The 72,089-nt window shown below is 36.5% G+C and overlaps 1 long non-coding RNA gene across 1 annotated transcript; it reads left to right on the top strand.

Moving 5' to 3' along the window:
• Positions 1-38,090: 38,090 nt before the first annotated feature.
• On the top strand, positions 38,091-47,732 carry LOC141278675 (uncharacterized). Its single transcript, XR_012331712.1, has 3 exons — positions 38,091-38,449; positions 39,298-39,373; positions 47,627-47,732. It is a non-coding gene; the product is annotated as an uncharacterized lncRNA (long non-coding RNA).
• Positions 47,733-72,089: the final 24,357 nt, after the last annotated feature.

Raw genomic sequence — 72,089 nt, 5'->3', positions numbered from 1 at the left:
AGTGTGTGTGTTTGTGTGTGGGGAGGGTCGCATTATTCAGCCTACCACAGTATAAACTAGAAATCACAAAAGCTCTGAAACTTCTCAATATTGTCCTTATCTTTGAAGTCCTGATTCTCCCTTTGCAAAGGAGATTCCCTATAAAAGTCCCTGGTAGTCATGTCAGTCAAGACACTACATGTAATTCACAGAATAAACGCACTGAAGTGTCGTCTGAGGCTTGGAAATGACTTAGTCCATAAATTTTTTTTTAAAGTCTTTATTGAATTTGTTACAATATTGCTTCTCTTTTATGTTTTGGTTGTTTTTGGCTGCAAGGCATGTGGGATCTTAGTTCTCCGACCAGGGATCGAACCCACACCTCCTGCACTGGAAGGCGAAGTCCCAACCACTGGACTGCCAGGGAAGTCCCTAGTCCATAACTTTCTGAATCAATGAGGAAATAGATAAAAGCTTTTAAATTATTATCCAAAGTTACCTGCAAAACTTAGAGGTAGAGCACAGGCCAAGAAAAGACAAAGAGAATCAACACTTACTGAGTGCCCATCGTTTGCCGTACACTCTATGTTTTGTAAATCTTCTGGGCCAGTCTCTTTACTTTCAATTTTCCAGATACAGCGAGTGAGACTAAAAAAATAACTGACAAATCTAGGATCACACAGATATTTTGGTAAACCTGATTCCTGTTCATTAATATCCACTGCCCCTTCCTGTATTGCTTTGCCCTGTTGAACTCAGATGTAGATATGTGATTTGTTTTAGTCAATGAAATGTGTCTCTTCTGAGCTGAATTTTTAAAAGTTAGAATTGGTTTTGCCATATGCCTTTTGACTGTGCCACAATAACTGGAAATGTTGTCGATAAAAGATGCTCTGTTAGCAGGGTTCTTATGGAGAAATGACCTAGACACCAGTACGTGGTCTAAGCAAGAAATAAACTAATGCTATGGTAAGCCACTGTGTTTTGGAAGCCATTTGTTACTCCTGTATAACCTAACTTATCCAGTTATTGTCAATGACAGAATTTGAACTCAAGTCTGTCAGATTTCAAAGCCTATGTTCTATAATCTAGACACGGATTCTTGTTTTAATGTTTGTTTTTCCACACTGTGAGACGTGCAAAATATGGCCAAACTGTCATATACTATGGACTGGATATAAAGACCTGGCCTTAAAGAAGTCTGTGATGTAGGTGGATATTAATATTTAAGAAGGACTAGATTATTACTGTCTTAACATTTTCTCACCAATTATTAGAATATACTTTATATGAAAGAAACTGGGCAACGATGTTGAGCTTAGTAACAGATAATAAGTAGTAGAGTGGAGAACATGTGGTAGAGCTCATCTAAATTGCCTTCTAGATATTGCCTTCCTTAATCCTCACAAAATCCCTGTCAAGTAGGTGTTACTATTCTCCTCCTATTTTTTAGATAAGGAAACTAAAGCACAAGCAGTACATGGTGGAGGTTGCATTAGAACTGGCTATGTTCCTAAATCGTATTTAGCCCCTTTATAATCAAACATGTTAATTTACTCCAAATGTTCACAATCAAAACCAACACATTTAATATATGGGTATCTGATTAAGAACACCAGAATATAAATTAAAATTATATTTAAAATTTTGTATTGCAAATTCTGCTTTATTTGGAGCTTTACATATAGGTTGTTCCTCTATAACAAGATACTAATCAATTCAAAGTGTAAATCAAACCAGATTGGTGGTTCCAAAGAAATGTCTGGCTGTCTGACCAAATTAATGGAGTAGCTGTAATTAGGCCTACAGTGTTCTGTACATCTTCCCCTGTAACCACCAGTTTTTAATCACAACTACTCCCATTGTCACCATTTTTTAAAAGTCTATGGCTATTGCTTCAACTAAAATACAAATATATCCACGTTACTACCCTCTCCTTTCTTTTTTTCACTTGTGCCACTATGATAATTTGACGTCTCATCTCCTTGGCTTTTGTAAGGAGTTAATGATTTTTTAAGTATTAGATCTGAAGTTCAAGCACCATGCAAGTCAAGTCACTGTATTTGGCAAAGCCCTGTCATAAGGAGTGATTGATGCATTGTTGTATTTATTTATTTTTATTTATTAACATTGCCATTTTATTTATTTTTTATATCTTAAAGATTGGATTTTTATTTATTTTTTTAATTTAATTTTTTATTTATTTATTTTTACATCTTTATTGAAGTATAATTGCTTTAGAGAGGTGTGTTAGTTTCTGCTTTATAACAAAGTAAATCAGTTATACATATACATACATCCCCATATCTCTTCCCTCTTGCGTCTCCCTCCCTCCCACCCTCCCTATCCCACCTCTCTAGGTGGTCACAAAGCACGAAGCTGATCTCCCTGTGCTATGTGGCTGCTTCCCACTAGCTATCAGTTTTAAATTTTGTAGTGCATATATATGTCTATGCCACTCTCTCACTTTGTCCCAGCTTACCCTTCCCCCCCCCATGTCCTCAAGTCTATTGTCTAGTAGGTCTGAATCTTTATTCCCGTCTTGCCCCTAGATTCTCCATGACCATTTATTTTTCTTACATTGCATATGTATGTGTTAGCATATGGTATTTGTTTTGCTCTTTCTGACTTACTTCACTCTGTATGACAGACTCTAAGTCCATCCACCTCACTACAAATAATTCAATTTCGTTTATTTTTATGGCTGAGTAATATTCCATTGTATATATGTGCCACATCTTCTTTATCCACTCATCCGATGATGGACACTTAGGTGGCTTCCATGTCCTGGCTATTGTAAATAGAGCTGCAATGAATATTTTGGTACATGACTCTTTTTGAATTATGGTTTTCTCAGGGTATATGCCCAGTAGTGGGATTGCTGGGTCGTATGATAGTTCTATTTTTAGTTTTTTAAGGAACCTCCATACTGTTCTGCATAGTGGCTGTATCAATTTATATTCCCACCAGCACTGCAAGAGGGTTCCCTTTTCTCCACACCCTTTCCAGCATTTACTGTTTGCAGATTTTTTGATGATGGTCATTCAGACCAGTGTGAGATGATATCTCATTGTAGTTTTGATTTGCATTTCTCTAATGATTAGTGATGTTGAGCATTCTTTCATGTGTTTGTTGGCAGTCTGTATATCTTCTTTGGAGAAATGTCTATTTAGGTCTTCTGCCCATTTTTGGATTGGGTTGTTTGTTTGTTTGACATTGAGCTGCATGAGCTGCTTGTAAATTTTGAAGATTAATCCTTTGTCAGTTGCTTCATTTGCAAATATTTTCTCCCACTCTGAGGGCTGTCTTTTCATCTTGTTTATGGTTTCCTTTGCTGTGCAAAAGCTTTTAAGTTTCATTAGGTCCCATTTGATTATTTTTGTTTTTATTTCCATTTCTCTAGGAGGTGGGTCAAAAAGGATCTTGTTGTGATTTATGTCATAGATCATTCTGCCTGTGTTTTCCTCTAAACGTTTTATAGTGTCTGGCCTTACATTTAGGTCTTTAATCCATTTTGAGTTTATTTTTGTGTATGGTGTTAGGGAGTGTTCTAATTTCATTCTTTTACATGTAGCTGTCCAGTTTTCCCAGCACCACTTACTGAACAGGCTGTCTTTTCTCTATTTATATTCTTGCCTCCTTATCAAATATAAGATGACCATATGTGCGTGGGTTTATCTCGGCTTTCAGTCCTGTTCCATTGATCTATATTTCTGTTTTTGTGCAAGTACCACACTGTCTTGATTACTGTAGCTTTGTAGTATAGTCTGAAGTCAGGGAGCCTGATTCCTCCAGCTCCGTTTTTCTTTCTCATGATTGTTTTGGCTGTTCAGGGTCTTTTGCGTTTCCATACAAATTGTGAAATTTTTTGTTCTAGTTTTGTGAAAAATGTCATTGGTAATTTGATAGGGATTGCATTGAATCTGTAGATTGCTTTGGGTCATATAGTCATTTTCACAATATTGATTCTTCCAATCCAAGAACATGGTATACCTCTCCATCTATTTGTATCATCTTCAGTTTCTTTCATCAGTGTCTTATAATTTTGCATACAGGTCTTTTGTCTCCATAGGTAGGTTTATTCCTAGGTATTTTATTCTTTTTGTTGCAATGGTAAATAGGAGTGTTTTGTTAATTTCACTCTCAGATTTTTCATCATTAGTGTATAGGAATGCAAAGGATTTCTGTGCATTAATTTTGTATCCTGCTACTTTACCAGATTCATTGATTAGCTCTAGTAGTTTTCTGGTAGCATCTTTAGGATTCTCTATGTATAGTATCATGCCATCTGCAAACAGTGACAGCTTTACTTGTTCTTTTCTGATTTGGATTCCTTTTTTTTTTTCCTTTTCTTCTCTGATTGCTGTGGCTAAGACGTCCAAAACTATGTTGAATAATAGTGGTGAGAGTGGGTAACCTTGTCTTGTTCCTGATCTTATTGGAAATGGTTTCAGGTTTTCATGATTGAGGATGATGTTGGCTGTGGGCTTGTCATATATGGCCTTTATCATGTTGAGGTAAGTTCCCTCTATGCTTACTTTCTGCAGGGTTTTTATCATAAATGGGTGTTGAATTTTGTCAAAAGGTTTCTTTGCATCTCTTGAGGTGATCATATGGTTTTCCTCCTTCAATTTGTTAATATGGTGTATCACATTGATTGATTTGGGTATATTGAAGAATCAGTGCATCCCTGGGATAAACCCCACTTGATCATGGTGTCTGACCCTTTTAATGTGCTGTTGGATTCTGTTTGCTAGTATTTTGTTGAGGATTTTTGCATCTATGTTCATCAGTGATATTGGCCTGTAGTTTTCTTTCTTTGTGACATCTTTGTCTGGTTTTGGTATCAGGGTGTTGGTGGCCTCATAGAATGAGTTTGGGAGTGTTCCTCCTTCTGCTATATTTTGGAAGAGTTTGAGAAGGAGAGGTGTTAACTCTTCTCTAAATGTTTGATAGAATTCACATGTGAGAACATCTGGTCCTGGGCTTTTGTTTGCTAGAAGATTTTTAATCACAGTTTCAATTTCAGTGCTTGTGATTGGTCTGTTCATATTTTCTATTTCTTCCTGGTTCAGTCTTGGAAGGTTGTGCATTTCTAAGAATTTGTCCATTTCTTCCAGGTTGTCCATTTTATTGGCATAGAGTTCCTTGTAGTAATCTCTCATGATTCTTTGTATTTCTGCAGTGTCAGTTGTTACTTCTCCGTTTTCATTTCTAATTCTATTGATTTGTGTCTTCTCCCTTTTTTTCTTGTTGAGTCTGGCTAATGGTTTATCTATTTTGTTTATCTTCTCAAAGACCCAGCTTTTAGTTTTAATGATCTTTGCTATTGTTTTCTTAATTTCTTTTTCATTTATTTCTGCTCTGATCTTTATGAATTCTTTCCTTCTCCTAACTTTGGGGATTTTTGTTCTTCTTTCTCTAATTGCTTTAGGTATACGGTTAGGTTGTTTATTTGAGATGTTTCTTGTTTCTTAAGGTAGGATTGTATTGCTATAAACTTCCCTCTTAGAACTGCTTTTGCTGCATCCCATAGGTTTTGGGTCGTCGTATTTTCATTGTCATTTGTTTCTAGGTATTTTTTGATTTCCTCTTTGATTTCTTCAGTGATCTCTTGGTCATTAAGTAGTGTGTTGTTTAGCCTCCACGTGTTTGTATTTCTTACAGATTTTTTCCTGTAATTGATATCTAGTCTCATAGCATTGTGGTCGGAAAAGATACTTGATACGATTTCAATTTTCTTGAATTTACCAAGGCTTGATTTGTGACCCAAGACATGATCTATCCTGGAGAATGTTCCATGAGCACTTGAGAATGTGTATTCTGTTGTTTTTGGATGGAATGTCCTATAAATATCATTTAAGTCCATCTTGTTTAATGTATCATTTAAAGCTTGTGTTTCCTTATTAATTTTCATTTTGGATGATCTGTCCATTGGTGAAAGTGAGGTGTTAAAGTCCTCTACTATGAATGTGTTACTGTCGATTTCCCCTTTTATGGCTGTTAGTATTTGCCTTATGTATTGGGGTGCTCCTATGTTGGATGCATAAATATTTACAACTGTTATATCTTCTTCTTGGATTGATCCCTTGATCATTATGTAGTGTCCTTCTTTGTCTCTTGTATTAGTCTTTATTTTAAAGTCTATTTTGTCTGATATGAGAATTGATACTCCAGCTTTCTTTTGTTTTCCATTTGCATGGAATATCTTTTTCCATCCCCTCACTTTCAGTCTCTGTGTGTCCCTAGGTCTGAAGTGGGTCTCTTGTAGACAGCATATATATGGATCTTGTTTTTGTATCCATTAAGCCAGTCTGTGTCTTTTGGTTGGAGCCTTTAATCCATTCACGTTTAAGGTAATTATCGATATGTATGTTCCTATTAACATTTTCTTAATGGTTTTGGGTTTGTTATTGTAGGTCTTTTCCTTCTCTTGTGTTTCCTGCCTAGAGAAGTTCCTTTAACATTTGTTGTGAAGCTGGTTTGGTGGTGCTGAGTTCTCTTAGCTTCTGCTTGTCTGTAAAGGTTTCAATTTCTGTGTCAAATCTGAAGGAGATCCTTGCTGGGTAGAGTAATCTTGATTGTAGGTTTTTCCCTTTCATCACTTTAAATATGTCCTGCCACTCCCTTCTGGATTGCAGAGTTTCTGCTGAAAGATCAGCTGTTAACCTTATGGGGATTCCCTTGTATGTTATTTGTTTTTCTTCCCTTGATGCTTTTAATATTTTTTCTTTGTATTTAATTTTTGATAGTTTGATTAATATGTGTCTTGGCGTGTTTCTCTTTGGATTTATCCTGTATTGGACTCTCTGTGTTTCCTGGACTTGATTAACTCTTTCCTTTCCCATATTAGGGAAGTTTTCAGCTATAATCTCTTCAAATATTTTCTCAGTCCCTTTCTTTTTCTCTTCTTCTGGGACCCCTATAATTTGAATGTTGGTGCATTTAATGTTGTCCCAGAGGTCTCTGAAACTGTCCTCAATTCTTTTCATTCTTTTTTCTTTATTCTGCTCTGCAGTAGTTATTTCCACTATTTGATCTTCCAGGTCACTTATCCATTCTTCTGCTTCAGTTATTCTGCTATTGATTCCTTCTAGAGAATTTTTAATTTCATTTATTGTGTTCTTCATCACTGTTTGTTTGCTCTTTGGTTCTTCTAGGTCCTTGTTAAATGTTTCTTGTATTTTCTCCATTCTATTTCCAAGATTTTGGACATCTTTACTATCATTACTCTGAATTCTTTTTCAGGTAGACTGCCTATTTTCTCTTCATTTGTTAGGTCTGGTGGGTTTTTACCTTGCTCCTTCATCTGCTGCATATTTCTCTGTCTTCTCATTTTGCTTAACTTATTGTGTTTGGGGTCTCCTTTTTGTAGGCTGTAGGTTTGTAGTTCTGGTTGTTTATGGTGTCTGCCCCCAGTGGCTAAGGTTCATTCAATGGGTTGTGTAGGCTTCCTGATGGAGGAGACTAGTGCCTGTGTTCTGGTGGATGAAGCTGGATCTTGGCTTTCTGGTGGACAGGTCCACGTCTGATGGTGTGTTTTGGGGTGTCTGTGACCTTATTATGATTTTAGGCAGCCTCTCTGCTAATGGATGGGGTTGCGTTCCTGTCTTCCTAGTTGTTTGGCATAGGGTGTCCAGTGCTGTAGCTTGCTGGTCGTTGAGTGGAGCTGGGTCTTGGCGTTGAGATGGAGATCTCTGGGAGATTTTTGCTGTTTGATATTATGTGGAGCTGGGAGGTCTCTGGTGGACCAATGTCCTGCACTTGGCTCTCCCACCTCTGAGGCACAGCCCCGATGCCTGGCTGGAGCACCAAGTGCCTATCCTCCACACAGCTCAGAACAAAAGGGAGAAAAAAGGAAAAAAAGAAAGAAAGAAAGAAGATAAAATAAAGTGAAATAAAATAAGGTAAAATAGTTATCAAAATAAAAAGTAAAAAAAAAATTATTAAAATTTAAAAAGTAATTAAAAAAATGAAAGAAAGAAGAGAGCAACCAAACCAAAAACCAAATCCACTAATGATAACAAGTGCTAAAAGCTATACTAAAAAAAACAAAAAACAAAACGGACAGACAGAACCCTAGGACAAGTGGTAAAAGCAAAATCACACAGAGAAGCATACACATACACACTCACAAAAAGAGAAAAAGGCAAAAAAATATATATATATATCTTTGCTCCCAAAGTCCACCTCCTCAATTTGGGATGATTCATTGTCTATTCATGTATTCCACAGATGCAGGGTTCGTCAAGTTGACTGTGGAGATTTAATCCGCTGCTCCTGAGGTTGCTGGGAGAGATTTCCCTTTCTCTTCTTTGTTCTCACAGCTCCCAGGGTTCAGCTTTGGATTTGGCCCCGTCTCTGCGTGTAGCTTGCCAGAGGGCGTGTGTTCTTTGCTCAGACAGAACGGGGTTAAAGGAGCAGCTGATTCGGGGTTTCTGGCTCACTCAGGCCTTGGGGAGGGAGGGGTACGGATGCGGGGCGAGCCTGCGGCGGCAGAGGCCAGCATGACATTGCACCAGCCTGAGGCGCGCTGTGCGTTCTCCCGGGGAAGTTGTCCCTGGATCCTGGGACCCTAGCAGTGGCGGGCTGCACAGGCTCCCGGGAGGGGAGGTGTAGATAGTGACCTGTGCTTGCACACAGGCTTCTTGGTGGCGGCAGCAGCGGCCTTAGCGTCTCATGCCCGTCTCTCGAGTCCGTGCTGATAGCCGCGGCTCACGCCCGTCTCTGAAGCTCCTTTAAGCGATGCTCCTAATCCCCTCTCCTCGCGCACCAGGAAACAAAGAAGCAAGAAAAAGTCTCCTGCCTCTTCGGCAGCTCCAGACCTTTTCCCGGACTCCCTCCCAGCAAGCTGTGGCGCACTAACCCCCTCAGGCTGTGTTCATGCCGCCACCCCAGTCCTCTCCCTAGGATCCGACCGAAGCCCGAGCCTCAGCTCCCAGCCCCCGCCCGCCCCGGCGGGTGAGCAGACAAGCCTCTCGGGCTGGTGAGTGTTGGTCGGCACCGATCCTCTGTGCGGGAATCTCTCCGCTTTGCCCTCCGCACCCCTGTGGCTGCGCTCTCTTCCGTGGCTCTGATGCTTCCCCCCTCCACCACCCGCAGTCTCTGCCCGCGAAGGGGCGTCCTAGTGTGTGGAAACCTTTCCCCCTCACAGCTCCCTCCCACTGGTGCAGGTCCTGTCTTTATTCTTTTGTCTCTGTTTATTCTTGTTTCTTTTGCCCTACCCAGGTACGTGGGGAGTTTCTTGCCTTTTGGGAGGTCTGAGATCTTCTGCCAGCGTTCAGTAGATGTTCTGTAGGAGTTGTTCCACGTGTAGATGTATTTCTGGTGTATCTGTGGGGAGGAAGGTGATCTCCGCATCTTATTCTTCTGCCATCTTGAAGCTCCTCCTGATGCATTGTTTCAGGTTTGTGAAAGCAGTTAGGGAATGGGCTCCTGGGACACCTGCCAGAAAGTGTGGACCTTACAAGATACTATTTCTGAAGCCAATCAGCTTAACTGGGTAACACCTTAAAGTATGAAAAGCATCTTCCTTTGTGAGTCTATTGGTTACACAGACTCATGGCTTTGAAAATATGTCCCTTTTCTTAGCTGTTGACTAATATTAATACTGAACAGATGCATTTCTATTTCCTGTGACTTATGGATGTCATGTAATGGAGACCCTGTGTGACTATATAACCCGTTAACATAAAAATCGCTTTTGATGATATAGTATCCAATGTTTCAAGGTCGCAGGGAATAACCTCCCAAATCATTCATTAGTTCTCTTACTGTTAATGCTGAAAATCTTCAGCACTCTAGTTTCTACATACTATTTTGACTTACCTCTTTATATTCCTTGTTCAGCAGGTTGAGGCTGTATTACTAAAGGTGAAATTCCAACTGTTCACAGTATATAATCAAGAGAATTTATCAAAGGTCTATTGAGTAATTACCTAACATTTAGAGATTATTCTTTTGAATATTTTGAATACTTTTCCTGCCCTTCTACTCCTCACCCCAACTTAGATCTCACTGAACCTCACGTATCTGAAAGAAGTAAGCAAGTATAGGAATAATCAAATTGTATATGTGATAAAGATGGAAATATAAAAATACAGGGCTAGAAATCTAGCATCTTGAGCTTCAAAAACAATCTGCCATACATTTCGTCTAATATTTAGGCTTAAACCTATTTTTTAGCAATTGGAAATCTGAATCTCATTTGCTGTGATTTCTCTTAAAAGCTTAGCAAAAGTGAGTGATGTTTTCTGGCTTGCTGTTATGAGCAGAACATAACCAGGAAGTCTGTTTCTCCGATAGTGGAAGGTTCTCTGTATTGCATTTCTTGTGCTTTACCCTGTGTATTTGAGCCAATGTCATCAGTACATCTGGAATTAAAATTTAGGGTCTTAGAAAGACCTAAAGAGTAGTGTTAAATGAAACAGGAGAATGTTTTGATTTATTGGAATTCATGGTAAAAATCATGCATAAGTTATGTATACAAGTTATGGCCGTTTTTGACATATGTGATACAGGAGTCACTTTCAAAAATTCAAGATATAGACTATAATTTCAAAAATATAAAAACAGAAAGAGTTCTGGCTAAAAAATTTATTTAAACTCTGCTTATTTGAAACATTATTTCAAATAATGTTTTAAAGCTAATTATTTTAAAGCTAAAACATTTAAAACTTGCCTCAGTGTAAATATAGTTTAATTCAATCAGAAGAACAAAAGAAAGTATTAGATGCATTTAGGCATTATATAGGATTGTGGGCGAAGAGTGAGCACTACTACACAACGACACACACAGGTACATATAGATACTCACACAGAGAAAGACACACATATGGATATATATCTGTGAAAGTGTATATTTCATTTTATGTTTCTATCTTTTATAATCTTGCAGCTTCACATATTACTTTTGTGTCTAATTGTTGAACCTAATAAATATGTAATGCTTTGTTATTTCATTGACAATAATGTATTTTAACAGTGTTACAAAAACTTACCAGGTCTACTATGTTGTATGTTATTCAAATCATGGCCATAGAAAATGTTCACTTATTAATACATCTGGAATTTCTCTACTGAGTAATAGCAAATGTATTGCCATATTTTGTAATACTTCTGGATAGGACATAAGACCATTCAGTATATTCCTGGCACTAGAAACTTTTCTACCATTAGCTAATAGAATGTACAATTCCATGAAACTTCCACGTGTGGTTTATTGGAAACCACAAAATGAGTTCCAACAACTTAGTAGATAATTATGTCTTTACTGATAATCATGTTTATAAAAATGTATATTTCAATTTAGTTCTCTAGGAAGAAATTATGTTCTTTTATTTGTAACATTTTTAAACACAAATGCATGTTACCTGATATTCATTATGGCTTACAAATAAAATGTTCTGATCTTATCACTAAAAACCACCCACAAATACTACAGGTGGTTACATATCTTATGGGGGGAAAATATATAAATTATATATATATATTAATATATATATTTTATATGTATTATATATATATATATATATAATTATTTAGAAGAAAACTGTGAACCTAAACTTTTTTTTTTTTTGTGGTACGCAGGCCTCTCACTGCTGTGGCCTCTCGCGTTGCGGAGCACAGGCTCCGGATGCGCAGGCTTAGCGGCCATGGCTCATGGGCCCAGCCGCTCTGCGGCATGTGGGATCTTCCTGGACTGGGGCACGAACCCGTGTCCCCTGCATCGGCAAGCGGACTCTCAACCACTGCACCACCAGGGAAGCCCTGTGATGCTTAATTTAGATGTCACCTTGTCTAAGACATGGAGTGCCCAGATTAAACATAATTTCTGGGTGTGTCTGTGAGGCTATTTCTAGATGATACTAGTACTTGAATTGGTAGACTGGGTAAAGCAGATTGTTCTCCCTAAACTGGGTGGACGTCATTTAATCTGCTGAGGACCTGAAGAGAACAGAAAGGCAGAGGAAGAGGGAATTCATTCACTCTACCTGACTGTTGAGCTGAGACATCAGTCTTCTCCTGACCTCAGACTGGGACTCATGCCATTGACCCTCCAGTTCTCAGGACCAAATCACTGGCTTTCCTGCCTGCAGACAACAGATTGTGGGACTTCTCAGCCTCTATAAGAGCATAAGATAATCCTTTATAATCTTTCTCTCTCTCTCTCTCTCTCTCTCTCCCTCTCTCTCTCTCTCTCTCTATATATATATACCTCTTGTTTCTCTGTGAGAAACTTTTATCAGAAGTATGAAATTCCTTCATAGAATAAGTTGAGATATAAATAATAATCTGAATCAGGATTTATACTCAGTACAGACATCATCTTATTTTTGTAGTAGGGTCTACTACCATATTTTTGATGCCCAGTAGTAGTATGAGGAAGAGGAGAAGAATATGTTTGTTATATGAGAATAGGTGAAGATTGTAGTGAAAATAATAGAGTGAAACAAGTAAATACAAAGGAAAAGATGGATTGCCTTTCTATATAACTGTTTCAGGGAGGGAGCAAACTGATATGGTCTGGTTCTAGATTGGCTCCAGGATTCAAAATTGTCCAAGGGAAAGTTCTTTATTTTATTTTTTTTAAAGTTCTTTAAATAGAATTATCTCAATAAGCACATGTGTCCATGACTTGACAGCCATGAGCCAGGCCACATGTGCTTAGAATATTTCTTAAATAGTCATGGAAGAAAAAAAAATTAATTGTTAGAATGTTAATTACCACTAAATTCAAATAGTCCCTAAAATACATTGGCAATCTAGTAAATTGGCAGAGTGGTTAGGAGCATTTAGCCTTCCTACCCAGGTATGTTAACTTTGTACAGTAGTTAGAACTATAAATATCCAATGTTTTTTATTATTATCTTACAAAATGAAATCAGAACTTCTTTTGGTCCTTGGGGAGTTAGAAACATCTCTTCAAATATGGTGTCACTGGAGTTTGTTTGTTTGTTTGTTTGTTTTTTATTCATTTTTGGCAGTGTTGGGTCTTCGTTTCCCTGCAAGGGCTTTCTCTAGTTGCGGCGAGCGGGGGGCCACTCTTCATCGTGGTGCACGGGCCTCTCACTGTCGCAGCTTCTCTTGTTGTGGAGCACAAGCTCCAGACGCGCAGGCTCAGTGGCCATGGCACACGGGCCTAGTTGCTCCGTGGCATGTGGGATCTTCCTAGATGGGCTCGAACCCGTGTCCCCTGCATTGGCAGGCAGATTCTCAACCACTGCGCCACCAGGGAAGCCCGTCACTGGAGTTTTTTAAGCACAAGTGAAGGTCTATTTAAAACTACCCACTTGGTTAACTAACCTCTGAATCTCTTTTCTAGATTAACCAAAGCTCTCTCTCCCTCTTTGTCAAGAACAATGACTAAGAGGATCTGTACCTGGTCTCTCCTTTGGGGTGAGTTGTATACCCCCAAATGTTTTTTGTTCACCAAATATCTTTATGCTGATTGTATTTGTTATTCTAATTCCATAATTTAATTAAACATGAAATAAACCAATTACATTTGAGTGAATAAAGACTTTTGCTTCTATGAGAATTAAGTTGAATTCTACCTGATACATAGGAGTGATTGAACACGTGTTTATCTATACTCTTTCCAAAAACTCCACAAAGGGAAAGGACTACACGTTACAAGCCCATAGGGATAAATAGGATGAGTAAGAAGATAATAACAGATAATTCATGTAGATGGGCATGTGGTAACTAACTTGCAAGTTAAAACTCAAGTCATCATACAGGAAAGCCAATAAGAAAGCAATTCAACTTGTACCACAAAATTGTGCCAGGTTCCAAATTGTAGATACCAGATCGTACTAGGGTGAGGAGATGGGGCTGAAAACAGAAGGACTAGTTTCAAGACTTTCAACTCTGTACAAAGACGATTACAACTGCAGATCACTTTCTTCATCCATTATGCATCCAGGCAACTACTTTCTTCTGGAATAGGCAGAAGACTGGAGGTTTGCATTATAGAGATAGTGAAATAGACCTGTTCTGTATTCAGGGATGACAGACACTGCCATGGGCAAGCTGAAGGTAAGATTTACCCAATGGTACCCACATTATGACTTCAGTCCCCTTCCCGCAGCTGGGCTTACAGAATGTTTATACCCACCAGAAAGGAGACTGAACACAACTTTCTGTAAAAACTGACAGCCTTAAGAGAAGTGACATACACACACAGACATTCAGGATGTTGCTAGGAAATGTCCAGATGCTCACCTGGTCCTCCTAGAATGAAGTGTACTATCGCATAAGCCCTGTTCATATTGGCAAGGCTGTCGCATTCGTGTGTGTGTGTTTTATTCTTAAATAGGACCTATTAAGCAAGAATTAGCCAAATATGATCTTTTCTGGATTAACGCTCTAATTTTCTACAACTTTCCAACTCATTTGGTCTTTCCATTCCCGCTCCCCTCTCCACTGTGGGATATCCTTAAATCTATTTTTAACCTTTTACTTTTTAAATTCCTTTTACTTTTTAAATTCAATAAATGTTAGTGTTCTCTGAAAGTTATTTTTCATATAGTATTCTATTCTAGTTTTATGGATTCTATATTTTCTGACATCTCTCAGAATTTACTGATTACGGGGAGGCATTAAATTTTATTGTCTCTGCGTCAATAATAAATAACAGAAAACATGTGCAAGAGAGCACACACACACACATGTACCCACAACAAGTTGAAAGTTGTGGGCAGATTTGATATTAATATGAATCACATTTAAAGGATCACTACAGAATTAGATATTAGCAAACCTACTAAAAGATATATGGGGAGAATGAAAAGTCCTATTTAGGTTTTATATTTGGCTTGCTTTGTAAGTATATTTAAGTCACGCTCTGCTTGGAAGAATCAAACCTGGATATGATAATATATGCACCAAGGGTAAGATTAATGCTGGAAAAACTACAAAATTCCAATCAAGGGACTTAGAGGCACAGACCGACATGAGGGGAAGGAATACACAACATAATTCCTCAAGTTAAAAGAACATGTTTAAGGTCTGTGTATTTCTTTTTATTTTATACCTATTTTCCTCTGTCACAGCTTTTTTGTGACTAACTGACCAACGACTGGACTCGATCGAGCTGGATAAGAACGTGTCTGCAGTAGTCGCAAAGACCTAGCAGAGCTCTTGAGAAGAAGCAAAATGATAGCAGCTCTTCTCTTCTCAGTTTTGGAGAGCAGTTTTCCTGTATTTCATCCCACTTCTTACTGTAGATTAGAAAAAAAAAAAAGAAAACTCCAATTTCCAACTGCAAGCTCCATCTTATCTTAAAGTCTGGGATGGATAGGAGAAGGCTGCCCTTCTTTCTCCTGGAGGAAGGGTCTTCCTTTAAACCAATCAGTCCGGCAGCGTACCTAGCAGTTTCCTATCTCAGCTTCGCTGAATGAAAAGAAGGCTGAATCCTCCTCCTAAATGCCGCCCAGCTCTGTGTACAAAGGATGAGGACAGCTAAACACTCAGCTGCCTTCTTTCCTGCAACAGCCTCTCCTGCTTCTTGACAGAGATTTCCTACAGGGCACAGCATTCGTTTCCGTAAGTCCTATATTCTTCAGAAGCAGGGCCCATGTGTTATACCATATTATTCCTTTTCTCTTTCTTTCCTATTATTTTCTTTTACTTCTCTCTTGGAAAAAACAGTGCTACAAACTTACTAGTTGTTTAATCAACTTTGGCAGAAGAGGAGGTTGCTAATAACTTTGCCTTGAAATTGGAAATTGATCTTGGTCTTCCAAGTACTCTGAACTGTCTTTCTCTTCCGAAAGTTTTGCTCTTGTTAGACTTGCTGAAATCTTCTATCCTAAAGTTAGGAGGGTTTGGTATAATTCAGAAATGTTTTACGAACTGAAAATGACATTTAAATAAAAAACAAAAAAGTGAAGCCCAGCACTGCTGCTGTTTGTCTAAGGTGCAGGGAATAAGTGGTTTCTCTTAATGTTGTGGTGACTTATTCGTTACAGCTATATGTATGCATGACTTCCTAACAGATTGTTTCCAGTTCCTCTCTCCTGTACTTTATGATGTTATTGTCATTCTTTAAACTTAAACATACATTATAATAACTCAACACATTGTTTTTATTTTCCTATAAATAGTTATTTACAGTAAAATTCAGTGGCATTTAATATATTCACAATGTTGTGCAATCACCAACTCTCTCTAGTTTCAAACTTTTTGAAAACACACCATACCAATTAAGGGATCACTCCCCGTTTTCCCTTGCCCTCACCCCTTGATAGCCACTAACTGCTGTCCTTTTCTGTGGATTTGCCTATTCTGAATATATCATATAAAGGTATGACAGAATATATGACTTCTGTGCGTGGCTTCTTTCATTTAGCATAGTGTTTTTGAGGTTCAGTCAAGTTGTAGCATGTACCGGTACTTCACTCATTTTTATGGATGAATAATATTTCATTGTTTTATGTTACACAATTTGGTTATCCAGTCATCTGTTGATGGATATTTGGGTTGTTTCCACCTTTGGCTGTTATGAATACAGGCATACCTTGGAGATATTGCAGGTTGGGTTCCAGACCACTGCAATAAAGCAAATATCTCAATAAAGGGAGTCAAATTAACTTTTTGGTCATTTTTGGCATATAAAAGTTATGTTTACACTATACGGTAGTCTATTAAGTATGCAATAGCATTATGTCTACCAAGCAATGCATATACCTTAATTTTAAAAATACTTTATTGCTAAAAAGTGCTATCATCCTGAGCCTTCAGCCAGTGGTAGTAGTGACATCAAAGATCATTGATCACAGATTGCCATAACAAATATAATAGTAATGAAAAAGTTTGAAATATTGGGAGAATTACCAAAATGTGGCAGAGACAGGAAGTGAGCAAATGTTGTTGGAAAAGTGGCATCAATAGACTTGCTTGATGCAGGATTGCCACAAACCTTCAATTTGTAAAAAACACAACATCTGTGAAGTACAATAAATTGAGAAATGCCTCTAATACTGCTATAAACATTTATGTACAAGTTTCTGGGTGGACATGTGTTTTTACTTCTCTTAGGTATGTATCTAGGAGTGGAATTGCTGGGTCCTATGGTAATTCTATGTTTAGTTTTTTGAAGGACTGCTAAACTGCTTCCACAGTGTCTGCATCATTTTACATTCTTACCTGCAACATACAAGGGTTCTTATTTCTCCACATTCTTGCCAACAGTTATTTTCCAGTTTTTGATTAAAGCCATCCTGGTGGACATGAAGTGGTAAATCATTGCGGTTTTGATTTTTATTTCTTCAATGACCAATGATTTTGAACAACTTTCTGTGTACTTGTTGGACAGTTGTATATCTTTGGAAAAATGTCTATTTGGGTCCTTTGCCCATTTTTTAATTGAGTTGTTGGTCTTTGTTGTTGAGTTGTAAGAGATTGTTATATATTCTAGATATAAAAATCTTAACAGATATATGATTTGAAAATATTTTTCCCATTCTGTAAGTTGTCTTTTTAAATTGTAGATGAAGTCCTTTGATGAACAAAAGTTTCTAACTTTAAGAAAGTTCAATTTTCTATCTTTTTCTTTTATTGCTCGTACTTCTGGTGTCAAATCTAAGAATCCATTGCCAAATCCTGAGTCTTGAAGAGTCTTCCTTACAGTTTCCACGTGCTGCTTATATTACCCATCTGTCCTTGCACGTTTTGTCTACTTTTTCTATTAGAGTCCTTAACATATGAATTGCAGTTTTTTCAAATTCCCTGTCTGATAAATCCATATTAGTGTTATACCTGAGTTTGGCTCTGATGCTTGCTTGATCTCTTCAGCTGAGTCTTTACTTGCCTTTTGGTATGGTTTGCATGTAGCTTTTTGTTGAAAACCAGACATGCTCAATGGGGTAAAAAGAACTGAAGTCATAGGACTTTAGTGAGAGGATTTGTGTTAATTTGATTAGGAGTTAGGCTGTGTGTAATGTTTGCTATATCTAATGTTTATGTTTATGTGTCTTACATCCCTCTAGTGTCCTTGTTCTTGTCTCCCCGTTGTCTTTGAGTTTCCCTGAGAACTCTTCCTTAGTCAGAGTCTGAGTCTTCCTCCTCTTTTAGCCCTTATTTACTGACATTATACTGGATCCCTGTTGTTGGTGGTAAAATGTGATGGAGAGAAAAAATTCTATAATCTTATAACTTCATCTCAGTCTTTTAGGAGGCCTATGTCTCTAGGTTGTAGCATTCACAAGTGTTTCTCTACTTCCTACCCCTCCTGCCCCCTACCTCCAGGTAAGACAGCAAGGCTAGAGGAAGCTGAAGTGAGGAAAAATGTCTTTCCCCAGATGGGATTAGGCTCTGGTAAAGTCTTTCCCCTACAGAGTAGGCTTCTGTTATAAAGAACAGATATTTTAATATGATCAAGTGATTTTTCTTCTGTAGCTTATTGATGTAATGGGTTATATTAATTGATTTTCAAATGTTGAACCAACCTTGCATACCAGTAATAAATCTCACTTGCTTATAGTGTATAATTCTTTGTCTACACTGTTGCATTAGATTTGCTAATATTTTGTTGAGGATTTTTGCCTCTATGTTTATGAGCTATATTGGTTTGTAGTTTTCTTATAATGTCTTTGTCTGGGCTTGGCATTAAAGTAATGCTGGCCTCGTAGAATGAGTTAGGATGCATTCCCTCTGCTTCTATCCTCTGAAAGAGATTATAGAGAATTGGTATAATTTCTTCCTTAAATGTTTGGTAGGTTTTGCCAGTGAACTCCTCTGGGTCTGGTGCTTTCTGTTTTGAAATGTTATTCAGTGATGTATTTCCCTTCCCCCAGGTCCGTTAAGCTCTGATAATACTCCAGCAGGGTAGGCTCTAGTTAACTTGTTTTTCCTAAGGGCAGATCTTGTTAAGAAGAACAGAGTGTTCTGGCATATTTCAAAATGGTTTCTTACCCCTCCCCTTGCCAGAAGCCTGAGGGGATTTTTTTAATATTTACTATGGGAGGCTGGTTGAACTCCTGTGGGTAAATCTAAAATATTGTGACACCCCCCTCATGACTGGGTCCCCTTGGAGTTTTTAACTCTCATAGTTGTTCACAATAAGCCTCCAGCAATTTCTTAATTACAGTTTGGATGTTCCTATCCTGGCAATGGTATCTGTGGCAGTTTTGCTCATCAGTGTCTGCTCCAGTAAGCCATGACTCCTTGCATTCACCTGTCTGTCTCTCTAATCTTGTAGGCAGCATTTTGCCCTGTGCTCACCCCTCTCTTATAAATCAAAGAAGATGTTGATTTTTTTGGTTTAATTTTTATTTTTTTACTTGTTAGGATGGGGTAGCAATTCTGAAGCTCCTTACATGTAGATCTGGAAACTAGAAGTCTCAGTTGCCTTTTTCATTTTCCTTTTTAATAGACTAAAATGTCATATATATTATAATATTTGGGGATGGTAATGTATTTAATCTTACCAAGTTCACGGGTTGAATTTTTAGATATTTTGGAGTCCATAATATCATTAATAACATCTGCTTATTATTTACAATTTCCTGTTAGTAGTAATTGTAAGCAATAAAACATTCTTTAAAAAGTGTCATAGCCGATACAAGTGGTAGACTTTGAAAGGCAAAGAATAGTGAAACAGAGCAGGACCCTATGGTCCTTGCCCCTCCCATGTCCTCTGCCTGCCTTTTGTCTGTAGAAAAACTTCAGCCAAAGAATAAGTTTAATCAGAGAAGTGAGAAAATGCAGAAACAAAGGAAAACAGTCAAAGGAGTCCAAATAATAATAGTTTAGTCATTAAGCAAAGTCAGGGACATTTAGTTCCTTCTCAAAGGCTATAGATAATATGCTGAGCCATATCCTGTGAGCTCTCTTATAGATACTGAAACCTCCACCAGGTGGAAGAAGTTAACTACATGATGACCAGACTGTAGCCATGACATAAGCTGCCACAATTCTGAGAACTGGCCTCAAAGAAATGGGAACAAACCAACCTGGGAACCGAAGACTAACTGGACTTAAAACAATCAAGATGATGCTGATCAGACCACTGCATGACTAATTTCAAGATGACTGTCAGACATGACTGCTATTTCTACATGTAGCCCCCTCCTTTCACCTATAAAAGCTCTTGACCACTGATTGTCACTTGGCGGGAGTTGGCCTTTGGACAGGAGTTTCCTCACTCCCCCTGCCGCCCTGGTTACTGGCCTCTGAAATAAAGCAAACTTTCCTTTCCACCAACCTTGCTTTTTTATCGGCTTTTGAGCGGCAAGCAGCCGGAGCCCCGTTTTCAGTTAAACTAGGACTTCCATTTTGGCACTGCCGCAAACTAGATTCTCTGAAAAACCCTCCATATAAAAGGCACTTAGAAATGCTGGATAAAATACAACAATATTCTAAAGGAGTATTTGGACTTATAAGAAAGTTGAGGAAATCTCCTGTGGCTCTAAATTAAAAAGACTCTGAAAATCAGGGAGTTTTGTGTGAACAAAAGCTGTTGCTTCATCACCTTCCTGCAGTTCTTACCTGAGGACTTCCAGAGATGAAACCTCAGTGTCCAGGGCATGCCTCTATCATTGCTCACTGTATTATAACCTTACGTACATGTCCATCACTAGACTGTGAGTTCTCTGAAGGCAGGAATGCTACCTTATTCATCTTTTGTCCCCGTGATTTATGCACATACTAAGCACATGGTAATAATTCAGTTAATATCTACTGAAATAAAGAGAAAAAGTAAAACTTGAGAGAAAAGACAAATTATCTACAGAGGAATGACATTAGAATAAGAGCAGAATTTTTAGAGCAACAGTAGGAACCAAAATCTAATGAATAGTATATTAAGTATTTTGAGGTAAAAAATAAGTCATCACATCACTTAAGAAAGAGAAAAAAATATAATTATGGACAAGTTGAAAATAGAAAGTTTATCACCCTCCAACCATTTTAAAAGAATATTTGAAATATACTCTTTAAGGAAAAGAAAAATGAAAAAAAAAGAAAAAGAAAAATGATTTTTTAAAGAAATACTGAGATGCAAGGAGGAATAGCAAGGAAAGACGTGGGTAAACGTGGGTAAATTAGAGCAAACATTGACTATACAACATAATAATAATGAATAATATGGGAGAGGATAATAAAAGATGGCATTAAAATAAAATAATAAAACAATAAAATGTGAGTATAGACTGTAATTGCTTTATAATGGTTTAAGATTCTTTTATTTTAAGTGTGCATAATAAAAGTTAAGGGTAACCACTGAAGTGTTTAAACAGTATACAATTTCTAAATAATTTGGAGAATGAAATTTAAAAAATTAATCCAAAAGAAAGCCAAAAATGTGTAGAAAAATAGGATATTTAGGAAGCACATAACGAAATAGTAGACATAATTTCATAAATACAAAAAGATTAAATTCATTCATTAATTATAAATTTCAAAGATTAAATTCAGAGATAAAAGAAAAAATCAAGTAGCAGAAGGATGCTTATGAGACCATTTATATAAATATCATAAATATTTTAAAAAGGTACTATTCTTTAGGGATCATAGAGCTATAAAAAATAGAGAAATTTCTGAATGATAAATATTTAATTTAGGACAATGATTATCTTAGGAGTACACTGAGTAGTTGATACATGGTGAACATTGGTTAATTCTTCATGCCTTTCATAGATCTGAAACATTTGCTAACATTTTTGGTGAAAATCCAGATTGGATTTTAATCTGCTTTTAATCAGGATTTTACTGCACTCAGTAATAGTGCACATAGTAATTTTGACTCTCAGAAAACCCTCTATGCATTGTAGTATTTCAATTGTGTGTATTTTAGTTTTTTGGCCACCTGTTGCTTTGATGCTTGATGTCGTATCTTCAAGTTATGACATTTAAAGATGACAGGAGCAAAGAAACCAGTTTTCATAAGCAGCATCTTAGAAACTGAACCACATCTTAGTTCCTGAAAGATGAGGAATGGCCTCAGCTGTGGGAAAACTGGAATGTAGAAAAACATTTAAGCCGGTATCTGGTTACAAGGACTTTCTATCTTACTACTGCTGATTTTCAAGGGATGCCATTTTAGGGAGTGTGAAAAGCAGAATGAATTCTCTTATTCTCCCAGTTTCCAGCACTGCAATCTGCACCATCTGTATTAAATGACTCTATTTACCCAATGGAGCAATAGAGTTTGTTATATTAGCCTTTGTGAGATAAATGACTTGTTAGAATTCTCCAGTTTAACTAACATGAAATTCCCACTCTCCTGTCAATCCTTAGACCTGGTTTGAGTGTTGACAGAATGTTCACTAAAATCACTTGCAGAGACAGACACATAACACCCAATTAATAGTTCTATTCTCTTCTCAATTTTTCCTTCTTCTGCAATATATTCTTTCACTTTTTTGGACATTGTTGAACAAGTGCTTTCTTTTCTCTTTTTTCCTAATAATATTAGAAAAGTGATGGATCTATTTACAGAAGAATTTTTCATTGCAATTTCAGCCATGGCATTTGGTTTACTTCATTACTCATGCTGTAGACACAAGGGAATATGATTGCAAATAAGAGAGTGTTCACTGCAGCAATTTCATAAGATAAACTTTAAAATTATATCTTCCTATGCAAAATGAGTGTATGTTGTTTAAAGAAAAATTAGAACATGTAGAAAACAAAATGCAGACCTAATCTCACCATTCAAATATAACCACTGATAATTCCAGTGGTATTCATTTCTGGGATTCTTTAATCTGCAAACAGACATAGAGACAAATAAATAAACACCTAGATATGGAGATATGTATATATTTTATTTCTATCTATTTGTCAATATATCTATATCTGTGTACTTCACATTTGTTTTATAATTTTCATTTTCTACTTAATATTTTGAGCATTTTGAGGAGACCTTTGGCCGATTCATTATTGAAACAATGTAGAATGGTTTTGCTGTTGGGTCTATAAAGGTACTCCTGGATCTATAAATGTAGATATAAACTGCTTCAAGAATGAACACAGAGTAGAATTTAAAGCTTTTATGTAAGATTAAAAATAAAGCATATTTATACCTATCTTTAATTTTACTTTTAGCCTTAGGAGTTAGAATACAAAATAAATCTATAAAGAATTTTTACTAATTCTCTTGAAATTCAAAGATAAACTTATTTTTAATTAAAGAATCTTATAATTGTTTTGAAATTTTAAGTTGTATATAAATTTGAAGGTAAACATTTTATGTTCCATCTTTGAAATAAGATGTCTTGATTGTAATAACTGATCCACAGGTATCTGCTGGTGTTGGTGGTAACACAACTTGGCTTTTGACTTAGTCTTTATTTGTGATTTTTTTTCTTTTTTTTTTTCTCTTTTTTTTTAACATCTTTATTGGGGTATAATTGCTTTACAATGGTGTGTTAGTTTCTGCTTTATAACAAAGTGAATCAGTTATACATATACATATGTTCCCATATCTCTTTCCTCTCGCATCTCCCTCCCTCCCACCCTCCCTATCCCACCCCTCCAGGTGGTCACAAAGCACTGAGCCGATATCCCTGTGCCATGCGGCTGCTTCCTACTAGCTATCTACCTTATGTTTGTTAGTGTATATATGTCCATGCCTCTCTCTCGCCCTGTCACAGCTCACCCTTCCCCCTCCCCATATCCTCAAGTCTGTTCTCCAGGAGGTCTGTGTCTTTATTCCTGTCTTACCCCTAGGTTCTTCATGACATTTTTTTTTCTTAAATTCCATATATATATGTTAGCATACGGTATTTGTCTTTCTCTTTCTGACTTACTTCACTCTGTATGACAGACTCTAGGTCTATCCACCTCATTACAAATAGCTCAATTTCGTTTCTTTTTATGGCTGAGTAATATTCCATTGTATATATGTGCCACATCTTCTTTATCCATTCATTCGATGATAGGCACTTAGGTTGTTTCCATCTCCGGGCTATTGTAAATAGAGCTGCAATGAACATTTTGGTACATGACTCTTTTTGAATTATGGTTTCTCAGGGTATATGCCCAGTAGTAGGATTGCTGGGTCATATGGTAGTTCTATTTGTAGTTTTTTAAGGAACCTCCATACTGTTCTCCATAGTGGCTGAACCAATTCACACTCCCACCAGCAGTGCAAGAGTGTTCCCTTTTTTCCACACCCTCTCCAGCATTTATTGTTTCTAGATTTTTTGATGATGGCCATTCTGACTGGTGTGAGATGATATCTCATTGTAGTTTTGATTTAGGTATGTTTAGGCACACTTGCAATATTTCAGAAAAAAACAATTTTATTAGCTATGTATATACCCTATTCTAAAATCTTCTATGTTTTTATTATTCTAGGTAGGATTGATGAAACTTTTTACAACATTTAAACGTTCATATACATAGTAATGACACAATGATTTATGTTAGAAATATTGCACTTTTTCCAGGACTCTGATTCTTTAAAATTATTTGTAGAAAATAAGCAAAATGATGTAATAAGCCAATTTCCCTGAATAGGTGCTGCTACAATGAATTGTCAAATAGAATCTAACCTCATTTTAAGAGCTGTAATCAATACTTAAGTAAAAACTTAGTGACATTTGAAAAATTTCATGGTCAAATTTCCAACATTTCCTTTAATAAAATAAGGATATTGATAAATCAATTGCAAGAAATCCAGAAAGACAGACACACAGCAGGACAGACACACAGTATGATTTTTTTTGGAGATTATTGAAAAATAATTTTTTTCCTTCTTTTTTCTCTTCAATTTCTTGAAAATTTTGGAGTAAGGAAAACTTCTTTCTAATTTTGTATTTTTGAAGGTTATAAGTTAAAATATGCTATTTCAAGTGCATTTGGTAACATGTTATTGCATACTATTCTCATGCATATAAAGTTAGGGATTGATAGATTACAACTTTTGAAGAAGGCAAAGATTAGAGATATTAGCAGAACAGGTCACTTCTTAAAAATGAGCTGCTCTATTTTCTGATTCATATGGCTATATGAAAAATCTTTCTTTAAATTTGGAAGGCAGAAGGTGTCCCCCAAATAAATATTTTTTGGTGAATCACAATCAATAATAGAATTCTGAAATGCAATCAACGCAATATTAGACTAAATTAAAACCACTAATCTAAAGATAGTTTGTACAGTTTATTATTTTTTTAAAGTATAGCAACTTAACCATTTGGGCTACCAAATAAAACTGATATAATTATATTTCAAATATTCATTAGAATTTGTGCCATTGGAAAGATGCCAATAAAACAAATAAAATGCTGGGTTTCCTTCCTCATATTCAATATTAGATTCACCTTTGTCTCATGTCTTTCATTGAATGAGACTGTGTTCTAGTGAAGAACAGATATTATTTGGAAGCAAACACTGTTGAATTCAATCACTACTCTCCTGATTAACAGTGTATGATCTGGGGCAAAAACCCTTCTCTCATCCTCAGTTTTCTCACATATAAAATAACAATGATAGCAGTGATAGTACCTTTCTCTTGTAAGGATTAAGTTAGATAGTTAGATAAATCAGATAAGTTATGGATAATCCTAGCATGATAGATAATCTTCCTAATAAATAATTTTCCATTGGTATTTCATGTCAAGATTGGCATTATTCACATTACTCCTGAGTTTCTATTTATGTAGCTGAGGCAAAGTAAGAGTTATTTGTCTCCATGTTTTATTGAATCAGATCAAGCAAATGTTTTCCCAGGGTCTGGAAAGATTTCCTTCAGTGGTCTAGAATTCAATACCCTATTTAAATATTTCTAAATAGATTACATTGTTCTGGTACCAGTCTTATTGACTGATAGATTGAATGGTTTACTCATGAGGATTCTAACAAAACAAGCCATGACTCTTTATCAGGAAGATATTCATTGGATATATGTTCCTATATAAATGCAAGTTTTATGCTTGCAATATCTCTAGTAGAAATGTTTGATTAATAGTGAAAATGAGTCCATTTTTATTCTGTTTTTTTAACTTTTTATTTTATATTAGAATATGGCTGATTAACGATGTTGTGACAGTTTCATGTGCACAGCAAAGTGACTCAGCCATACATATACATGTATCCATTCTCCCCGAAACTCCCCTCCCATCCAGGCTTCCACATAACATTGAGCAGAGTTCCCTGTGCTATACAATAGGTCCTTGTTGGTTATCCATTTTAAATATAGCAGTGTGTACATGTCAGTCCCATTTTTATTCTATTTTGAATTAGGTCATTTGATTTCACAAGCCTTTGAAATAAGCATAATTATGGTATTGTGTATTATCCCCATTTTATAGATAATAAAACTAAGGCGTAAGTTAACTAAAATGTTTCAGTTTTCACAAACTGTCATTGGTGGAACTAGGAGTCAAATGTAAACTTTTCACTTCAAATTCTGTGCTTTTTCCATTACACATTCATTCCTCATTTGTTGAGTGATCAAACAACTATACACTGAACATCAACTATGTAAGCAGTATTACACTATGCACTGGAAACACAGAGGTGAACAAAGCAGGCCAATCGCTATAGATGCAAGCTTAGTGTCTTGTGGCTGGAGATAATAGATACGTGAGTTGCCTGAGAAACATAAGTTGTTATGTCAGCCCCCAAACCCTCAGCAATTCTTCAGGAAAAACAAAATTGGGAGAGCCCTCAACTTTATGTTTAAATTTATTTATGTTCAAGTACCAACCCATACCTGACTTATTTTTGAGGCATGTTATATTTTTCTTTATAACAACATTGAAAAGATCCACTTCCCTATTGTTATAGTCAAAGTATAATCTGCATTGTCTTCAACCTTCTGTAGTAAGAGGTTTCTTTTTTTTTTTTTGAATTTTATTGAAGAATAGTTGTGTATTGAAGTATAGTAATGCTGTGTATGGTAAGAGTTTTGAATTTGTTTTTCTACCTACCATGTCTGTCTGTGGCCACACATATTTTCTAACAATTTCCAAGAGTGCGTTCTGACCAAGTGTCTATGAATGTAATCCTTCCAGGGTAGTCACATGAGTGCATAATGGACCCAAAGGTCCTTGCAAATAACACCTGTACACGCTATGCAAGCATAAAAAACAAAAACACAGCCTGAAGGCCCTAGAGAGAGAATGAAAACAGGCAGCTTCTGTGGGGTAGTTGAAATTTGGAAGAAAGGAGAAGCATGGGCTGAGTTTTCCATTTTTTATAGTTTTTAGCTTGAGGGTAGGCTATGGTTGTCACCGGCTAGGGTGACTAAAACTCCAAAGAAATCTCGAAGTCTTTGTGATCTAAAGACTAACAAGACAGTATTTGGGGCAAAAGAGTCACTGGAAAGTGAGAGCAGAATCCTGGAAAGGAAAGAGGATGCCCCATATTCTGCATATAAACTCTCCCTAAGCTTCTGTCTGACTTCGGAACAATCCATACCCAGAACAGATGCCAAGGAACCCAGCTAAAGCTTGAATTGAAATGAGATCGGAGCTGCTGACTGAGGTGGAGTTTGCAGTTAGAGTCCAACCAAATGAATCACTTGCTGAGACAAAAACATCAGTAGCTTTTGGAGGACTATAATAAAATCTATGGATTCACAGCATTACATTCACAATGTGGGATACAAACCCAAAGTACTCTATCTATGAAGAAACAGGACGATGTGATTCAGCATTAAAAAAAAAAAAAAAAAAAAGACCAAGAACCCTGAGATTACTGAATTTTAATAATAAAATCTAGGTGATCAGTGGATGGATGTTCACCTTCTTTTACCTTTGTAAATTTGTAAATTTTCATACAAAAATATATAAAAAAACCAAGTCAGTGAAGATTAGACCTTTCTCTCCCCACCATCCTCCCATTTCAACTTCTGTACAACTCAAAGCTTCATTTTCTTAACAAATTCAACTTTAAAGGTCTTACTGGCTGTCATACTTCTTAATCTTTAGCACTTCATATGTTTTTTGGCATATGGTCGGCCCTTGGAAAATATTTTTTACTTACGTTAAAAAAATGTAAGTAAAATGTAAGTAAAAAAAATTTTTACTTACGTTAAATTTAAGGTATTTTTCATTTTCCTATAGAACACCAAATAGTTATTCCAGTCAGTATCTTGTGAGTAAATATGGTTCAGTGATTTTTTTTTTTACCTCCATGAATGATTTGCAAACGTGACCAGTGGACCAAACACCCCAATTTTGACCAGATCCTATCTGCAGATGGTTCATTCCTCTCTGGCTAAAACACCATCTCAATGACCTTTAAAAACAAAGACCTAGCTGACTTAAGTTCCTTTTACTCTCTCCACATACCGCCACACAAGCTAAAAGAGTAAATGTGATGTACATTTAAGTGCGTGACATTAAATGCATATTACCTTGAAAGCATAAACTTTGTGATGGTTAATTTTAGGTGGCAGTTTGGCTGGGCCATGAGATGCCCAGGTATTTGGTTGAACACTATTTTGGGCGTGTCTGTGTAGGTGTTTCTGGATGAGATTAACATTTGAATTAGTAGACTGAGTAAAGCCCTCCTCAATGTGGGTGGGCTTCATTCAATCTCTTGAAAGCCTCAATAGAACAAAAAGGCTGAGTAAGAGAGAATTCACCATCTCTGCTTGTCTTTGAATTATGACTTCAGTCTTCACTTGCCTTTAAACTTAGACTTGGACTGGAACTTACACCATTGGCTCTCTGGTTCTCAGGCTTTCAGGCTCAACTTGAACTACACTATTGGGTCTCTGGCTTGTCCACTGCAGGTCTTGGGATTTGTCAGCCTCCATAACTGCATGAGCCAGTTCCTTATAATAAACCTCTATTTATATGTATATACGTGTGTGTATACATATGTGTGTGTGTATATGTATCTTTATCTCTAACTACATCTCTATCTAAATCTCCTATTCGTTCTGTTTCTCTGGAGGATCCAGACTATACATGTTTGATCTTCTGTCAAAAGAAATACAACCTGATTTGGTAAGATGATAAGGTGTCACTTAAGAAATGTGTTTTCATAAAATAATTTGTTTCAACTTACTGGAGATTTTAATATTCAGCTGTATATCATGAATGGTTATTCTCTCATGCTTAAAACCTGGTTTATTATTTTTTTTAAGCCTGTACAAAATTTGGCCTTATCATATGTATAAGGGGGAAAAAAAAGATGGCATTCAGTAAGAATAACACATCTTTCCATGTGTTCAAGAATCTTCACTAAAATGTCACTTCTGTGACAAAGATCCAACTCACCCTTAAGAAGAAGAAATCAGAAAACATTTGAAGTTGCCTTAACTGCTGTCATCTCTTCTTGTTTGTGAGATAACAAAGTGGAAGGTATTATATCCCAGTTTAATACTGGGATATAATTATGGAAGTAGAACTCTTTAGGCAATTATCTAGCCTCAAAAGATGTTTGAAAATTTTAAAAAGTAGCATTTTAAGCTTCACTTGAATATTCACCTTGTGTATATTACTGATCTGAAGGCAGAGTAGAGTATTGTTTGAGAGTCTGTATCATAACTTCATCATGAACTAGCTGGCAAAGACTTTTGGCAAATCACTTAACATCTCAGCTTCTACCTCCTGATAGGTAAAATGACAATAACTACCTCATTAGGTTATTACAAGGATTAAATGTCCTGTCCTAAGCAAAGCACTTAGAATGAAACCTGGCTCACAGCAAGCACTGTGTGAGTGTTCCTGTGTGTTGCTGTTGCTGATACAGTCACACCCTGACAGTTTCTTGATTCCTCCTCTGAAGCCGCACTCCCACTATCTGCAAAACGGTAATACTTCAGTCAACTTACAGAATGATGACAAACCATATGAATAAACTAAAACTTTCAGCAAGCAATGCATTAACTTCTTTTTTTATAATCCCCAGTGGAATTATAGCAGAAGGTAGACTTTTCAATAGGATAAGATTTAAACACCTAAAAATAACTTATGAGGTATCCAACAAATCTATCTGAAATCAACAAAGATACGTATTTTTTCAAACCTTCACATATACATAAAGTAATTTAATTACAAAATATTTAAGAAAGTATTTCAAATATTTATCTTCATTAGATATGTGAGGTGCTAAAGGTATTTCCGAAAAGCAGCGGCAAATTGAAAAGTATATAAATGGTCAGTTTTAGAGAGAAGTTGTAAGCTTCTTTCTGTATCTCCCAAGCAGCAGAATAAACCTAGCTGGAGGTTCAATATTATTTTACTTAAATGAAATCTATAGTTTCTATATAGATTGAAATGTAGAATGTCAAAATTTTTGGAAATGAAAAGACATATTAGCTAAAAGACCTGACACTTCAATTCAACAAAATGCTTGTAGGTCAACAAATGCTTTTAGGACTTTTCAGACAGTATTGGTTTTTCCTAGTGTACTTATAGCACCTGAGTTCACTGTGCTGTTGAATCCTGAGTATATATAAAGGCCAGCTAACATAAGCTGTATTTTCTTTGCTCCTCATTTTCCATAACTTCACCCTAAGAATTAGTTTTACCTAGCCTATGGGTTGCTAATGTAATTTACAAGGTGACATGTGTTCCATTCTAATTAAGGTAACTTTCTAGTTTTGAGTAAGTCTCTCATAATTTTCAAGTCAGTTTCTTCATTGATAAAATGGAGATGACTGAGTCCTCACTCTCAAAATTACGATGATGATGAAATTATATGATATGTGTGAATGTACTGGTAAGTGGTGTCATTTTAACTATCTTGACAACTATAAAATCATGAAGAGAAGAATTTATAGAGATAGTACTTACTATTTTCTCCAGTTGTCCACATTGCCACTACCTCATTATAAATATTATATAATTTTTTCTAGAGAAATAGATGTCATAGTTACATAATGGTAATTACTTAATGGGAACTATTATAGAAGACATTTTCCAACAGGGTGACGAAATGAATATGAGTTCAGACCTTCCCACAGCCAACCAAGAGTGCTGAAGGGGCTCAAGTGTCCTGGAGCAACTGTGCTGTCCAGGTTTCTGGTTCCATCTCCTGAGCCCCCACAAGTGCTCTGTGCTCTAGTTGTCCCCAAAGGATCTGTGCTCTTTTTTACTTCCTACCTTTACACATTGTTTGCTCTGCTAAAGCAGTCCATTTTCCCTTATGCTCCTAGTGAGAGAAAACTCATCCTTTAAAACTCAGTTCATATTTACTTCATCCATCAAGTCTTTCCTGACTTTTCCAGGTCGTTAAGTACTTCCTTTCTGTGTCTATCATAAGTCTATGATAGCTGGCATTTATCACATAGTTGAAATTGTAACTTTGCATTTTAGTCTTTTACACTGAATCGTGAAGCTCCAGATAGCAGGGATAGCACAGAGGTTAAGAGCAAGGGCTCTGGCGTCCCAATGCATGGGTTAAAATCCTAGAGCTCTACCACTTATAGGGCGTGTGAACAAGGGAAAGTAAAGAAATCATTCATTGGTAAATGGGGGCTAATAATAATAACTGGGCCATTTAATTTAATGAGTAAACCTCTTAGAACAATGTCTAGCACATATTCTGAACTCAATATTTAATATTATAACTATTCTTTTCTTTTTAACCTACAAACAAACATTACTCCTGAGACATAGGTTTCTAACAATAATTCGAGTGAATAAGTGATCGTAATGTGCACTTATAAGAAAAAGTCCACACGTAACTCTTAAAATAAGTTGTCATTGCTGTACTTGTAAAAAATGGTAAAATCTTTATTAAAGTCTAAAATGACTAAATGTGTTAAAAACAATATCTTTTTTTGTGAAAAACAGAGGGTCATATCAAATAAGGATAAATTAATTCTGCTTAGACTCATAAATTCTTTGATTTGGGTGATAAACCAGTAAACAAAGTGGGATAGAAAATAAAATTTATTTCACCTTCCAAAGGATTTAAAAATTCATACCAAAACCACAACAAAACCAACAAACGAAAATAATTGAGTTATGAGTCACCTTATCATTCAGGTTAATCTTTGGTCATGGAAACAGATATTTTCCTTAAATTTATTTATAAGCTTAATTCACTTTTCCCCCCAAACCCTGAGTATTTTTCTAACATATTTCAGAACTTCTGTGAAGTTTATATGAAAAAATAAACAAGTGAGTTATAGGCAAAAACATTTGAAAACATATGTGTAACACCCTGTTAGATCTTATCACACAATTAAAATGGTATAGCCAAAACATATAAAATCACTAATATTGATAAATCAGCTTTTCCGAGCACCAAGGAAAACATGGATTATTAAATAAATGATCCTAGATTAGTTGGTTAACTACATAGTTAGAGAAATAAAGATGCCTCATTCCATATCTTAAAATAAATTTCAAGTAGATAAAGGAGTAAAATGTAAAGGAAGAAATAAAAGAGCTGGAAGAAAAATAGAGATGACTTTTAATTTGCTCATGGGGGAAGAAGGTCTTTCTAGGCATGGTGAAAAGAAAAAAATTCATAAAACAGATAGATTAAAACATGAAAATTAAAAACACCTGAAATGGTAATATACCCAGTGGTCAAGAGCACTGACTTTGAAAAAGGCACACCCAGATTTTAAAAAACAGCTCCACCATTTATTAAGCCTGACTTTGTTCAAGTTGTTTAACCTCTACATGCCTCAATTTTCTGATCTGTGAAATATAATAATAATAATAATTGTACTTATTATTATTACTATTATACAGTAAGTACCACATAGGGTTTTTTGTGAGGAATAAATAAAATAATATTCATCAAGCACTTAGCATAATGGTGAATGCAAGTAGAACAAAGGGGAGATATTTAGCATATGTATGATATACAAAAGTTTATCATTAATGTAAAATATTTCCTACACATTTACCTGCAAAAGGTGAACCAAGAAATGAAAGAAATTGTACATTTACATGTAATTCACATAACGAACTAGAGATGACAGAAGGAGAGCTAGAGATGGAGATTCTCTCATTGTTAGGATGAGGAGTGACTCTTGGTTTTCTAATTTTCCAAACGATCTACGATAAACACATTATTTGCTTCAGATAAAAAACTAGAAATTATTATATTTATTTAATTTACAGAAAAATAAATGTCTCAAATGAGTATGCTGACAAGTTTTTCAGTTTTGAGGGTCTATTCTTCCTACACTATCTGAACTAAACGGCCGATACACTATCTTGCAAGCCTTCAGGAAATCAAATACTTTGGAGTATTTCTGTAGATTCCTAGAGTGTTCTTACATGTTCTGTTTTTTGTTTATTACCTTTTGTCTTGAGACACTTTCTTGAAATATCTCTCACCACCCTGTAACTGCTTCTCCTTACCCTGCTTCAATCAACCCTGAGAAGACTAGAAGGGGTGTGGGGAAGGAGACTGAAATAATTGCCTAGTTTTTGATGAAGGTATCAGCATACTATTTTCATTAAAGAAACAGCTCCCTGCGTGAAATACACATTATAGCACGATATAAAATTTTCATTTCTTAAACTGTTCTATATTAAGCTATTTGTCATCAGTGTGGTTTACCTATATGAATCCGAGGCAGAGTTTAGGGACATATTTTAAAAGAAGACATAATGAGATTAGTCTACAATAATCCATACTACTATTTCAAACAGATTGCTATCCCTTATATGTCTGTGCTTCTGCCTTTTTTTTTTATTGCTATCGTCCCATGACCTTTAACAGGGAGACATATATAAAGATTGCATGCTAGTGTTTCAACTGATTCCTTTCATTGTTATTGGTGAGTTTTATACATAAGGTTCTTATTGTCCTTGTAGAAGGGAGAGGTAAAATCAATTTCCTCTTTAACATATTGATAAACAACTCCAGATATAAGAGGTAGGGAGGAGAAACTAGATTTACCTTTGTGTGACCTACATAGGAATGCTGGAAAAAATTAATTCCAGAATATTATGTCAACATTCCTTGAAGTTGTGGATATGATTTACATAGTAGGTCTTCCCTATCCACCCAGCTACTTTCATCTTGATACTGTAAATTGCTTTCATTTTCCCCCTCAGATCTGTGTGCTTGAGGTATTGTTGTGATAAATTATGGAGGTACAGAACTGAAAATGGTGTGTAGATTGTCTAAGAAATTGAGTGCAGTCAGCCTTAAAAGTGGTGGATGACGTGCTGAAGCGGCTACCTCACCCTGGCCATGTCCCATATGTCCTCAATGAACAGCTGCTTTTAACTTTGCCTTTTGCCCAGAGCACGAGCGCTGCTGGATTTATTGAATTAATAACCACTCCATTATGTGTGTTTTGTTTTCCTGTGAGCGTGAAATCTGGCTATAATGTTAGGAAAGTGTAAGACAGATCTCCTTAACAAACAAGGCGGTATCTATTTTGGGGGTCATTATTTAATACTTAAATCTTTGGGGTCAAAAATAATACGGAAATCCTTTCAAATCTAGACTGGAATGTTCCTAACAATATTGAGTTAAAAAGGCTTTTTATGGGTTACATAGGTAGGTAGAAACTGGCTTTCACTATGATTTGTAGTCTGAAGCCCGGCTACTGACTGCAATGTGTTTGTGATTGAATAAGGCTTTTTAAAAAAAAAAAACCTGTATTTTCTTTTTTTCAGGCCTGAATGTTATATATATATATTTCCTAGATGAACATCTGAATACTTTCTGCAGGAAATGAGGGCAAAATCGAACACTATCTTCCTTTTACAACCTAGGTCATTTCCTGAAGAGTTTTGAATCCAGTACGAAAGGCAGGATTTGAGCAAGGGAGGAATGCAGCACATGTGGGAAAGGTTGTACTGGCGACCTTTAATTTTTTTGACCAAGAAGGTGCGAGATAAGATTTCTATCAAGAAGTTTCAGTCAGGGCCATTTTGATTAATGGTGGTTTTCTTTCTTTCTTCTTTTCTTTTTTTTTTCAGTCAGGCAAACCCACTATTGTTCATGTTCCTCCCCCAAATTCTATCCCTTCCACCACAATTTTATAGAAAAAATACAGAAGGTAAATGATACTCTTTTATCAGCTGTTTTTCAGCTCCTGGTTATTTCCCTGTTGTCACTAGCAAGTGGCAGAAATAGTTGCCTTTTGAGGACCTATAAAATAATAGTTTTGATTTTTTTTCTTCTTTGTTTCTTAAAAGGAAAAGCAATAAAGATAACTAAGTTTATTGCTAGAAAGGGCCTAAAAGATTACCTATTTCAAGCCTTCATTTTATATATGGGGAAACTGAGGTTCAGAAAAGAATTTTTAATTTGTTTAAGATACTACTACTGATTGTAACACATTTCTAAAGAGTGCCAATTCAGAATTTTATCTACTACAAAACTAAAAAGAAAGGCTTGTATTTTTTAAGATATTGAATCTTCTCTTTGTTTATTTGTTTCAATGCAATTATCTCAAACTACTAAGCAATGAAATAAGACTTTTCATGCATTCTTTTTAAGAATCATGTTTCTTAAAGTTATGGTGTATTAAAAGTGAAAAAACTATTAAGACCCTGAAAAGCCTTCTGAATCATTTGAGTAAGGTAAAATTTTGTTTAGCATAGTATATTTTACTTTATTCTTTTTCTAAAACTGGGTAATGTGAAAAAATTACTTAGTGCCTACTGTGAGCCAGGCACTGTGCTAAGTGCCAACCATCTTCTAAACAACTGTTATAGCAGGTAATACAGTGCCCACTTTACAAACTAAAAACATGAGAATTAGAATTTTAGCAATTTGCTCAAAGTCATAAAAGTGATGGCACTGGGATCCAAGTTCAAGTCTGTTTCAATTCAAAGCTCAGGCTCCTTCCATTATATCAGGTTACTTGCATATATGTAAAACATGCCTTAAATGAATTAGTAGTCATACTCAAAATAAGCAGTAAAGCAGAAAATCTGTTACATTTGCCTTTAAAATATACTCAGAGGAAAGCTGAATGAATATTATCTCTTGCATGTGCCTACCCGCCAACAAACACAGACTCACAGTCACATAGCACACAGCCACACACACACAGTTGCTCAAGTTATTATGTGTAATCTACAGTTAAATAACTAAAAATTGCCTTTATTATTGGTTAAAATTCACATATGGGTATTGCTTTTATTACATAATTTTATTTGCAATTTCTGGGGCGATTTAAGCCACTGAAAATGTTTCTGAAATATATTTTTAAATCCGAAAAGCACGTTATAAATTTTAAAAAGTAGATTCAACTTCACAAATATTTACTATCTTCCAGAATCAAAATATTCATTAATGATGACACTCAAAAAAATATGAGAAAACACAGATTTGGGAGTTTGTTTTGTGAATATGAAGTTTGTTAGCTGGTTTAGAGTGGCATTTTGAATCATTGTTTCTGAGTTTAACATGAAAATGAAATAAATTATTTACAATGGGAAAGGGTTATATTTGGAGGGGTCTAGAAGTTATGTGTACATAGACTGATCATAAGTTTGCCTGGGGCAGTGCTGGTTTAACTTGTCCTTCAGGAACTCACACTTCTTCCCCTCACTCTCAGAGGCTCTGGTTTGGCTGATATTGTGTGGTGACCCTCGCCAGAGAGCAGCATGGCACTGCATGCCTTGAAGAAAGAAGCACTGAATAAGTTATGTTTTCACATCTCCAAACGGACATTAAAAGAGCACATACTTTGTTTTCCATGTGTATTAATACTTCCAATTATTAATAATCTTGAAGTTCTTCAGATAATAATTTCCATATATTCCAAAGATAACTGTAAACTGCCTTTCTTCCAACAATTTTACTCTTATTGTGTACAAGTTGCCTGATGAAAACAGAACAGTAACTGAGTCATTACCATCAACGAAACTAAATCTAGTCCTGTCTTCAACTCTAAGAGAACAAAAAGAAAGGCTCTAGCTCATTGGCTCATGTATCAAAGAGACTTATTTCCTCACCAGCCTCTTGTAGCGCATAAGACAAGTCCTTCTCCTGACACTTCACAGCAAAAAGTAACTCCTCCCCAAACAAGACTCCTACCTCGAAATCATTATGTACATTTTACATTAAAAAGTATCTCAAAGAACTATGATGCATTTTAAAAATTAGGTTGATAATTTTGCCTTGTTTACTTTGATTTTTTAAATTCAATTTTTTATTGGAGTAGAGTTGATTTACAATGTTGTGTTAGTTTCAGGTGTCCAGCAAAGTGATTCAGTTATACATATATATTCTTTTTCAGATTCTTTTCCCTTATAGCTTTTTACAAAATATTGAGTAGAGTTCCCTCTGCTATACAGTAGGTCCTTGTTGGTTATCTATTATATAGATATATATATAGTAGTGTGTATATGTTAATCCCAAACTCCTAATTTATCCCCCCCTTCCCCTTTGGTAGCCATAAGTTTGTTGTTAATTGTAGGAAAAAAATGTATTTTTCTACTATAAAAATAAGATGAAGCCCCAGCTTGCGGATTCCTTTTTTTGTTTTTTGTGGTACGCGGGCCTCTCACTGTTGTGGCCTCTCCCGTTGCGGCGTCCGGAGCACAGGCTCCGGACGCACAGACTCAGCAGCCATGGCTCAGGGGCCCAGCCGCTCCGCGGCATGTGGGGTCTTCCCGGACCGGGGCACGAACCTGTGTCCCCTGCATTGGCAGGCGGACTCTCAACCACTGCGCCACCAGGGAAGCCCCCAGATTCATTTTTATCTAAACCTATCCCCAAATAAATGAGAAATGCTGACTGTGGGTGGCCTTGTTGCTGGGGGTGGCACTATAATTGCACATGCATTTTGATATCTGCGGAGCAATCCCTTGAAGACATAGCGTTGGGATTTTTACTAAGAGTCCAGTGGTGGTTAGTGAGGCAGTCTTGGATTGATATGCTAACAAATTGAAAGAGACCAGCTCCCTGCTTCCTAGTCCAGAGCCTATAGTCCCTAACTATTACTGGGCAGAGGCAATGATGTGTCAAAGAAGAGAACAAGAATTAGCATACAAAAACTTACAGACTAGGTGATCTGTTCATTAGAGAAATGCAAGTAAAAGTTTACTTTCTATTCAAACCCACTGACCTTTGACTCTTGCTAAGCTGCACATAAACATCCATATGGGTGTTACTACCTTTAGGAACCCCTATCGTACATCTCAGTAAGCGTTAAATATTTTACTTATTTAATTAAATTGATAAATAAGTAAATGAAATGTGCTTATTTAGGCAATTAGGCTTATGCTTAACTCTAGGGATTTTACTTTTATTTAGGTATGGCATCGAATTAAATAAGATCCTTGTTGAGGCTCTTGAGCTGCTTTTGTAGACACGTACACAGAACTGCATCAAGACCTGCTTTAGAAGCAACACGTTGGCCTGTGAGAGAGTATGTAAAAAATGTTCCTCCAAGAAGCTACAGTCTAAAGAAGAAAAATACTCAGATATCATCTCGCAGATCTTTTATCGTGCTCTAAATAAATGGGTTGCTGTTATAGTGTAGACACGAGTGAAATGGCCTCCATTTCTAAATCAGCAGACTGCTGCTACATTCTGCAGTGGCTGAATTTCCTGGGTGGTCTTTAAGAATCGCCCCAGGAGGTAGGCACTGTCATAGTCCAATCCGGATGTTACAAAGGTATGTAAAACGGCATGTCTTGCAAGTTTAGTTTATGCGTTGTCTAGTCCTTCATGTGGAGATAGACATTCTTTTAAGCTTTTTGAGAACCTCTGTGGAATGAATGGGCCTGAAAGCTATTAACATCGATTTTCTTAATAAAGGTGTTGAAATGAGACCTGGCACTTATGCTGCAATACGAAAATATGTGCAGGTGAATTGAAAAACTTTTAGAATTTAAGTTCGGGTTCGAAATTGGTATGTTACGTTTTTCTGTGATTTTTATTCTGGCATAAACTTTTGTTTGTCTCTGTACCAACACAACCACGTTTCCTAGGTTTAAAATTAATTTTAATGTTTACTTTTCAAAAAGTGGGAGACAATAAAAGACCATTTGGTACCTCAGGCCAGCAGTTCTAGTACGTCAGCGATGGACTAGATACATGAACTAGTGAGACAGCATGAATCTTTCCATGGGGTTGGGAAGAAATGCAGTGAGGAGATACCTCTGAGGCAGGGGGTTTTGCAGCCAGAGAACGCTTCCCAGACAGAACTCCCAATAAGGGGACTGGCAACACCTAGAGATGCGCACACTGATGTGCCAATCCAGCACCTGTCCTGCCAACAGCCCCCAAGGAGCCGGTTTGAGTTAGTCCAGTAAATCACAGTGATATCTCCCTTAAGAGGTAACTGAAAGGGAAGCAGTCCAAACCGTGCATTCCAATCCTTACTGGGCCACCTGGAATTTAAAACTAAAGCACTGGCTTTTACTTCAAATGTACAAGGAGCTCACCTCCTCAGCATGACCTTTCACTCACTTTAGAGAATTAAATAGAGCTTACCAAAGGGTAACATTCTCTCTTTTTCAGGCACCTGCACACATCCCAAATCAAGAGTGCCAAAACTAAACGATCCTTGAAAGCTGGGAAACAGCGAAGACCTTTTGTAAGTAAGTCTTCCTGGAAAACATCTGGGAGAAAAGGTCTTGGTGATATTAGAATCAATGTCAAAAGAGCTGATAATTTGAGAAAACATTCAAAGATGTAGAATCTATTTCAGTGGAGTCTCAAACCTCCAGGAAGGGAAGGAATTGTTAAAGCAAATGAAAAATGAAATGTATTCTTGCCTTGATCTATATGGTTTGAGTGAAAAACCCACGCCAAGTAATTATTTGAGGGTTACTAAGATGAATATTCTAATCATTTCATTATAACCACAGCTATCTTCAGTAAGAGATCCTGCACAAGTATGCTGCTTACAATTATTCAAGTCAGAAAGCCAGTGTAAATGGTTTTAATCCTTTCTAGTCAAATTAATATGGTGTGGATGTCCTGGGTATATAGACACTCAGTTATCTTTCTTGTTGACACATATAAGAAAATTCTGGCTGGACACACATGATTTATTCTTTATATCTGGAGCTGGGCTGTAATCATTCACCCCGTTTCAAGTCTAGTTTGGCAACTTTATCTCGCTTGCAGTTTGCATTTTTTGAAAGTGAAAATATATTCTGCAGCTTTTGATGTGTCGATTGGTAGGAGGGTAAAGACAGCCGCACGAAGTCTCTGGAGACTGGTTCAGTGGCTAAATGCAGACCTCTAGTGCTTTCTTGTTAGCCAAGATAGATCTACATCCCGATGAACCACAACTAGTCAATAGCAGAGGCTCTCGATGCATGTGCTCAGAAGCCACAAATCAGCTTTCCCTGGGACTTAGTTATCGGCATATTGTGCCGTAGGCCATGCCCTGCTGCTGCTTGCCCGACTGTAATTTTTCCCCTAGTGAAGTTTTTAAAGTCACAGGCTGAGACTGTAACCGTGCTCTCCTGGCAACAAGGCTGTCATTAGCCTTCCAGATATCAATTGCTCATCAAATGAATTGCTACTTTAATGTCCTCAGCCTCTCACTATTAAGGAGGTTCAGTGCTAGCAGGATTTCCCCCAGTTATGTTTTCCTCTTCCAAAATTTATTTCTAAATGTTTCCTTACCTATGGCCAGAGTTTATATTAAAATGATATATGTGCCTGAGCTGGCCCATTACGTTTTAAAGTCTCTATCGCTTCTATCATTGAAGTATCACAAAAGCCCCCATATTGGTCTCAACATAATTGGCCTCTTGGCTATCTAATCCACCTGTACCTTGTTTCCAGAAGCATCTTTGTAAAATACAAATCTAGTCACATCGTTACTCCTATTTTTAGAATTTCTCATTGTCTCCCCACATTTCTCACTGGGGCCTTTGGAAAATCCCCTGTGTTAGAGCCTAGGATGCCCTAAGAAAATACTATTTTATTAAGGAGAATTGCTTTCTTTGGACACCAGAATGTCCCCTGAAAGTAGTCCAGTGCCTCTTTGTAAACTTAGAGTTTGAATTTAGGCCCCAAAACTATGTTTGAAATACCTGTGTTATTGGCTTGTGGTGCAGCTTTTAAAAGGATTAGTGGGTTATTTTTGGGAGGGGAGCCCCAGCTCTGGCCAGCAGGCCACCCTGAAGTGCTCTGGGCAGACCAACCCCTAGACACAAGTTCTCCCTCTTAGCGAACAGCCTTCTCTCCCCCGGTCAGCAGGGGCTCTTCTCAAAGATACCAGTTCTACACGATGCCTTCTAAGAAGGGGCTGCTCTTACCCCACCTGATCCCCCATGGGGTCAGTTCTCATCTTCCTCTACTCTGAGGCCGAGTGAGGTTTCTGGGGCAACGCCTTCCTCCTTCTTTGCCAATGGGAGCCATCTTCGCCACCCTATACTGTGGTGTCGAAGTGCAACACCAGACTCTTGAGAATAGTATCAATGGCACGTGGTAACCTGCTACTCAAACCGCCTGCTTTCCCTCTCCCTCCCAGGACACTGCAGCAACACCAAACTACTCACAGTTCCCTGAGCGTCTGCGTCTTCGAGCCTCAGGACCTTGCACGCTACCTGCAGTGGTTGCCTTCACCTGGATTTGTCTTATCTGCCTGCTAAACTCTTACTCATTCTCTGTCTCACTCAAACATCACCTTTTTTCTGACATTTACCAAGGCTAAAGGAAAAAGTTTTCTTTTTTTTCTCCTTTTTTTTTTAAATGAGAGACGCTTGGGCCTGTTTGGGAAGAGAGTAGAGTAGGAGAGATTGATAGGCTAGGATAATTGATGGAGCCCCGTCCAGGAGACGATAAAGGGTAAGATCAAAGCGCAGAAGGAAAGCATTGTACGGCTGCCCTTACACAGCCCCCGTGGATTGTAACCATTTGTTTGCTTGTAGCTCTCCCTGCTCCAAGGCAGTGGTGGCCCAAGCCACCATTGTCTCTTACTCAGATCCCTGTAATAGCCTCCACAGTGGTCTCCTTATTTCCACTCTTGCTGCACTTTAGAATAATCTCAACACAGCAGCCAGAGTGAGTCATAAAATGCAAGTCAGATTCTATCACTCTTCTGCTCAAAATCTCCCCATCCCTCTCCATGTAAACACCAGTGGGCCACTAGCTGCCACACTGTGTGCTCTGCTGTCTTGCCTTCGAGGGCCATATCACCTTCTAATACACTATTTAGATTACTTATTTATATGGTTTGTTTAAACTCCCCACTCCAACAATCACGTGAGCTTCTTGAAGGAAGTTTTGTCTATTTACTTTCCTGCTCTATCACCCGTAACTGGGACACATAGTAAGCCCTCAATAAATATTTATTGAATGAATGAGTGAATTGTCCTATGGATACTCACACATAAAAACAGTGTAGAGATTGAAAAACTCATAGAATTTGTGTCAGCCATGATTTTGGCAAGAATCTTAGTTATCTCTGATATAAGTCCCTTTCAATACCATTTTTGACTACTAAGGAAACTTTGTAAATGTGGATTACTCTCTGGTAATGCTATGGCCTATATGAGACTAAGACATTAAAGTTATCCTCACAAATCTCAGTTGATTATTTCTTAGTCTTTGTTTAAAATTAATGATCCTTAAGTTTGTTGTTTTCCTGAAAATACCAGCAGAATGATTTTAAAGTATGACTTTCTTATAAAACTTCATACGCAGAAAAATTACTCACTAAGAGAAAATAAGCAAAGTCAGCAAAATTTAAAATTTATATTTGGATAACAAGAAGAAATGGAAACAGCTCTTTACCTGTTTGCGTGTTTATGTTTTGATCGCTGCTGTGCATGAACTGCCATTATAATTTTTGTGCAGAAAGTTGAGCCCAGTTGGTATTCAAACTTTTTTCTTTATGAACTGTATTTTGCAGAAACTTATAATCCTAGCTGAAAGACTCGTTTGTATTTTAAATTTAGAAAAGCGTATTTTTTAACTGAGCCCATAATGGGCGGTGAAATCCTCTCTCTCCGACTGGTCCGCGGCACGGTATCCAATTTTTCTCTCTCGTGACACCCATGTACCAAGAGGACATTTTCATGCCAAAAGACACTTACACCTTCCCTGCCATGAAGAGCAGAGGGGGGGTGGCTTTGTGGGCTTTGGACAACATATCAGTGAAGTCAAGTCACACATTTCTCAACGCCAGTGTGCAAACAGGGGGAGAAGGAAAGCCAGAGCCTGTAAAAGGAATTCTTGGACAGCTTGAGGAGAGTATAAAATGTGCTCTATAATTTTCAGCCTCCTGCAGTGCAAATGATTAGTTAAAGAAACACTTTGAACCTGTTAGTTGTACATCTTTTAAGCCATTTTAAATTATGGAAAAGATAGTCCTCAAGAAATTAATTAAAGTTTTGGACAATAATGCAATCAGGGATATCTGTGTTTGCAGTCTTTTCTCTCTGCTTGCATACATCTTTCTCTGTCAAGTACATCAAACAGCTAATTAGCCCCATTTTAAGAGCTTCACTGCTCACATCACTTAAAAGGATCTCCAGGCTGCCTTCTTAGAGAGTTCACACTAACTGTGCATTGGTTTCCTGAATGCTTCATAGACTTAGAAAGAATCTATTCCCTCCACATTGGAGGAACTTTAAAAGTAGATGGACTTTCTTTCCTGCAAATCAATTTTCTTTGTTTTCTCACTCATGATCAGCATTTTACAAATAATCTTGTAAGGGTTGATAAACCTATTTCACCTGGTATGTGCTTATTTTAGTTAAATACCCTTGGGTTTGCTGAAGACATCTGAAAAACATTAGAATGACTGCTTTTTATTAAGACATGTGGTACCAGAAAAAAATTACGAGAGACTAAAGTGTTGCTTTCATTTAGCATAAAGTGTTACCATGACAAAAGTTCGGTGTTTCAAATACCCATTTTAGAAATAACTACAGGTCACATGATCTACAGATATCACATGTTAGCACATGTTAAAAGTTATAACCATAACTAGAGACAGAATTTCTGACTCACAGCTTCCATTAATCTGAACTATCACATGTCATCTCAAGTTGACTATAAAAATAACTCAAGACGCCAGAGTGCTTCAATTAACAGCTGAAATATTGTGATATTTTAACACAGGTGATATAAAGAATCAGAGCCACAAATAGATACATGGCTGTGAGTTATAGCTATTTCCTTGCAGGTTTATTGTTGAGGGCAGATGAAGAGAATGCTTTCCCTTCTTGTAAGCCAATCAGGCAGGGTAGGGTGCTGGTGGGTGAGGGAGTGCGTGGAGGTGGATTACACTTACACGGTTTCTTGATCATCTAAATATATGTATGAATATTACCCAAGGCAAGAAAGGTGGCAGGTAGTTCAAGAACACCCAAGATGTTTGAAAGAGAGACTCTGTGGTATCTTGAGTGGAACAAAGTGCCCAGAGGAACCAAGTAAATATTTGTAAAGTAATAGCAACGATAATAATAGACATCCATTGTGAGCTTGGTATGGTTTAAGCATGACTTTAAATGTTGTAAACATATATTTTTTTCCAGTTTGATTGAAATGAAATTGATATACTGCACTGTGTACGTTGAAGGGGTACAGCATAATGATTTGAATGTTCTAAATATATTAGTTCACTGAATATTTACAACTATCTTTTGAGGTAGGTACCATTAGTACATATTCTCATCAACTTACCAATGTAGAAACTGAGCTGTAGAGAGTTTATGTAACTTGCTCAAGGTCACACACCCACTAAATGGTGGATTTCATTTTGACGCCAGGCAGTTGGGCTGCATTCTTAAAATCTTGAAAAAAGAATAGAAGGACAAAATGATGAAGATAGGGTGGTAGAGATCGAGATGGGAAGGAAGGTGAGGAAAGAAGTAGAGAAGAAAGGAGACTAGATAGAAGCTAGGGAAAAGCTATTTGTTTAGGTGACGCCTAATATTACAATTTTAATGGAAGGTCAGAATGCTTAAGGAGTAAAGGAAGGAATGGTGGGAAAAAAGATTTCCCCGAGGAGCGAGATATTTGACCTAGGCTTTTGAAGTGAATCATGCTGGATTTAAGACTTTTTTGCCTTAAAATTTCATTAAAACTTAACCCCTAACTAGTATTAATGCTTACTAAAGTATATTTTCAAACCAAGCAGAAAATGATTTCAACGAAAATAAATATTATGGTTTCAAAGGAGAGGGAATGAAAGCCAGGTTGATACATGAACTATCCAGATAAAGTGAAGAAAAATAAAAACACATGAACACTTAAAGTTTTGCTCTTATTTTACTAGGAGCATGTTCCTCAGTCCCTATATTTCAAAATTATGCAATTGACACTTTAAGGCTGGCCTCATGCAGCGTGCCTGTAAAGACCAATAAATAAGCTGTCTTCAATGCTCAGCAACAACACAAAAACAAAATATTTGTAGGGTGGCAGTTTACACAACTTGGACCTATTTTTTATTGTGTTCTCTTTGGCCAAATACATTTGTGCAAAATGAGTTTCCACTCCCTCTGGCTTTAGTGCTCTGAACTAGTGGTGTCTGGGCCTTAGGATGTCTGAGCAACCTATAGCCATGTAGGAGATTTGGGGACAGTTTGGGCTAGAGGTTACATTAATTGTCATTTAATACAACCATCTGACTTTATTTTCTTTTAGGCAATTTTTCTCTTTGTTACTTTTTAAATTTTTAAAAAAATTTTTATTGAAATACAGTTGATTTACAATGTTGTGTTAGTTTCAGGGGTACAGCAAAGTGATTCGGATGTATATATATATCCTTTTTTAGATTCCTTTCCATTATAGGTTATTACAAGATATTGAGTATAGTTCCCTGTGCTGTATAGTAGGTCCTTGTTGGTCATCTATTTTACATATAGTAGTGTGCATATGTTAATCCCAAACTCCTAATTTATTCCTCCCTCCATTTTCCCTTTGGTAACCATAAGTTTGTTTTAATGTATGTGAGTCTGTTTTTTTTTTTTAAATGAGTTCATTTGTATCATTTTTTAGGTTCCACATATAAGTGCTATCATATGATATTTGTATTTCTCTATCTGACTTACTTCACTTAGTATGATATTCTCTAGATTCACCCATGTTGCTGCAAATGGCATTATTTCATTCTTTTTTATGGCTGAGTGGTATTCCATTGTATATATGTACCACATCTTCTTTATCCATTCACCTTTCAATGGGCATTTAGGTTCCTTCCATGTCTTGGCTATTGTAAATAGTGCTGCTATGAACATTGACTTTAAAGTTGAGGAAATTCATGTCCTAGAAGGGAGGGTTATTTATTAATTCAATCAATCCACAACTATTGAGTGCCTACCACTTGCTAGACACTGTTGTAGACGTTGAGTCGGGAGATTTGTTCAATGTTACACAGCTAATGAGTGATGGTCAGGAGAGGCAAGATCTTTTGTCACTCCATTTGGTGCACTTTCCATTGAATCATGCAGCCACCCACTTTTGAGATTATTTTCTCAACTTGGCTTTGAAAATGCGTCTGATTATCTGGTTATGGTTATCCAATTTCTAGATGGTTGCTTCTTGCCATTTATTTTCTGGATATTTCCAGACTAGAAGCAATTTGTTACAAGGAATAACAATTCACTGCTGAGAGTTTGCCACTCCTCTTGGATTTTGCAGTCTATGTCCTATCACACAGTTTGGTACTAAATATAGCTTAAATGTGATATCAATAAAACTCTTGGGGATGTAGGTCCTAATTGCAGCATTTAGAACCTATCACTAATAGCAGATGGTTTTATTGCCCTTGGGATCTTTGCTGCCTCTGTTTGTATTTACGATTACATGATTAGTTCTTAAAAGAGTTTTGTAGCTCCAAACGAGAAGTTACCCAAGCGTGGTATGATTCGATCTTTGTTACAACATTCAAATTATAAGATAACTTAATTCAAACTTTCCCCTCAAGTTATTGTACTCCTGTGTCTTTTGGTGAACTGGGGGGAATCAGGATTTGAACTCCAGCTCTTCCCCCCTCTACTTGTGATTGCTGCAGCATTCTCAAGCATGCGGTTCACAACAGTGGGTGCACCTAATTTCCAGCTTCTTAGTACCAGCCTCTCCTGACTAGTCCCTTCACTGCATTGCCTACTGAACCCAAAGATCCTATTCTGACATATTAATACTATGATTCATTAACGTCTTTGACTATGTACTTTGAACCAGGGACTATTCTAAATGCAGGTACCACAACTATAAAAATTGCTAATCTCATGCTAAAAAGTTAGGGTCATACAAATTCTAATGAACCCGATGAAAGTAATTTTGATATACATTTTACCAGATCCAAACAATTATAAAATCACATTATTTTACCAGGCAACACATCTATAGTGGGAAATCCAAGCACTTTTATGTTTTTCATAGGCTTTATTATGGCGATTACATTTCCTGACCTAAGACTCTGACAAAAGGAATTTGCTTTCAATAGTGCAAAAGAAGACAAAATGAATACCTTAATCTGATTGTTTTCACAGGCTTCTTTTGTCCCCATGCCTATTGTTAAGTCTAAACTTGTGACAGGGTTCTCACATTGTCTTGCACATAAGACAACCTTATGAACATATCTAGAAAATATTCTGGAGTTAATGACATTCATTATAATTGCTTCATGATTACCTTTTGTGAATTCTTCTCTGAGATAAGACATTCCTTATAATCAAGATGCATGTATAGTGTTATAATCTAAAAATTAGAAATACCAGACAACAGAGTACATTCAATGAAGGACACTGAGAAAATGTCATGATTACTGAGTTCAGTCTGTGGTATTGTCTTCTGCCAGCAGTGACAGCAACACTGAAGCTCCATATCAAAATGAATTCTAAATCAGATGAATATATTCATTTTTGTTTTCAAGGAAAATCATAGTAAGGAAGACTGATTAAAAGAGAGATTTTATAATTCCAAGGACACATTCATCATATACTGCAAATATTACAGCAGAAGGGATTGACATCATGGTAGGTTTGCCTCAAATCCATTATCTTTCAGTTAATAGATACCAATCATGACGGAAATTTGAAACCCTAAAGTAATATATTAAGTTGTTCATGTGATTTGTAACTGGAATTCTTTATTCTGAATTTGGAGTGATAGTTATTATTTTATTTCCGGGATTGATGAGGCTCCTAGAATAGCTGAAATGATTCTGAAAGAAGCACATACTGAATAATAATAGTAATGTGATCAGATGTCAGTCTTTCATATTTCTAAATCCTTAAAGTAATAATTTACTAATCATTTCACTTCTAGTCTAGGTGAAGCACATTTATATTCAAGTTATTATGAGTCGTAGACTGCTCTGGCAATTTGTATGAGGAGAGTTTTGGTGTCAAGTATATGTAAGAGGGCTTCCCTGGTGGCGCAGTGGTTGAGAGTCCGCCTGCCGATGCAGGGGATGCGGGTTCGTGCCCTAGTCTGGGAGGATCCCACATGCCGCGGAGCGGCTGGGCCCGTGAGCCGTGGCCGCTGAGCCTGCGCGTCCAGAGCTTGTGCTCCGCAACGGGAGAGGCCACAACGGTGACAGGACCGCGTACCGCAAAAAAAAAAAAAAAAAAGCACATGTAAGAAAAAATTCTCCTCTCCCAATCCAGTTCATGCCACATCGGAAATGTAAATGAATTGACGTCATACAAGTGTTTCATTGATAATATACAACTAGTGAACGTATTAGTTAAACATTTGAAGTATATGTACCTGTAACTGAATGTCAGTAATCAGCAAAGGTTTGGAATGTTTGTATGTTTACAGCTCCTAGAATAAAAGATAAATGCAAATCTAGTTGTGTAATCAGTATATTGTCTCATTTTCATTTCTGGATAAAATATATTTGATGAAAAATAATAAGCTGCTCTTGGTAGAATACTTTGACTTCCATTCGAAAGTATTAATTTATTCCTTAGTATTTCTTTCATTTTGAAGTATACTGTTTTAAAAATATGTCCTAGTGATCTTTCCATCTCAGTGTTTATAAAGGGACATTTTAAAAATAAGGGCAAAGTATTCCACTGTATAGATACACAATTATTTATTTTAACCAGGTTCCTATATTATCACCACTTAAGTTGTTTCCAATCTTTAGCCATAAGAAGTGATGCTTTAATAAATAACTTATACACATATTGTTTTCTCATGTGCAAGTATGTCTGTCTCTCAATACCTTTCCAGAAGTGAGATAGCCGAATCAGAGTATTGTTATTTTGTTAAATTTGTTATTTTGATAAATATTTCTCAATTGATCTCCATGAGATTTTTTTTCTATTTCACACTCCTTCCAGAAGTGTATGAGCCACGTATTAAAGACTTACCAAGAATGTTTGTCCAACTTTTGGATTTTTGCCCATCTAAGAAGTGAAAATGGTATCTTAGTGTAGTATAGTTTTAATTCGAATTTCTTATTAACAACGAAGTGAACCCCCTTTCCAGATGTTTGAGAGCTATTTGTACTTCTTTTTTCAATATAAATCCTCTTTATGTCTGTCTGAATCATAGGATCAGACACAAAAGCTATAAGACTGAGTTTGAGGCATAGTTTTGCTTAATTATAATGGCGTATTTGAAATGACAATGTTATTTGATTCCTATTCAAATAAGCTAGCATTCTTATTTAATGTCTAATAGTAAATATCTAAGTTTGCATTTCAGCTTCACTCTTCCCTAGTAGTGATTTTGAGCATGTTACATGATCTCAGTCTTAGTGTGCACGAGGAGTAAAATGTGGCTATTAATAATCATAATCACATAGGATTGTTGACTATTAAATTAAATAGTGTAGTAAATTGTTTAGGATAATACCTGCCATATCCTAAGCAAATACTGAGTAATCAATGATAAACAGTATCAATAATAACTAAATAATAGATATAGATGATTAAGGATATTAATCATTGAACAAAGCTAAAAGTTTGTAAAAAAGTGAAATTTAGAAACTTATCACATTTTTTAACAATCAACATTCAGGTTGTTAAATTTAATAATAAAATAATTAAATTGTATGATACCGAAAAGTGTAATCTAAATTAATGCCTAACTTTCATAACTGAAAAATGGTACTATATATTCAAGAATTTAATTAATTAATCATATAACTTATGTTTTTCCAATTTTTGATGCACATTAAAGAAATGGTATTTCCTTGAAAAAACTATTCATGGAATCACCTGATGACTTTTAAAGTATCATTCATTTAAAAATTAGAAATATAATAAAAATTTTTGATCCTGATTCATAAAAATACTTTTAATATCACAGCTAATTACATACATAAATGCATACGTATTCATACACACACATACACACACACACAGCAGAAAGAAAATTTCATGAAACAAAATGTAGCTTTTCTATGTGGATTATGCTCTGACCTGTTCTATTCAATTTGAACCCATTTTATTTCATGTTTTTGAAGTGATGGTCATGAAGACCACGTTAACTAAATTTGATTTCACAAACTAGTAATGGTTTTATGACCTGTAGTTTGAACAGAGTGCCCTAGTGTGCATCTTAGAGTATGTTGATAATTACAATAAAAATTTCTATTATAAACTAAATTTGAAAACCTTTGTCTTTAATAAAGTTAAATAGGTTTCTCTCATGAGAAGACTTCCCAGGGTTTAGTATCCTAGGTATGACTTTCCCAGAAGAGGCTCGATATAAAATACAGCATTTTCTAATTGGATAGGAGAATGTGGAATGGAACAGATCATCTTACTCTTTCTTCCTTTCTTCCTGCCTTCCTTTTCTTCTTGTCTCCCTATTTTCTTTCTTCTTTTCTGCCTTCCTTTATTTCTAGGAACTGCCTTCATGGAGTAGTTTAAAGGAAATATGCTACATATGTTTAAAAAAAAAAATCTCAGGTTATTTTTGGCTATGACAGATCTCATTTTTTTTGCATTTTTCATTTGCCCAAATCACATATTTCCCTGTGTGAACTTTGAATTTGTCAAACAAAATTGCTCTAATTCTCTGACAGCATCAACTCTTCATCCCGTTATTTTTTCTCATCTGACACACTTTGCTCTCCTACTCCCTGAGTAGGATAGTCATAAATTGCACATACTGCATATGTTCACATTATAAAATTACATCTATGTTACAAATAAAAATGTACTGTTCAAACCCTTTAGTCTATTTAGATGCCAGCCATGTTTACTGAGTTTATTTGATGGTATTCTACAGATCAGAGAAATATTTATGTTGTTTAAATCAACTAATAATTACTATTTATTTGTACAGCAACAGAAAATAGAGAAATAAAAGGTCAGAACTAACATTTATTGAGTGCCCACTATATACCCATGTCATTTTCTTCACCAATGTTAAGTCAGTTAATTTTTGCTACATAAAAAACAACCATAAAGACTGGCGATTTAAAATAGCAATGGTTTATTATTTTCCACAATTCTACAGGTTGGCTGGGTTTAACTGGATAATTCTTCTGTTGGTCTTGCCTGCAGCCATGTGGCAGCAATCATCTGGCACCTCAGCTGTGGCTGGTGTGTCTAAATGACCTCAGCACATATCTGAGGCCTTGATGTAGCCTCTTGACTGGGTCTCTTTTTCCATGTGGTCTAATAATTCAGGACTTCTGAGGCTAAGGCTCTAGAATTCTCAATTCTGCCACATTTTATTGGTCAAAGCAAGTCACAAGGCCAGCCCAGATAGAAGGATTCTACCTCTAGATGAGAAGAGTTAAAAAATATTGTGGCTGGGCTTCCCTGGTGGCGCAGTGGTTGAGAGTCCGCCTGCCAATGCAGGGGACACGGGTTCGTGCCCTGGTCCGGAGGATCCCACATGCCGCGGAGCGGCTGGGCCCGTGAGCCATGGCCGCTGAGCCTGCGCATCCGGAGCCTGTGCTCCACAACGGGAGGGGCCACAACAGTGAGAGGCCCGCGTACCGCAAAAAAAACCAAAATCAAAAACAAAAATATTGTGGCTGTGTTTCCCAATATACCACATATGATATCCTTATAAGAATGTTGTAATATAGGTAGAAAGATTAAGGATTGTTTTAAAGCAGAAACCTCAGAGGGAGTTGGAGTAAAAAGCATCTATTCCTGCTGAGAAAGAAGTGGTAGCTTGTAAAATACATAATGTGGAGTAAACAATTGACCATATTCTATGCTAAGTTTTACTCATTTCTGTTAATTTTTAAAAATTGTTTAAGGACAAAGAGGTATGATTCATTTCTCCTTTTGTGGGACTAACTGTAGCATAGTAGAAAAAGCATAACCTCTAGAATTATAGAATATGGATTTGAGCACTGGCTCCTCCTATGACCAGTTATGTGGTTTAAAGCTAGCATAACACAATCAAATTTTCTTCAGAAGGATCCAGGTGAAAACTAAAGAAAATAATTTTGGAATAGTATCAGCATTCGATAAATAATACTCATCTCTCCTGTCTTCTACTCTACCACTTTGCACTTTGTTAATACCTGTTTAAACAAAGCAAACCAAAATGCTAGACTCCAAACTGCTTTTCTCTCTAGCCTTTGCACTGCCTGGCTTAAAGTACAACATAAATAAAGAAGGTTATGTGATACATTTTTTTCCCTTCTATTTAAAATGTGATGGTAGCTAGAAGGGAAAGAGAAGAATGTTAAACTATTCTTTTCAAAATGAGCAGAAAAGCACCATTAAAAAATCAACAAGTCATACAGGAGTTTTGACTGTGTATGTATATGTTTGTTGGGAAATGGTAATTAAACTTTGAATTATACATGCTGTGGACGATCGAGATACTAAATGTTTTAAAAATCCGACAAAACACAATTTAATTTGAACGATAACAACTAGCATTTGTAATACCTCTAGAGGAAGCCTAGGACTTACCCAAAACTTTGGAATCATTGGACATGAGGTCACACCACCAGCACTCCTACTGAGAGAAATGGTGAAAAGATATTGGGACTTAAATTTAATTTTTCTAACCAAAAAACAAAATGAAATATAAGATACACAACTTCGGGGTAAGGGGAGAAGAAAGGCTTCAGATAGATATCAAGATGCCTCTAAGGCAGAAGGCAGTGAAGGTACTTGCTGGGTCTACCTTCTGAGAAGCTTATTCAGGATCTTTGTAAAGGAAGCCTTTCATGTATGATGGTCTTGTCTTTCCAAATGTTTACTTCTATCTACTGCTCTTCCAGGGTTGTGCTGTGGATACTGTGACTGCGACAGTGCCAGGGTTGGTTAACTCATTTTTGCCAGGACCATTATTAATCAAGCAAATAAATTCAACAACTGTTTGAGGAAAAAAAAGTCACGGAGAAGGAATAACAATGAAAGAAACATTGGCCCAAGAGATTGTCAAAAGACATAGGAAGTCTGATGAGACATCCAGGAAGTCTTATGAAGGACACGCCCAGAAAAAAGAAAACACTTTGCTCCGGTCACCTTAATTTATGATTGCCCGCTATCCCCCCTCCCCAGTCAATATGGATGAGAGGCAAGCCAAGGTTACACTTAATTTTTTCAAGTCTCAGAAGATCTCTCATAAAATATTTTTAACTGTCCTAATTCAAAGAAGTGCTAGTATATTAAAAAATTACTAGGGATTCAAAAGTGATCCTCAATCCAGGCAAGGCAATGAAAATAATCTGATTTTTAAAGACATGAATAAGAGCTACATAGCTCTGTTAAATAGCCACTTCCTATATCCTGGCAATAGCCACAAACACAAAATATTATAGCCTCACCTCTAGTTTTTACTATTGACTCTTATAGACATATGGTTTGCATCATGTACAAGTAAATGATATTGATGCCCTTTTATTAAGGTTTTTTTTTTTTTCTTTTTGCAGTTTCAGTCCTCTTTTGGAATACATCTGTAGGCAGGGTGTCCGGTAATATTGAGAGTCGTACCTTCCATGGTTCTTTGCCATTGCATGATGAAATGCTCTATTTATATTAAAATGAAGGTGTCCCTAGGGGAGAGAGACATAGAACAGAATGAAACAACAAACAGAGCTTTAGAGACTGAATCCGTGAAGTGACAGTGACGGCAAAATGGTAGGTAGCTCTTGTTACCGAGGGACCCAGAGGAGTGCAGCAAGACTTACAGCGTGAGCCACACTGGCGTGGACTTGACAGCTCTCGTAGGTTTAAGTACTCACAATCCAGCAGTTAATCAGATAATTTTTCATCTTGCACATCTTGACTTGGTATGTCATTGAAATAATATGTTGTTGGCCGAGGGTCGGGGGGACTTTTGTCTCCTCCTGTTAATCAAATGCAGCATTTTATCAGATTATTGTATTTCTTCATATAATTGATCTCAGAGCAATATTGTGATGCAATGTTCTGTTTATTCCAGGTAATGAGATAGTAAGCCATGAAAATCACATTAACTTTAATGTGATATGATATCCAGATATCCAAAATATGATACTTTTCCTTTTCTTTCTCTTATCCAAAAGAAAGAAAAGGAAAAATATGTATTGAAGTACTAAATTTCCCTCCTTGAAGACCAATTTTCCTGGTAATGGAATGGATGCAACAGGGTTTCCTTGGAATCGCTGATGCTATGCAAACATGTGTCCACAAGCAGAGCGGCCAATGAATGAAGTGAAGAAAGACTTGGGTTTTCCCTTTCACTTTACTCTTCAGGTACATAATCTTGTGAAAGTGATTTTACCTCTTTTGATCCAAGTTCATTATCTATTAAATATCATACTGGATTAGGTGATCTCTGTGTCTTTCCAGAACTAAAACCTTAATAGAATTTCAGATTGAACAAAAATTCAAAATATTATTTATAAGAAGAGCTCAAAATTGGTCATTGTCTGGGCGCTTTATTGAGATTACCTGGAAGTTAAGAATCACCATATAAACAAAAACACACATCCAGGCTATTATTTTGTGGCCTCAGTTGTCTATGTATTCAACATGGTTTCACTGAGAATTTTGGAGAAGGCTACGCGCTCTCCATCAGTTAATCTTTGAGTACAGAAGAATTGGCCTTTAATTCAGGTATAGGTTCTTCTCTGGTCTTTTATTATTTTATGAGAGATGGAAACCCCCCACCAAATCAGCTGTTGGTTAAGATGTGTAGGTCCATATTTAACCGTGAATATAAATGATCTGAATTCTGAGTGCTTGTCAAAAAGTGTAATTTCAAACTCATTGCTTCCCAATATCTAGCAAAAGGTCTGCAGATGGAAACAGTATACAGAAAGGATTGCTTAAGAGATGAAATCATCCATTATTCCACACTTTAAAATCTACCACTAGATTTGGTCAAATCAGAGGACAGCTGCATACCTGGATGATATTGTATTGACCCCCATAGAATTGCCTTTGCTGAAATGTTGTTTTTGGAAGAATGCCAACAACACTATGAAACTTGTCATTGTGCCTACTCTAAAAGTGCAGTTGAGGGTGTAAGCCAGTGTATTACATGGTGCTGGTTTTATGAGGACCTTGGGGAGAAATTTCTGTCGCATATTAGTAACAGCAATAATTTTGCTTCTCCTAACAACTGTTCTGATTTTATCTTATATTTCTTGTAAACTGTGTAACTGATCAGGATTCTATTTTCCCACTGACTGTTAGAAATCTTAGGGCCAGATTTGCAGCCCACCAGTAGTAAGTCTTTATGGTATGAATTTTTTAGAGGTCTCATTCCTGGCTCCGTTTTATGACCCTACCAATATTTTTCTTCCCTTTATCTCCCCTACTTTTAATTCAAGTTATCCCTTTATTTTATTTTTCCTTTTAATCTGACAAAAACATTTCTGAAACTAGGTGAGATATATAGATCTATCTATCTATCTCTATATCTCACCTATATATAAAAATAAATATATATTTATTATCACGGATTTATGATTCCATAGGCTGCTGAGAGGGTTCTCTACTGGTTTCTTTTATGCTCACTCCTGTGACTGCATTTAACTGCAGGTTATTTGCACAGGAAGGTTCCAGATGACCTCACTCATGTTCGGTAGTTGGCTCTATCTTGTAGGATGCCTCAGTTCTTCTTTATATGGTCTTTCATCCTCCAGTAGGCTAGACTGATTTCCTCCCATGGCAGTTCCTGGGCACTTTTTCAAGAAAAAGAAGATAGATGCTCCAAGACCTCTTGAGGTTTAGGCTCTGGAACTCAGGCAATGTTATTTCTGTTGCAGCCTATTGAGAATCAATATGGCCAACCCAGATTCAAGTCACAGGGAAATTAACTCTGTCTCCTGTCAGGAGAAGCTGCAAATGAATTGTGGACATGTTCAATGTACCATAATAATATTGCTCACTGAAATGAGAGGATTGTGTCCTGACCGAGTGTGTTGCATGTCTTTAAAAACTTGCTTCCCCTGTGGGGATAGCTGGTCTACAAAAAGTTGCTGCAATCTGCTCCTCCAGGCTCAGCTCTTAAAATCTTGCTTCCACCACTAATACTGAACCTCAGCTCTCATCTGTTTCCCCAGGATTCCTGCTATTTTTTACCTTGTCCTTCTCTATGAAGTCACTTCTCGTGAAGGTTTGAATGTTCTGTCCATTTCATTGAAAGGGTTATGGGTGAATTGTTCCCCCATAAAAGGATATGTTGAAGTCCTAAGCCCCAGTACCTCGGGATGTTACCTTATTTGGAAATAGGGTCTTTACAGAAGCAATCAAGTTGAAAGGAGGTCTTCCCGGGCCCTAAACAAATATAACAGGTCTTATAAAAAATAGGACATTTGGACAAAGAGACACACAGAGGGAAGATGATATGAAGAGACACAGGAGAAGTACGTGTGGAGATCAAGCATTGGAATGATGCATCTACAAGCCATGAAAAGCCATGCCAAAGCCATGCCAAAGATGCCAGCAAATCACCAGAGGCAAGGAAGAATTTTCCTACAGGTTTCAGAGGGAACATGGCCCTGCTTCTTCCCACCTCAATATTGGATTTCTAGTGTCCAGAACTGTAAGCCAGTTTCTGTTGTTTTGAGCTACCCAGTGTGTAGGACTTTGTTTTGGCAGCCCTGGCAAACTAATACAGACAGTTCTTCATGGAATTCCAAATCTTCAACTGCGTGGACTACTGTCTACATACCAACTGGTTTCTATGTCAGTTCATTCTCCTGAAAGGCCAACTTAAATATTACATCTGTGTCTCTGATTTGTCATACTTGAGTCATTGCCTGGCCCTTCAAGAATATGTCCTGGTAACTCACATTTTACAATATTTTTAGTCCTTAGAGTCTAAATCTCAGAAGAAAGCAAAGGTTTAATTTTAATAGAATATAAATTTCAATATTATTAGAACTGATGGCCATTTTCAGCAGTAACCTGATGAAAGACCTACTGGGAAATATCTATATTTTAATACCCAATGATAGGCAGATTCCACAAAGGTGGTGACATAGAGTTTTGTCTTAAGAAAGTAATTAGGGCTTCCCTGGTGGCGCAGTGGTTGAGAGTCCACCTGCCAATGCAGGGGACGTGGCTTCGTGCCCCGGTCCGGGAGGATCCCACATGCCGCAGAGCGGCTGGGCCCGTGAGCCATGGCCGCTGAGCCTGCGCATCCGGAGCCTGTGCTCCACAACGGGAGAGGCCACAGCAGTGAGAGGCCCACGTATCGCAAAAAAAAAAAAAAAAAAAAGTAATTAAAAGAATCACCAACATCTAGAGAAATCAGAAAACAAATTTGGCATGACTAAAAATTATTACAATATTATAAAAGACAAAATAATAAGGAAAAGCATATTTGGTTTCCCACAGCTTTCCTTGCATATCACTTAATTTTTTAAATGGATTTTCCCCCAAATTCACACTATCAAAAGGAAGCAGCTTATTGGCATTAATCTATAGAATATTTTATGCCTCTACAAAAGTTGGAATGAATAAACTGAGAGGATTCATTGAGGTGGGAGAACCAGGTAAAATTATCACTTCCATCATAGTATAAATAGAAAAGGACTCTGCATAAGCAGTGAGACTTCTGAATGAAGAAAAAGTCATTTTATTAGAGCTGAAAACATGATGAAAGAGTTAGCATGGCTTATCCTGGCATAGGTTAAGCCCAAAGCAAACCTTCCAACTATTGTTGAATTACAAGTTTAAAAATCTTCAGAAAGTTTCCTTTAAGTACATATATTATAAAATGTAAGTTTTTAAGAAAAAGTTATAAGCTAAGAAACTTTTCCTATAATCTTATTAAAGCGCAAATGTTTAATTTAATATTTAAAGAAACATAATAGTGTTTTCATGGAGATATGTTGAAATAAACTTCTTCATATTTTTAGTTATTTGGCACTAATACATATGACAGTTAATGTATGTAAGTATTAATATACTGTGATGTCTGTGTGAGTTCCCTTCAAATGTTTTCATAGTATCATACTAATTACACAAATCTACTTTTATAAAAATTTGGTGTATCAATTTTAGGCATGTTATTTATTTATTATTACATATTTCATTCTAGAAATCCACATTAAATCATGTTTCTTAAAGATCTACATGTTCCCATCACTTCACATTTGACCTTAACTCAAAAATTATATTTGAATAATTTTTTTCCTTAAAATATATTGCCACGTATTCCTTTCTCTCTACCACCTACCCCTCACACATCTCTCTCTCTCTCTCTCATACGCGCGTGCGCACACACACACACACACACACACTTTTATTTTATTTTACATAGAAACATAATCTATCATGACATTACATGCTGGGTTTTCCAGAGCTTTGTCATCAGATCATGACATTATTACCTCACATTTAATTAATCAATTAATTTGCATATTTGGAGGGCAAAGATTCAGAGTTTTTTGAAACGTTTATTATTATAGTGGAATCTGAGGCAGCTTCAAATAAAAACATTAAATTACTTGTTGTTCCATGTTCATGATCTTCCATTCAACCTAAAGGCTTCACTGCATTCAACTGAGCACCTTTAAATAAGCACATAACTAAATAAAACACATAACTGTTAGTTTAGAAAAAAAATCCCAATAACAGGCGGTGTTCTCCATATTGACATACAGTAATTCCATTCCCTGTAACTGAGGTCCCTTCCATGACCTGGAATTGGTGTGGAAAGAGGGGGGACAGATGGCCTTGGAAACTGCCACCTCTGGGAGGATGGGGAAAGCTGAGTTGTTTTCCCAAAAGTCTCTCCTTCCTCGTCACGGACATTTAGTAAAATCTAGTCAGAACTAATAGCCTTCCTTATTTATGCTACCACCTTATAACTGTAAAGAATTTCCGATAATTAGCTTTTAGGAATTTTGAGATTCTGTTGAATAAGTATTCTGTAATTTAAAAGTGACTGAAATGTTTAGAGAGAGAACAGTAGCTAGATATGTGATGGGGAGGTAGATAGATGGATCAGCAGATATTTTAGTTGTAAGATCACAGGTAGCAAAACATCATTAAGAACACAATTGTCTTAGAAATTTAATAGTGCAGATGCCATTATAACAAAATGTGTTCAGGAAAAGTTTCCTGTTTAGTCAAGTGTTACCCTCAGCCATTCTGGTTTGTTCTCCACAAAGCAGGGAACAACGTTCTCCCTGTAGCCCTGGAACCGTATAACATAAAACTGTAGATCCAAGAAAATGTCAATTGCTAGCTCCCTTCCCACTAACTCACTTGTAACCTCTGGGAACTCTCTTAACCTCATCTGTAAAATGGGGCTAATAACATTGACCTATTTTATTGGCGGCTGGGAGGTTTGGCAGTGAATGTTTGAGAAGCACTTTAAAAATACAAATGGAAAGTGAAAAAAAAATAGGAGAGGTCATGTAGGTGACAGCAGAAATGCACACAGTATTTGAGGTGAACCAGGTTAAACAAATATGCAGCTGAGACCCCTGAGTAAGAGGTGATTCCATGTGGTGGGCAATTCACGCTCTTTCTCTTCAGAGGCAACAGCATGCTTATGAAGCATTAGATCAGGCAGCACCATTAGGAAGAGGGTTTTTGATTCCCAGAGAATAGTAATTTCATTAGCAGTGGCTCTCAGCAAAAGTTTAGCACTGTATACAATTTTGAAAATGTAAATGCAAAGGGAGCTACACTGGAAAGGGAAAAAAAAAAACCCTCAGAGACAAAAACATTGCATTTTTCTGCATAGATGCAAAAATACACAAGGGTTTGAAAGCTGCTTGGAAGTCTGAATGTTGAGTATCAGTATGGGATCATCAAGAAGGAAAATCACCCCTGACACAAGTCAGGGATGGCTAATTGAGGTAAATATATTCACTGAAGGCAGAGATTAGCAAGTAGACAGAAATATTCCCATAAGCATCTCCATGTCACAATAACTACAATTTGGAGCACCTATTCTGTGTCAGACATATACTAAATACTTCAATAATTTCAATTAACCCTCTCAGGGTTACTACAGGGTCAGTGGTATTATCCTCGTTTTACACACGAGGAAACTAAAGTTCAAATAAATTGTTTAACATCCTCAAGATCACGAATTTAAGAAGAGACCCAACAGGGATTTGCACCAAAGTCTATCTAATTCTCAAGCCCAACATTCTTCCATTATAAGTACGGATGCTTATCCCAACCCACCATCCAGAGACAAGGCAGGTATTCAGAGAGAATCAAGGCCCAGATAAGCCTTGATTATGCAGAAGCAGGTATCTCAGCAAAGCATTTGTAAGACTTTCACTTGTAATAGACTGTATGTGTGTGTTATTTGCCTTTTAAAAGTACATTATCACAGTATGATATATATATACAAAAATGCATAACTCATAACTGTATAATGCCTTGAATTTTTACAAACTGAACACCCCTGTAACCAGAACTCAGATCCAGAAACAGAACATTACCAGCGCCCAGAAGCCTCCAGGGACCCCTTTGCAGTCACTATTCCCCCAAAGGGTAATCCCTATCCTGTCTTTGAACAATGCAGGTTAGTTTTGCCTGTTCTTGAATTTAGTGTAAATGGAATCATAAAGAGTGTATTCTCTCATGCCAGACTTATACTCAATTTTTGTTTCAACCAGTTTATTGTGTGTAGTTGTTGTTAGCACTTCTCATTGCTGATAATATCTCTTGACCGGACTGTAAGATAGCATATTTATCCATTTTACTATTGGACATTTGGATAATTTCCAACTTGGGACTAATAGGAATAGTGTTGCTATGAATATCTTATCTATGTTATTTTGGTAAACACATATATGCATTTCTACTGGACATTTACCTAGAGCAGAATTTGTACATCATAAGGTATGTGTGTGTTTAAAACTAATTGTACAGTTTTACAAAGTGTTTGTACTAATTTATACTCCCATCTTCAATGCATGAGAGCTCCAGTTCCTCAACAGCCCACCAACATTGGTATTTCCCTTATTTTTTTCACGTTAGTTTTGATAGTTTATGTTTACTGTTATTTCCCTCTGCATCTTGGAGAAATATTTTTAAACAAAAGCAAAGACTGCTTAGTTATCTGATTAGCAGAATTCTAATGCAACAACTATTTTTGTCCATAATTTCAGTAGGCATAACCTCCATGACTAATTTTGGTGAGGCTAAAATCCCTGTTGGAAATGATGGAGAATTTTCTTTTTTGGATTTCCTTTTTTACAAAATAATATATACACTAATGATCTTTCTTCAGTGGTGAAGGGCCACTTCACCTTTGACCTGAGTCCCAGAGAGTTTATAAAATTTATCTGATTATTTCTTACAACACAGAAAGCAAAATACCACATAGAAGCCTTTCTGCTTATGGTAGCAATAAGAGGAGGAAGAGGAAAATGGATAATCCACAGAGTGCCTCTGAAAGTAATAGATTTTCTAATTGTCCGAAGGGTTTTGCCATTTCTCTGTTCTGTGTCTCCATGTAGTTTGATGGGTAATGTGAAATTTGATTCTGTAAGAGATTCCTGATGAAGTTAAATCAGAGAACACATAGCATGTGTTCAGTCTCTGATCAAAGGACTGGAAATGGGTAGTCATGGATAGAGAGGGGTGTTGTACAAGGAGTCTTGAACTATTAGTCAGGAGACTTTAGTTCCATTCTTGGTCCCACCATTTGCTTTGTGACCTTAATGTGGTTCTTTAACCTCTTAGGGTCTGATTTTCCTTGGCTGTAATCATACAACTTCTAAGGCATGTTTCCCAGAATAAGGAACATGTTCATTCGTATTTCTGGATTCTACCCTACGAGAACTGATTCATATTTTATGGAATGGGGCTCTAAAATTAGCCTTTGAAAGCACACCAGTGAGTCTGCCTATTGAAGTTTGAGATCCACTGCTCTAAGATAGCTTCCAGAGCAGCATTTTCCAGACTTTCCTCAGCATAAACATGATCAAGACTGTTGATTAGAAACATAGATATCCAAGCCTTCACCATGACCCCAGACATTCTGATTAGTAAGTCTTGATGAGTCTTATATGTATGAACAAGCTCTTTGAGGATCCAAATGATCAAGCAGATCTGAGGGGCACTTTCCTTTTATTCTTTAAACTAGTAATTTCCAAACTTCTTTCTCCATAGTCCCTGGAATTCCCATTAAGACCCTCAGGGGCTGACTTCAAATACTATCGATTAATTTTGCCTGTTTTTGAACATGACACAGCTGACTCATTCAGTATACACTCTTGTATCTGGCTTCTTCTGCTCAGCATTACACTTGAAATCCACTCATATTATTCTGTTATATAAAGTACATTCTCTTTAGAGTATTTCATTGTGTGGCTATGCCATTTTGTCTATTGAAGAGGGGCATTTCTAGATTTCAGATAGTGCAAACAGTTGCTGCTATAAACATTCTTTAACATGCCTTGTGGTGAACTTATATTTGCATTTCTGTTGGGTATATTCTTAAGAGAGGATTACAGAGCCTTGGAATGTAGCAGATACGGTTGGTTTTTGAAGATGCTGTCAGATCGTGTTTCAAAGTGTGTGTACCAGTTTCTATTTCCTCAGCAGTGTAGAACTCCAGTTGTTCCACATCATTACCACCACTTGAATGGTTTTTGTCTTTTAGCTTTTGTCGATGGGTGACTAGGTGGGGAGTTATTTAGTGGCATCTCATTGTTTAATTTGCACATCCTTGTTAACTAATGATATTAAGCACTTTTTCTTATGTTTATTGACCATTTGAATATTTTCTTTTGTGATGTACCTATTTAAATCTTTTGCCCATTTTGTTTGTTTTATGTTTATCTATTCCTTCTTAAACACTCTTCCTTTCTTTATGTAGATCTGAGTTTCTGACATATGTCATTTCCCCTTGCTCTGAAGAACTTCTTTTAACATTTCTTAAGGTAGGTATACTTGTGACAAATTCCCTGAATTTTTCTTTGTTTGAGAAAGTATTTCTGCTTTGCTTTTGATTAGTAATTTCACTGAATACATAATCTCAGTTGATGTTTTCTCCTATTAATATTTTAAATATTTTGTTTCACTTTCTTCATACTTGCATAATTATCTGTAAAGAAATCCGATATAAATCTCTTTCTTTACAGATAAGATTTTTTTTCTCTGGCTTCTTCCAAGATTTTCTCTTTGTCTTCAATTTTCTGCAGTTTAATATATTTTCCCAGGCATAGATTTTTTGGGGTACTTATCCTGCTTAGTGTCCTCTGAGATATCTGGATCTGTGGTTTGGTGTCTGTCATTAATTTTGGAAAATTCTTAGTCATTATTATTTCAATTATTTCTTCTCCTTACTCTTTTCTTTTCTCCTTCTAGTGTTCCTATTAGATGTATGTTACATCTTTTGTAATTGTCCCACAGTTTTTGGATATTCTATTCTATTGTTGTTGTTTTTTCTCCATCTTCTTTCTCTTTGTTTTTCAGCTTAGGAACTTCGTACTGATGTATCTTCAGACTCACTGACTCTTTCTTCAGCCACATCCAGTCTACAGGTGAGCCCCATTAAAGGTATTCTCCATTTCTGTAACAGTGATTTTGATATCTAGCATTTCCTTTCAGTTCTTTCTTAGAGTTTCCATCCTCTGCTTAAACTACCCATCTGTTCTTGCCACTGTCCACTTTTTCCATTAGCATATTAAAACTTACTTAAATTCCCAGTCTGATAATTTCAAAATCTCTGCCATATCCAAGTCTAGTTCTGATGTTTGTCTCTTCAGACTGTGTTTTTTGCCTTTTAGCATGACTTGTAAATTTTTATTGAAACTTGGACGTGACGTATCAGGAAAGAGAAACTGAGGTAAATAGGCCTCTAGTGTAAGGTTTTGGTTATATGGCTGGCAGTTATATGGTGCTTCCTGTTTGCTTTAGCTGTGGTGTCACAGGCTAAAATTTCCTCTAGTGTCTTTGTTTTTGTTTTCCATGTTGTCTTTGGGTTTCTCTAAAGACTCCTTAGGGAAACCTCAGGAACTGAGGCTTGCAGTTCTTTTAGCTTTAATCCTCTGAGTGAGGTGTGGGGCAGGGGGAAAACCCTATAGTCTTATGATTAGGTCTCAGTCTTTCTGTCTCTTGTTCCACATTGAAGGCTAGAAGAGCTGGAGTTGGGTATTTCCCTTTCTTCAGGTCAGTTAGGTTTTGGGAAATAGTTTTCTTTGAGGGCAGGCCTTGTTAAGGAAAACAGAGAGTTCTGAGCATATTTTGAAAATGATTACTTTTCCTCTCCCCCTGCCAGAAGTAGGAGGAGATTTTTCTCTGATCTTTAGGTTGGAAGGATTTATAACTTTTCTCAGGTTGTAACTTTATGGTTTGTCAAAGCAGAAATAATTCTGTAAATATTCATCACATATTTTTAAAATGTATTTTTGGTAATAATTCTCTTGACTATTAGGTAGAAAGTCCATATATTATTTAAATCTATGATCTTTTTGAAAGAGAGAACATGAGGTACAAATGTACACTGGTTTTTTTTTTTTTTTTTTTTTGGTTGCATCTGATCTTAGTTGCAGCATGCAGGATCTTTGTTGAGGCATGTGAGATCTTTCGTTGTGGTGCATAGTCTCTTCATTGCGGCATGCGGGCTTCTCTCTAGTGTGGCATGTGGGCTCCAGAGCATACGAGCTCCGTAGTTGTGGCCTGCAGGCTTAGTTGCCCCACAGCGTATGGGATTTTAGTTCCCTGGCCAGGGATCAAACCCATGTCCCCTGCATTGGAAGGCGGATTCTTTATCACTGGACTGCCAGGGAAGTCCCACAAATGTACACTTTGATGGGAGAGGTGAAATGCTCTAAATAGCTTAAGCATTCTAGATACTAATTCCTGTTTATAATTTAGTTTTGGATAACAGATTTTAAGCAATCTTTCCTCCACTTAAAAATAGAACCATTTGAAGAAGTCTCTATCTGTAAAGATATAAAATAGAGAGATATCAACTTTAATTAAGCTTTTGTCTATATAATTCCCTTAAGATAAAAAAATCACAGGAATTTTTAGTTTTTGTTCATTGAATACATTATGTAAAATAGAGGCTTTTGCTCTATAAAATTAGATTATTTTATGATGTTACACAATTTGGAATTAGTGAAGACCAAGAGTTATTTAATTATAAATTAGGGAAATCAGTTCTCTGTGTAAGCATTAAAAAAAAAACAAAAAAACTAATAATAAGGTAGAAATCTGTTTAAAGATACATGTTAAAGGAAACACATGTGCTTTAAGACCTCCAAACACATTATGGAGAATACTGCAGTAAAACTAGTTTTAAGTAGTTAATAAAAATATGCAGCTGTTTAAATAATAGGACTTCCAGACTTCAGATTTATGAGTTTAGCTTTTTTTTTTTATTATTGTCTTTTCAATAGTTTGGTTACTATCCCAAGTAATTCATTAGCTTAACTTATTCTTTCTCAAACAAAGATATATAAGTTTTGATCAGTCCCTCCCATCAGGAAGCTTGCACAAGCCTCTTAGATAACTCATTCACCAGAGGGCAGACAGCAGAAGCAAGAAGAACTATAATCTTGCAGCCTGTGGAATGAAAATCCCATTCACAGAAAGATACAAAAAATGAAAAGGCAGAGGGCTATGTACCAGATGAAGGAAAAGATAAAATCCCAGAGAAACAATTAAATGAAGTGAGATAGGCAACCTTCCAGAAAAAGAATTCAGAATAACGATAGTGAAGATGATCCAGGACCTTGGAAAAAGAATGGAGGCAAGGATCGAGAAGAAGCAAGAAATGCTTAACAAAGACCTGGAAGAATTAAAAAACAAACACCTAGAAGAATTAATGAACAAACAAAGATGAATAATACCATAACTGAATTGAAAAATATACTAGAAGGAATCAATAGCAGAATAACTGAGGCAGAAGAACGGATAAGTGACTTGGAAGACAGAATGGTGGAATTCACTGCAGCGGAACAGGATAAGGAAAAAAGAATGAAAAAACAAATGAAGACAGCCTAAGAGATATCTGGGACAACATTAAATGCACCAACATTCACATTGTAGGGTCCAGAAGGAGAAGAGAGAAAGGACCCGAGAAAATATTTGAAGAGATTATAGTCAAAAACTTCCCTCATGTGGGAAAGGAAATAGCCACCCAAGTTCATGAAGCACAGAGAGGTCCAGGCAGGAGGAACCCAAGGAGAAACACACCAAGACACATAGTAATCAAATTGACAAAAATTAAAGACAAAGAAAAATTATTGAAAGCAGCAAGGGAAAAAAGATAAATAATATACAAGGGAACTCCCATAGGGTTAACAGCTGATTTCTCAGCAGAAACTCTACAAACCAGAAGGGAGTGGCCTGATATATTTAAAGTGATGAAAGGGAAGAACCTACAACCAAGATTACTCTACCCAGCAGGAACATTTCCTCTACGTAGCATTTCCTCTACGATCAGGAACAAGACAAGGATGTGCACTCTTGCCACCACTATTCAACATAATTTTGGAAGTCCTATCCAGGGCAATCAGAGAAGAAAAAAAAATAAAAGTAATACAAATTAGAAAAGAAGAAGTAAAACTGTCACTCTTTGCAGATGACATGATACTATACATAGAGAATCCTAAAGATGCCATCAGAAAACTACTAGAGCTAATCAATGAATTTGGTAAGGTTGCAGGATACAAAATTAATGCACAGAAATCTCTGGCATTCCTATACAGTAACAACAAAAGTTCAGAAAGAGAAATTAAGGAAACAATCCCATTCTCCATTGCAACAAAAAGAATAAAATATCTAGGAATAAATCTATGTAAGGAGGTGAAAGACATGTACTCAGGAAACTATAAGACACGGATGAAAGAAATCAAAGATGACAGAAACAGATGGAGAGATATACCAAGTTCCTGGATTGGAAGAATCAATATTGTGAAAATGACTATTCTACCCAAAACAATCTACAGATTCAATGCAATCCCTATTAAATTACCAATGGCATTTTTTACAGAACTAGAACTAAAAACCTTAAAATTTGTATGGAGACACAAAAGACCCTGAATAGCCAAAGCAAACTTGAGGTAAAAAAGAAGAGCTGGAGGAATCAGACTCCCTGACTTCAGACTATACTACAAAGCTACAGTAATCAAGACAATATGGTACTGGCACAAAAACAGAAATATAGATCAATGGAACAAGATAGAAAGCCCAGAGATAAGCCCATGCAATTATGGTCAACTAATCTATGACAAAGGAGACAAGGATATACAATGGAGAAAAGACAGTCTCTTCAATAAGTTGTGCTGGGAAAACTGGACAGCTACATGTAAAAGAATGAAATTAGAACAATCCCTAATACCATAAACAAAAATAAACTCAAAATGGATTAAAGACCTAAATGTAAAACCAGATACTATAAAACTCTTAGAGGAAAACATAGGAAGAACACTCTTTGACATAAATCACAGCAAGATCTTTTTTGACACACCTCCTAGAGTGATAGAAATAAAAACAAAAATAAACAAATGGGACCTAATGAAACTTAAAAGCTTTTGCACGGCAAAGGAAACTATAAACAAGACGAAAAGACAACCCTCAAAATGGGAGAAACTATTTGCAAACGAATCCACGGACAAAGGATTAATCTTCAAATTATATAAACAGTTCATGCAGCTCAATATTAAAAAAAAAACCTAATCAAAAAATGGGCAGAAGACCTAAATAGACATTTCTCCAAAGGATATGTACAGATGGCCAAGAGGCACATGAAAAGCTGCTCAACATCACTAATTATTAGAGAAATGCAAATCACAACTACAATGAGGTATCACCTCACACTGATTAGAATGGGCATCATCAGAAAGTCTACAAATGACAAATGCTGGAGAGGGAGTGGAGAAAAGGGGACTCTCTTGCACTGTTGGTGGGAGTGTAAATTGATAACAGCCACTATGGAGAACAGTATGGACGTTCCTTAAAAAACTAAAAATAGAATTATCATATGACCTGGCAATCCCACTGCTCTCATATACCCAGAGAAAACCATAATTCAAAAAGACACATGCAGCCCAATGTTCACTGCAGCACTGTTTACAATAGGCAGGTCATGGAAGCATCCTAAATGCCCATCAACAGATGAATGGGTAAAGAAGATTTGGTGCACATATACAATGGAATATTACTCAGCCACAAAAAGGAACGAAATTGGGTCATTTGCAGAGATGTAGATGGACTTAGGGACAGTCACACAGAGTGAAATAAGTCAGAAAGAGAAAAACAAAATCATATATTAATGCATATATGTGGAATCTAGAAAAATGGTACAGATGTACCAGTTTGCAAGGCAGAAATAGAGACACAGATGTAGAGGACAAATGTATGGACACCAAGGGAGGAAAGTTGGGGTGGTGGTGGTGGGATGAATTGGTAGATTGGGATTGACATATAGACACTAATATGTATAAAATAGATAACTAATAAGAACCTGCTATATAAAAAAAGAAAATAAAATTTAAAAAAGATATATGTCTCAAATAGCCAAACACGCAATACTGCATCATGTAAATATAACAAGCCTGTTAGTGCCAATTTTTTTTTCCAAATGATGCATCAGTATGGCATGCCATTCAGCGAGTGAAAGTATACAACCAAGGTATGGCAAATTAAAAGACGGTGACAGCACGGTGGTGGGTAGAAAGGGGGATGGGATGTATTCCTACTGAGGATTTCCACTCCAGTTTAATTCACTGTCAGTGGGAGTGATATCTGCAGCAGAATAGTATCTGACCTCCAGAAATTACATCTTACATTCACAGTTGCCTACTATGCATTTGTTATTTAAACTCCCCTTTTTTACTCCCATGAATTAGGTATTATAGAACTGTGCAGAAAGGGAACTTGTTCTTTAAGAGCACCATGGTTCAGAAAATGTTCTTATCTTGCTCTTGTAAGCATGTAGTTTGCTTTGCTTTTCCCATTATATGCAATAATGTCTATGATGTCTCAGATCGTTCTCTCTTAATTTTGAAAAGTTAATTAAAAGAAGTGGAGGAATGGGATGGAGAGTGTCTAACAACAAGTCAAATTCATTTGAACAGTAAAAATAATTGCTGTAAGAAATTAAGGTGCGTGCACATGCCTGCTGTAATTGGTGCATACTTATTAGGAGCTCTGCATTTGCAACCTCTCTTGGTGTTTGGGGCCCATGATAATGTGGATACTTAAGGGAAAAGTGTGATTAGGGATGGTGTAGTTCATTCAGTAAACATTTCTTAGTGTTTGATGTGACTGAACTGAGCGTCACATATGATTTTACACTTTTATCCTTCCAGGCAACTGACAGGTCTCTAATCTCAGTCTCAGAACCTTCACTCAGCTTGAACTTTGGCTCATAAAGGTCATTTTTGAACCACTTGGGACGAAAAACCACGTACATGAAATCCCACAGAGTCGATAGATGCGATAATAGCTTTAGGCATATTTTCTTAAGACCCAAGGGGAAAGACAATTTCAATAAATGTAAAACTGTGCCATCTACGATCCACACAATATCTAAGAAAATCTCATAGGAATAAATCTTCTCTTTTCCTTCAGGCAAGAACCTCCTTAATATAACGATGCAAGACACTATTAAGGACATGAGGTACTAACTATGACAAAAAAAAAAAATCACACACACAGTCTGTTAGAAGGAGAGCCTTAAACACAAAAAGAACATTCTTACACTTGATATATCATCTCCCTTGCCTCCCAATTGCTTATAAAGCATGTTCTGAATCTTTAGACCTTAAATTAGAGACTCTGAATATATGAAAACCAAGTTATTAATGGGAAAATGACCTAGACATATCATTCAATTATTGAATGATTTAAATGTAGTTCCCCTTTTATTTTCTTTTTACCTTTTAGTCTCTAGCTCATTTAAAAGAAAAAAAAATCCTCACAAGTTAGATATGTCAGTATAATTAGCAGAAGTTTCCTTAGCAGCAGATGTCTGAGAGATAAGTAGTAAAGGGCATTCTCTTCCCTTGATATGTCATCAAAGGGAAAAAAAAGGAATATTTAAATGAAAGAAGTGAAAACTATGTGGGTGCATGTTTTAATACTTGAATAATTAACAGAGATATTTTAAAAATCTTGATTTAAGCTATAGGACAGTTAAGTGATCTCATGACCGTATTAATATTAAATGTTTTTGCCTGCCACAAATTTTAGCATTGTCTTTGATTTTTTTTTCTTTCCTTGATATATTTCATGATGCAAAGGAATGCTTCTTGGAAGTAAAGTATCCCCTCCAGCTAAATATTTCACTCGATTTGCCTCAGAGAATTCTGCTGGCAGAAAAAAAAAGAAGATGCTTCAGAAAAACTTCAAATTCAACAGCTTAAAAGTATTTTTAAATGTTCTTTTCAAATAAAATTGTTAAATAAGTCAAAATAAATGAATTCCAAAATTCACGTATTTATCTTAATGTCATAGTTAAGGTTTATCTTAATATTTTATATTTTGTGCCTTTTCTCTCTTTTGCATTTCTTTTAAATAATAATGTGAATGCAATCAACCACAAATCCCGACCTCCAAAATAGATTATATTAGGAAGGGTTTTCTTGTTTACTTTTAAAAGGTCTCCTGAATATAACTGGTGCCAACAGAGAAATTCTTCTAAAGGTAATATAGGGATTTTAATCTGCCCCTAACCAGGAAGTGATGGAGGCCAATGCAAATAGCACTCATCTGATTCTGTAAAACTCATAATAAGAAATAATGAAGCATCTGGTCGACAGCAAAAGGTCAAGGAAGAAATATTTTGAAATGGAAAGTGTATCAGTCCCTCTGGCAAAGACTGTTGTTGCTTCAGGAAGCTCTTGTCTCTCATTTTCAGACTAAGAATATATATATTCTTACACGTGTTCAGTGTTGCATTCACAGCAGAATTAGTTCTTAGTACCAGTCATAGAACATGAACATGTTCTAAATTTTCAGAAGTAGTTTAGAGCAGTGGTTTTCAAACTTTGCTGCTTATTAGAATCACCAGGAGAGCTATTAAAAATCTTCGTGCTAATAAAATTAGAATCTCTAGGTGAGACCCTAGGCACCAGTGGTGGCTACAGTTCTGCAGGTGATTCCATTGCGCAGCCAAATTTGAGAACCAATAATTGGGGCATTCATAGGCACAGGCAGACACAAATATGTGCAAACCTGTAAAATCCATATTCCTGTATGGGCTTTAAAATGAGCATAAACAGACAAACAATAAAACAGATGAATGTATGATATATCTATCCATTTCTATGTTATATCCCCAAATAAACACTACTCATCAATAAAAAGGAAAGAAGCTAAACAAAAAAGAATGCATATTTGATGCATTCCATTTATTTAAAAGTCTAGAAAATGCAAAGTAATCTATAGGGACAGGAAGCAGATCAGTGATTGCCTGAGTCCAGGGCAAAGGTGAGGGTGACAGGTAAGGGTGATACTGAAGAATTAAAGAGGGGCATGGGAAAGTTTTGGGGTAATAGATACATTTATTTTCTTGGTTGTATTGATTGTTTTGTGGGTATATACATATGTCAAAATTGTATACTTCAAATATGTGTCATTTATTGTGCATCAGTTATACATAAAGTAAAACTATTTTTAAAATTTAAAAAAATGGGCATGGAGAATGATGTAGAACTATTACCAAAGTCTTGAGAAGAATGGGGTGACATGGACCTTATTAGCATAAACCTGGGATTAGATGTGCAAAAGGGTTTTGCAGTCAGAGCATATGACCTATTTTTCTTTTTTTTATATAAATTTATTTATTTATTTATCTATCTATCTATTTTTTTATTTTTGGCTGCATCCGGTGTTCATTGCTGTGCATGGGCTTTCTCTAGTTGTGGCGAGCAGGGGCTACTCTTCCTTGTGGTGCTGGCTTCTCATTGCGGTGGCTTTTCTTATTGCGGAGCACAGACTCTGAGCACGCGGGCTTCAGGAGTTGTGGCACGCGGGCGCGGTAGTTGTAGCGCACGGGCTTAGTTGCTCTGCGGTCTG

Source organism: Tursiops truncatus, chromosome 5 (assembly GCF_011762595.2).
Source record: "Tursiops truncatus isolate mTurTru1 chromosome 5, mTurTru1.mat.Y, whole genome shotgun sequence".
In the NCBI taxonomy this organism is placed as follows: Eukaryota; Metazoa; Chordata; class Mammalia; order Artiodactyla; family Delphinidae; genus Tursiops; species Tursiops truncatus.
Note: the sequence above shows the minus strand (reverse complement) of the source record. Positions and strands in the feature narration are given on the sequence as shown.